The 72089-nt window shown below is 43.7% G+C and overlaps 1 protein-coding gene across 1 annotated transcript; it reads right to left on the reverse strand.

Moving 5' to 3' along the window:
* Positions 1–42847: 42847 nt before the first annotated feature.
* Positions 42848–55369, reverse strand: LOC118023087 (guanine nucleotide-binding protein G(s) subunit alpha-like). Its single transcript, XM_035024203.1, is given in 3 exon segments — positions 42848–43896; positions 43899–44461; positions 55365–55369. Coding segments are annotated over 2 exon segments (1140 nt in total). The 5' UTR covers positions 44197–44461; positions 55365–55369; the 3' UTR covers positions 42848–43054.
* Between the last annotated feature and the right edge of the window lie 16720 nt (positions 55370–72089).

Genomic DNA, 72089 nt, shown 5'->3' on the forward strand with positions numbered 1-72089 from the left:
ATGCTGGGCAAATAGCAGAGGTATAAACAGAAGACTGTATCACCACCCAGCAATGATGGTTAATGGGCTAAAGGCCCTTGTGAGCCACCACCTGGGGTGACAATATCTAGCAGTGGTTACTTTCTTTTTAATATTATTTTACTGATGCAGGCAATAGACACTGGATGTGTTTGGACAGAAAAAAAAACCATTTTAAAAGATATATTAACCATGTCTTTAGTTTTTCCTTATGCTGATGCATGGACATCTTTGGGCCTTGGTGGCCTGGAGGGCCTGCCCCTCCTAGGGTTAGGGACTTCCTAGAGATAGCATATAACTTGCCTTTGAACGTGTGGTCGAATGCAAACCAACAGAATGCAGTGCAGATGCAAAATTCCTAGCCCACATCCCCTTCCCACTCCCTTCAACAGCTCTCATCCTCTGGACCACTACCCACTTGCCCTGATCACTCCAGGGCCAGGTACTAGACAACTGGGGACAGTCCTTATGCCCACAGCCTGCTGAAATTATTCAACCTGGCCAATCCTTCTGACAGAAACCACAAGAAATGCTCCTACCCCCTTTTCCCCTCCCCTTCTTCTTCCTCATCAACCCTGGCGCCACAATGTGTGGTCCTATGTGGATGTCCTCTCCTCTGGGAACTGTGAGTAACAAACTGTCCTGTCAATGGCAGTCATCCTTGATCTGTTGGCCTTACTCTACCTAAATAATATTAAAACAGATATTTTAAAAACAAAGAGTTGTGAGCAATGATTTTCCTGGGAGTCAAAAATGGCAAGCGTAGTATTTACAATATCCTGAGGGATTTCTCCTCAAAATGCTCTTTGTGAGAAGACAGGACATATCTCTGTCCTAGAAGTACAACAAATTGGTTCTAGGTCATTTTTTAAATTAAAGTAATACACATCCATGATTAACAAATCAAGTATTAAGAAGGGCTTATAATACAAAGTGGCCAGAAGTACAGCAAATTGGTTCTAGGTCATTTTTTAAATTAAAGTAATACACATCCATAATTAACAAATCAAGTATTAAGAAGGGCTTATAGGGGGCGCCTGGGTGGCTCAGTTGGTTAAGCGACTGCCTTCGGCTCAGGTCATGATCCTGGAGTCCTGGGATCGAGTCCTGCATCGGGCTCCCAGCTCAGCGGCAAGCCTGCTTCTCCCTCTGACCTTCTCCCTTCTCATGCTGTTTCTCTCTCTCTCGTTCTCTAATACATAAATAAATAAAATCTTTAAAAAAAAAAAAAAAAAAGAAGGGCTTATAATACAAAGTGGCCAATTCTCACCAGACCCCTCCATAGCCCAGAACCAACCAGCAGAGATGTTTCACTTGCCCTTGGTAATTGTTCTGAGGGCACCCCTGTAGCCCTATGTAACAGGCTTCACCTCTGCTGGTCTCGATCCATCTTTGTGCCTTGTCCATCTGCCCCTGCACACTCTGCTGGGGACCTACGGGGTTTTCTTCCCTCACTAGCTACCCCTTCCATCCTCTGCTCCTTGAACGTGTAGCGTTACATCATTACTTCTTGTGCTTCTGCTGGTAATATCGTACCTTTAACACACGCACCCTTTAGCTTCTGGCTCTGCTTACTTTTCACAGACTCTGTTTCCACTGCACTTTGTACACTGAGGGTATTAGTTTCCACATTTCTTCTCCCTCTCCCTGCTCTTCATGTCAGCTCAGCCATCCTGCCTTCTGTGGGCTGTGCCTGAACTGGTACCAACTCATTCCCAGCCGGTATCCGTGTGCGGCAACGGCCAGACCAGGAGGTCTCAAGGAGGGAAAGGGGGTGATTTGTGCTAGTGACTCTCCGCTCTCCTGAGCCAGCCAGCCGATCTCCTGAAGCCTCCGAGGCCTCACGCGATTTCTTTTAGAAGTTTAAAATGAGCTGAAGTGGGATCAAGTGAGACCCCGAGGGTGAAACAAGGTATAAGCCCCTCCACCCCCGCCCCGTGCTGTCCACATGGAGATGGGGGATTATTGTCGTCCGTCCTCCAGGGTGTGCAGTGACTGGGTGGACGACCCTCTTGTCCCTGGGCATCTCCTAGCACTTCGGGGCATGGATTGATGTCCTCTGGGCCTCTGGTTGAGAAGGGAACCCTTTCCAGGAGTCCCTTCCATGTCAAATCCCACCACCCCAGTCTCGTAAGTGCTCTTGCTCTCGCGGTTTCTGATGTGTCTATTTGAACTCCAGTCCTGTTTCGTGACTTTTAAAGGGGCAGAGGGAGTTATTTCATCATTATCCACCCCTCTGGGGTAAAATGTTCTAATTTACTGATAATAAAATTCAATCCCCTCTTTCCCTCAATATCCTTAGTAGTCCCATTTGAATCCCTTTACTGGTCTTGCAGTAAAACCTTGACTATCCCAGAAATGTTATTTCTACGTGGCCTTGACTCACACTGATAAACCCCAGAAAGGATTGTTCTGTACCTCGATCGGTTCATACGTAGCACCCCCTTTCTGTCTAACTTTATTTTTCTCTGTTTGAGGATTGCTCTCTATTTTTGGACTCTAATTCAAAAATGTTCTAGTTGTTTTTTACTGTCTTCCGAATATTTGTCAATAAACAAAGCTGCCTTAGGCACATGACGCTTTATGTCACCTCCCTGTTCAAAGAATGACAGTTTCAGGGCAGTAATAATAGTGGTTCTGCCAGCAGCCAGCTTGTACGTGGCAAGACGCTATACGAAAGGATCTGTACCTGCCCAGTCCTAAAAACCATCTTGTTATTCTCGTTTTACAGATGCAGAACCGAGAGAGTCAACAGCTTGAATTAAAATTTGGCTCAAGGCCACCCGATAATTCTGGTGGGAGGCACCTTCACATCTCCTCTGCTGGGCCCCCAAGTGGGGTGGTCTGGAGGCCCACGTGGGCAGAGCCCCGGACTGGCATCACTTATGGAGTCATACTTGGCTTCCTGTACCTTATTAACACTGCGTCACTATGTAGAGGAAACGCTCGTGCTACGTGGGGGTAGCAATGGAAGCACTTCACGGACCAATTAACTGCTCTTCACACATGATCACTCTGACGGATAACCCGGTGAGTTCCCCTCTACTGCCTCCTCTGACCACCTCCAGCCTCCCAGCACCAGAGGCCCCTGGGTCGTGGCTTTGATGGGAGCGGGAGATGAGCCGGAGTGGGGAGAGAACACCTAGTTATTTAAGTATCTTTATTTCTTGATTTTCCAATGTATTTGATGACAGTAACAAATACAGAGAGCTGGAATAATGCCAAGCACTCATGCATCATACAACATAGGTATTTTTGTCCTGGGACACTTTCTGATGCCATGTTCCCCTTGACACGTTATGTTAAGAGAATTTGTAACTGAGTACAGTGTAAATACATTGAGTGCTTTGATCTGGAAGGATCCCCAGCGCCCTCAGATGGAAGCCCTGAGCGCCTCTACAGCAATGGATATCCCTTCCCTTTTCCTGCCACCCACCCCTTCAACAGAGATTTCCCTGGTATCCTGTCTTACACATTGACAATTATCTTGGGCTACTTTGGCATAGGCCTCATTTTTTCCTTCTTGGGGCCATTAAAAAAAATCTTGGGATGGGCTCTTCTCTCAAGCATCACCACCCATTTGACACTTGCTACTCTGTCCAAGAATCTAGGAATATTCCAGGCTCTCAACTTTTCTCTCTCTTTTCATTATCCAAGCCTTGACTCCCTATGCTGGCGGCTGGCTACCAACTCTGCCTGCTTCACTGAGCTGGCCCCAGCCTCCCCTGCAGATGGCTCAGGGCCAACAGATTTCTGACACCAGGAGATTAATTAGGTCCAGGGAAGCCGGAAGCAGATGGCTGTGAGTGACTTGGCCATTCTTCAGCTGCTCTTTCTCTATGATAGAATGCAAGCCACCCCCCCCCAGCCCGACACACACACATTCCTAGTGTCATCATGACCATCACAATCCCTAAGACCATGGCCACAGAGATCTTAACTCCAGTAATGGTGGGTGGTTAATTTAGCTACATCTCAAGTAAAGAAGTACCAGTCATGAAACCAGCCCTGGAAAATCAAAACCATTGACCACATATCATTCCAGGGAGAAGATCACAGGCTCCAGCCTGGGGGCATGTCTGTCATTAAGACTGGCCAGATCCTGAGTCATTTAGAAACCAGCAGTTAGGCATCTTCTCCTCAAGGAAAAAGTAGCCAGACAAATACCTGATGAAGTAGGCCAGGAATCACAATAGGAACAGTAATAATTGATTTGCAGGGTGATCTCTAGATCTAAAAACCTCTCCATTTGTTTCTGTATTTATGTATTCATTCATGCATTCATCCAATGGACAGTTTTAGGCTCAAAGATGAACGAAGCTCTGTGCTGGGTCCTGTGCTATGGAGGTGACCGTGGCCATCAGGGAACTCAGTGTCCGGGGCATGATTTAAACACAAGGATTCACAGCCTGTGGTTAAAGGGCAATAACAGAAGTTAGACCGTGTGACATGGGAACGTGGGTGGGGGGGGAGGGGGCTCAAGAACTCTACTTCTAGATGAGTTCCTTCGTGTCCATTCTTACCTCTACATCACTCATTCCCTTGACTTCTGGCAAGGCTGAATTTCCTTACTCGACTGAACACTGGCAATCTTCCAGAGACTCTAGAAAGATGCAAGACCCTGGCCTTCTTTCTCTCAGGCAGGTCAGGTCATGCGTGTGTTCAGGAAAGGAAGTGGACATGCAGCTGATGGAGAGACAGACCTGCAAATAGCCTCCCATTCGGGAGGAACTCTGCCTACAGCACCCCTCCCAGAGATAGAGGATGGACCTCCAAGGGTGGATGGCAGAGAGAAATTACTTTAGCAAAACCCCACAATATTAGCAGAGCCTGTGTCCAGAACATTTCTCTCTATATACAATATATATGCATGTACAATATATAGGTACTATATACACGCAATATATAGTAAGTAATGTGAGTACACAGTTGTGTAATGTGGCACATAAAACAATCTTTTGGGATGAATTTGAAATATCCCAATTAGGGGCACCTGGGTGGCTCAGTCAGTTGAGTGGCCGACTCTTGGTTTAGTGTCAGGTCATGATCTCGGGGTTCTGGGATCCAGCCTGGCACGGAGCCCCACCTAGGAGCCCCATGTCAGGCTCCATGCTCAGCGAGAGGAGTCTGCTTATGGATTCTCTCCCTCTGCCCCTCCCCCTGCTCACTCATTCTCTCTCTCTCTCTCAAAATAAATAAATAAATCTCTAAAATATCCCCGTTGCCCCACCATTAGATGGAAGATTTTACCCTGAATGCTCACATCTCTAAAGAGCTGGACCTCGCAGAACTAGGTTGTTACGAAGACTGCTTCAGGGATTCTCTCCATGGTGCCAGGCTTCTCTGGGAAAAGACTCCCAGTGTGGGTCAGCTCTCTGGGCATATGCATTGCCAGCACAGGCCGCCAGATCTGTGACAGCATGGTGTGGGCTCAGGCAGTGCGCCTGCCCTCTCCGCTCCCGGACTCCTGCTCCAGACTCCTGGGCCATGGTTCTACGGCGGGCGGGCGGGCGGGGGGGGGGGGGGGTACATGCAGGGGCAGGTAAGGACCGCCCACCCCCTGTTCTCTCCCTCCCCCCTTTATTTTAATGCTTCCCTCAAATTACAGAATTGGCACATGCCCACCTTGGAAAATTGAGGAAATAGATACAAACTTCAAGGGAGAAAATAACACTTTTGCTAAGTCCCTCCACCCAGAGAAAATTTCAGTTAATATTTTAGTGATTTCTCTTGCAATTTAAAAATCCATATTGTAGGGGCGCCTAGGTGGCTCAGTGGTTAAGTGTCTGCCTTTGGCTCAGGTCATGGGGGGTCCCTGCTCCATGGGAAGCCTGCTTCTCCCTCTCCCTCTGCCCCTGCTTGTGTTCCCTCTCTCGCTGTGTCTCTCTCTGTCAAATAAATAAATGAAATCTTTTAAAAAAATAAATAAAAATCCATATTGTATATAGAGGGAGATTTCTGGAGGAGAGGTGGCTAGAGATCATATTCTACATCCAACTTGTCTTTTTATTTTATATTACATGAGTAAGTATTTCCTTATATCAACAGGAGTGCACCATAATTGAAATATTAACATCTGGAGTCATATGTTTCTAGATAGATCCACACACATCTTATTTTTTCATCGTATTATGCATGCTATTCTTTAATCAGATTTTTTACTTAGTAGTCATTATGGATAGATTTTCACGTTAGTAAATATAGATCTGTATCATATGTAATTTTTTGTATGGTATTTTATAGAACAGAGGTTACCTTAATCCTGTATTGAGAGGCACTTAAATATGTCCTTTTCGTTTTCAGTTAAGAAAAAAAGAGTACCATGATGGTTTCCTGAATTATTTCTTTAGAACCGTTTCCTGAAGCTGGAATTCCTAGTCAGGGAAATGTGCTTTGAATTCCTGCCCATGACCCTACAGGTAGGTTGTAATGCTGTTGCCAGCAACAGTTTATGAGCAAGAATGGCCAGAGTCCTTGTTAACATCTAAGATTCTTTTTAAACTGGGGCGCCTGGGTGGCTCAGTCGTTAAGCGTCTGCCTTCGGCCCAGGTCATGATCCCAGGGTCCTGAGATCGAGCCCCACATTGGGGCTCCCTGCTCCGCAGGAAGCCTGCTTCTCCCTCTCCCCCTCCCCTGGCTTGTGTTCCCTCTCTTGCTGTGTCTCTCTCTGTCAAATAAATAAAATCTTTAAAAAAAGAAAAAAAAAGATTCTTTTTAAACTATGCTGATTCGGGGCTATGAATTAAATCTCACTAAGTAGTTTTCATATTTATTGGTCATTTGCATTTCATTTTATTCTATTCGAATTGCCTGTTTGTATTCTCTCTCCACTTTTAAAGATAGCTGTTTACCTTTTTCTTAATGTTTTATAAGACTTTTTCATGTAATAGCTATATTTATCTTTTTATATGTATTTGGCAATTCCCTTCCTGCCTGCCCCTTCCCCCTAGTTTTCCTTATCTCTTAACTTTGTATCCGGCAGGTTTTGGTTTTATTTCAAAGGACATTTTAATTTTTTATGTATAAACATGTATTGATCTTTTCCTACATTTATTTCAGATTTTCGTTCGCGTCCTTAGAAAGAACTTTCACACCAGATTTTCATACTACATTTTACTCTATTTTCTTCTATTGCCTTCATGATTTCTTCTTTTTTAAAACATTAAAATATTTAGCCCATCTGGAATTCATTTTGGTATGAAGTATGAATTTAACACTATTTTCCCCTGAAATGGTTAGTAGGTTGTCACAACACATTCCCTAGCCAATCCTTCCTTTTCCCAGAGATTTAAGGAGACCTCTCTACACGTACATATCCTTACATGTGCTTCTGCACCGTTTCTCAAGAACACCTCCACACAGTGGTGGGCATGATGACAGAGACCGAAATCTGTTAAGATAACCTCTCTGTGCCTGGACCCTTAGCTCAGCATCTGTATTGCTAATTTGGACAGTAATTCTTCCAGATGAAAACTCGGAATGACATATTAATGGGATGTTAAATGGCATTTGGTGTATATATTAGTGGATTACTTTCCAGAGAACCATGATAGTCTTACCTAAATATAATAACCATTTTGTTTTTTTCCTTTCCAATATTTGTATGATTTCCTTATTTCTCCTTCCTTTTGTGAGTAGCTAAAAATGTGAGGCCATGGCAATGCTAAGACTTGATACTGAGTGTGGATATCCTCATTTTAGTCCCAACTTAGCCACAGATCCCTCTGTGTTTCACAGCTAAGTACGGTGTAAACAGGGTATTTCTACCAGACACTCCATAATGTCAGGAAAACACAGGAGCAGTCGTTGATTTTTATTATCTGCCACTTAAGCAATAAATGAGATAATTTGGGGATTTTCTCCTTTAATGAACTGTTGTTACAAACTATGTTAACATATTTCATGCTAATAAATTATTTCCACATCCCTTGGAATAAATCTGGCTAGTTCATGGTATTTTGTTCTTTGAATATATTCCTGAGTTTAATGTAAAAATATTTCCTTAATAAATGTTACATCTATATTTATAAGTGCAATTGTTCTAAGAATACTTTTTATTGTTATTACTGTTAAGTTCAGGCTTCAGTGTGATGTTGGCCTTCTATAATCAAGACAATTTCTAAAAACTTTCTAGGCTTTAGAAACTTTTTGTTTTTAAGATTTTATTTATTTATTTATTTATTTGAGATAGAGAGCAAGAGCAGGGGCAGATGGAGAAGCAGGCTCCTCGGTGAGCAAGGAGCCTGATCCAGGGCTCAATGCAGGGCTCGATGCGGGACTCCATCCCAGGACTCTGGGATCATGACCTGAGCCGAAGGCAGACGCTTAAGTGACTGAGCCACCTAGGCACCCCTTTGCTTTGGAAACTTTTTAATAGCATCGCATTTAACTATCCTGTCAAAGTCCAATAAAATCAACTATGACTTATATTATTGATAAGGGATCTGGAGGAGGGGGACAGTAATTTACATTTAAAGAAAACTATCCTTCTCTGGGGTTGCAGTTCTTTGATAGAGTAGTTTTACAATTTCCATGTTATTAAATATTGTTGTCATCCTTTGTCTTTACTTGCTAATTTTATTACATTGTGGTCAGACAATAAGGCTGGTGGAATTTCTACTTTATTTAAATAGAGCTTGTGAAAGTTTTTGGGCCTAGTTCATGACAAATGTTTATAAATATTGCATGAACATATTAATATTTTTTAAAAATGTGTTTTATCTCTTTGTGGCTTACAAGACTTTCTTTGTAGCTAGTATGTCAAGTTTGTCAATTATATTACTAGTAATATAAATATCCTTATTTTTATCTCTTTGATCTGCAAAATTTTGTGCAATGTGTTACAACTGTTTGACACCAAACCATTTCATTATCTACTGTTGTATATTTTTGCATAATTTCTTCAATATTTGAAACCAGTACTAAAACCAGCATTTAAAATGCAAATATTCATGACTATAATGTCTTAATTTGGAATTATTTATTTTATGAATACAAATATATTTTCTCATATACCATTTTTAGACTTTTCCCCCTATATTTGACATAAAATGTATTTGTTAGATACTTGCACATTTCCTAAGTGTCAAAATATCAACCTTTCTGAGTCATTTTGCTTTAGGCACATATAAATTTTGCCTTTTGAAGCATTCTTGGGTACTTGGTGTTTGAGTAGGTAAGTTTAGCCTACTTATTTTTTTAATGTAGTCTGATAACTGATAAGTTTGGTCATATACTTATTTCATGTTTTGTATTTATCATATTTCTAGTATTCCTGCTTTACCTTCTTTTAGTTCAGTGGGTTGATCCAGTAATATTTTTTCCCCTTTGTTTGTTCAGAATTTGGCGAGTTATATATCCAATTTCTCTTTTCCAGTGGTTACTTTTCAGACTGTAAAAATAAAATGCAACACAAAAACAACCTTGATCTTATATTTCACTATAATTGTAAAAAATGAAATGGTTTCCATCAAACGGGGTTTGGAAGAAAAAGAGAGATTTTGTATTTCTCTCCCTCCTCCTGACTTCCCACATCAGGTCTGGATGTCCCATCGCTGGAAAGACAGCCAGGGAGGAGTTTGAATTTGCCCTTGCTTGGGGGAAAATTAGTTTAATGTGGCTTTGCCTATGCCACAGAGATCATATTCAGGAAGAAAAATGATGAACTGACCACATCATATCATAAAAGGCAATTATGGGGAGGAGTGAACATGTTCAAATACTGTATTTTGTTCCCTTACTGGTCCTGGCCTTTCTTGGGTGCCTGGTGATTCTTGGTATCTGCTCATCTTTGAATTTGGTATTCTTGTATGCTAGAACATATTTGTTAGGACCAAGCAGCAGAGGTTTGGGATCAGGCATCAGGCCAAGTGTCCACTCATTATTACCCATTATTCTTCTGCACATTTCCACACACTCAGGTCACTACTCTCACTCGTGGGCTCAGGTAGACAATTGGGCACCCTCACCTGATGGAGAGAGCAAGGGGTGGGGAAGGGGGGGAATGTCTGCAGCCCTGGCTGCTCCTATTTTGCCCAACTGGTCACCCTGTTCATCTCCCAGACTCCCTTCCTGCTCCCACACTCACCACCTTTGGGCTTCAAACACCTGGCAAGCTGCACCCACCTTTTGTAGAAGTCCTCTCCTGTGTGAATTTGACCCTTAGTTTCCTTCTTCAAACGAATCCCATTTACCCTCAGCCTAGTTTTTTGTTGTTTTGTTTTGTTTGTTTGTTTGTTTGTTGTTGTTTTAGAGAGAGAGCATAGGTTGCGGGGAGTAGCTGAGAGGGAGGGAGAAAGATTCTCAAGCAGACTCTGTGCTGAGCATGGAACCCAATGCAGGGTTCAGTCTCATAACCCTGAGATCATAACCTGAGCCAAAACCTAGAGTCAGATTCTCCACCGACTGAGCCACCCAGGCGCCCCTACTTTTAGTCTTTTAAGGATTCCTCATAGTTTCTGGTCCACTATCCAGATATGTATTTGTTTTCTCATTCTATTCTTGATTTTGTAAGATATCTTTTCTTTTTTCTTTTTTTTTTCTTTTTAAAGATTTTATTTATTTATTTGAGAGAGAGAGAATGAGAGACAGAGAGCATGAGAGGGAGGAGGGTCAGAGGAAGAAGCAGACTCCCTGCCGAGCAGGGAGCCCGATGCGGGACTCGATCCTGTGACTCCAGGATCATGACCTGAGCTGAAGGCAGTCGCTTAACCAACTGAGCCACCCAGGTGCCCCTGTAAGATATCTTTTCTGCAACTTTTCAAGATTTTGGAGTGGGGGGTGGAAATAAAATGAGAGTATATTAGTTCACCATCTTTACCAAATTTCCCTTGATTTATCTCTCAAGATTAATTTTTGGTTAATAAAATTTGGTTAATAAAATCTGCTGAATTTATTTTTGCAGTCTCCATTCTGCTCTTAGTTACTTTATCAGTTTATCAGGTTGCCGTCACTGAAGATTTTCAGTTTAACAATAAAGATGTGTCTGTAATCGCTCTCTTTTCTTTCCCTCAGATTGCTTGGTCTGTATGACAGCCACATCAGGTGATAGACTGGTCCTTACATATTTATAAATTAAAGTAGACTGAAGATGAATATGGATCTTATCTACACTGGCAAAGGCAAGTCGAATTCAAATACCCATTCATGGAATTGGACCAAATGAAAACAGTATTGAGGAAGGTCCACATGTGGTTGGCAGGGCATGGGGGAAACAATGATCGATTGAGCTGTTCGGGTGGGTACAGAAAGCCCATACCCAGCATGATGAACTTGGTCTTTAACTTCAATCTGCTCAGGGACACAAGGCTTAATGGTTCCTTAAGCACCATGACTAAGCATTATCTGATTTCCCACAGAATACACATTTAGAAAAGTGGGTTGCACAGTGGTTAAAGGCTTGATCTCCAGACAGCAATTCTCAAACTTTAGCATGTGCCAGAATCACCTAGAGGGCTTGTTCTTAAAAGAGATTTCTGCCCCCCTTCCCCAGACTTTCTGATTCCATAGGTCCGGGTGAGGCTCGAATAGTTGCATTTCTAACACATTCCCAGGTGATGCTGATGCTGCTAGTCAGGGACACACTTTGAGAACCACTGATCCAGAGTCTGACAAACTCAGGATTGAGACTTTCTTTATCACAAGTGATTGATCCTCTCAGCCTCAGTGTATTTCACCAAGGATCCTAATAGACCAGAATAGTAGCATTTCCCCCACTGGGTTGGCATAAAGATCAAGTGAGATTAAGTGTACACTAAGCTCTGAATATGCACCAGGTTACAACAAACACTCAAAATCTAGACCTAATCATGATTTGCTTTGATAAAGTTAAGGATTATAATTTTGAATTTTAAAAATGCAATTTCTTCTTGTACATACTCTTAACTTGTATTTCAGAAACGTGTCACAGGGCATTCAAGCCTGGGTAGCCACTGCCAATCTTCCCAGTGTTAGCACTTACCTCCAACCCAATTCATGGAAAAGTCCATTAATTGTGCATCTAGTTGGTATGATATTCCGTTTGTAGCTACTTATGAAGGTGAAGCAGAGACATAGATTACCAGACTATATTAGGCCAATCTTTGTATTTTACATTATAACATGCAAAAATCTATTGGAAACTGGCAAAAATGAAATGAGGATGCCATGCCCAAACTTAGAATCCATATAAAAAAGTCTAGTTTTTCTTAAATATATAATGTTTCCTTGGAGCTGGTTCTCAAAGTTATGTCCCTGACAAACATCATCAGCATCACCTGGGAACTTGTTAAAAATGCAAGTTCTCCAGACCTACCCCATGTTAACCGAACCAGCAGCTCTGGGGATAGGGGTGGGCCCAGGTGACCCACCGGTGTGTGACTTTGAGAACCACCGCTCTGGAATGCCAGCATTCAGAACACGAATGGATGCAGCCCACCTCCCTGATTCTACAGGTGGGGGAACTAACATCTGGAAGGAAAATGGCTCACACCAGGTCACAGGGCAGACCGGTGGCAGAGCTGGGATTAGGAGGGGGGTGTCCCCCATCCTGGGCCTGCCTGCTGTCCCAGCTTCGGTGCCTTCGCAGACCAGAGTCACTCAAGCCCCCCGAGGAAACAGACTCCCCCGGATGCGTGGAGCCGCCCTTTGGAATGTGGCTGCTTGGAGAAATGAAGCCGCTTCCTTTGTTTCTGGTGACACCGCCTTTATCACAGTCAGAGCAGCTGAGCCAGAGCCCTCCCAGAATCAAAGGCGCCAGGAAGACAGACCTCCTCTGGAGGCCGTGAGGAGCGGCCGCCGGGCGAGGAGGCCCCAGGCTGAAGGCGGAAGGCTCGGCTCCCGGGAGCGCGGCGGGGGACGTGCGGCTGGGAGCGGAAGCCGGCGGTGGGACGGCCTTCCCCGGCTTCCTGGCTGCCCGTGGGCCCCCCTGCAGAAACCCGGCCGATTTGGGGGTTTGTTTTAGTTTGCCGAGAAGACTCAGCTCCTCCAAGACACGAGCCAGCCCTGGCAGAGTGACAGGAAGCTGGGCTTGCTCAGAAATAACTTGATTGTCTCAACATGTCTCCGTGTCCCTCCTTCTACTCTTCCCTGTCTGGGAGGTGGGGGGAAGCCCAGCTCCGCATGTGAGTGGCCCTGGGGCTGCAGATGCTTCTCCTGGTTGCTGCTGTGCAGGGCAGACAGGCTCCCAACATCACAGGACAGGACAACCACTGAATGCGGAAGCAGGGCTCTGCCTTCTGGTCTACCATCCAGCCTCCCCTCCAACCTCAACACCCGTGGGACTGTATCTACTTTTTGGAATACACACACACACACATACACACATATAAAATATAACATATATATATATATAACACATATATGTCATACATGTTATATATATATATCATATACATGTATTTATACATATAGTAAGTTGTGGGGTCCAGGTGGAAACTCATTTCTGTTTGACTCCAAAGACTGTCCCATCTCATATTCCTTAATAGAGTCAAGTCCTTAAGAATAGAGACCCAGCCACTCTCAGCTAATTTTAGGCAAGTCACCTTCACTTTGGTGTCACAGTTTCTTCATCTGTAAAGTGGGGATATGAGATGGTTATCTATCATCCATTGTGAGGTTTAACTTTGTCATGTGTGCAAAGAGCTCAGAACCAGGTGTGCATCAAGTACTGTAACAATTTAGTGATGGTTAGTGTTTTCCTCTCTTAAGACCCCCAGATGATGAATGTCCGTGTCCTCTGCTTCCCGCTCACCTCCAGAGGCCCTCAGAGCCTCCGTATGTGGTCTGTGTGCTGGCGGGCAGGCCCTAGCTCACCTTTGAGTGGCTGGGTTGTGTCCACAGAGTGGCCTCCTGTATTGTGGTCACCTGCTCTCTAACTAGGCCCCTGGATGGAGCTTAAAAATTGATAGGGATGATTCAGCTGGATAGGGGTCAAACCATTCCGAACACCTACGAACTCAACAGGAGATGGAAGAAAAGAAGAGCAACAACTCTCTGAACAGAAAAGCGACCACTTTCTGCAAGGTAGGACGTGCGGAGAAGTGAATAGGAGGCGATATTCGGAGGCTAGACGGCGGGGGAGGGGCCTCCGTCGGCCCCTTCTCGCAAGTGATAGAGCCGTGGAGCACAAAATCAGAACTTTTAGAAGTCAGCTCCGCTGAGGGACGTCACTCCGGTGGCTAAGCGGGGGGTGGAACCCTTGTGGGACAGTGTGGTCTCAGGACCCTCAGGGTCACAGAAAGACCGGGGGTGCCTGAGTGCAGCAGAGCTCCCAGGTATGGGAGCGGGGAAGCCGGCTGCAGAGACAGAGCCCAGGCTCTCAGCTAGGGGTTGTCATAAACCGTGATCCGCGGCACAGTTGGGCCCCTGCTCCTCCAGCAGGGACCCAACAAGCGGCAGATCCGGGGAGACTCACCTTTTTCCCCCCGGGAGGAGCCACACGGGAGTGCACCACAGGGATCTGCTGGGTTTGGAGACTCCACCCGGGGTCGGGTGCCAGAGAGAGAAACACGCGGTCACAGGCCGTCACAGGCCGGGTGAGCACGGAGTGTGGCCAGAGACCGGGGAGACAAGAGTGACTGGCAGCTTTTCTCTGGGGGCGCACTGAGGAGCGGGGCCCGAGTTCTCGGCTCCTCCGAGGCGGAGATTGGGAGGCTGCCATTTTCACTCTCCACCTCCAGAGCTGTACAGAAAGCTTGAAGGGAACAAAAGCTCCGGAGAGCAAACCCGAGCAGATTACTTAGCCTCGACTGGGCAAGGGCAGGGCAATTCCACCTCTGGCAAAGACTTTTGGGAACCACGGCAACAGGCCGCTCCCCGAGAATATCAGCAAGAACAGCCAGCCAAGACCAAGTTTACGGAGCAATGAGAATGGCAGAACTCCAGCGCTAGGGAAATACTGCACATAGAATCCATGGCTTTTTTACCATGATTCTTTAGTCTTTCAAAGTTAATTTTTTTTAACTGTCTTTTTTTTTTTTTTTGAATTTTTCTTTTTCCCTTTTTCAACCAACATTTCATCAATCCCTTTAAAAAATTTTTTTTTATTTTTCATTTTTATTTTTCATTTTTAGAGTCATATTCTATCCCTTCATAGTAGTTACCCATATTTTTGGCATATATATATAAGTTGTTCTCTCTTTAAAATTTTGAGATAGTTTCTTCTAACAGATCAAAATATACCCTAAATCTCTAGTGTATGGTTTTTTTCTACTCCCCTGCCTGATCACATTCTCTCCCTTTTTTTTTTTAAATCCTCTTCTTTCTTTTTTCAAACAACTTCTTACCAATTACTTTTATAAAATTTTTTATAATTTCCATCTTTACAGTCATATTCCATCCCTTCATCATATCAACCCTTATTTTTGTACATATATAAGTTTTTCTTTCTTTAAAATTTTGGGAGGCACTTTCTTCTAACAGACCAAAATACACCCAAAATCTAGTGGGTGGCACTGATCTATATAGCAGCCTGATCATATTTGATCACATTCTGTTTTTTTTGTTTTGTTCTGTTTTTATCTTTATCTTTTTCTTTTTCTTTTTTTTTTTTTTCTTTTTTCTCTCTTTCCCTTTCTTTTCCCACTGCTTCAGGTCTTTTCTGATTTGTTTAGAGTATATTTTCTGGGAACGTTGTTACCCTGTTAGCAGTTTGTTCTCTCATTAATCTATTCTCCTCTGGACAAAATGACAAGATGGAAAAAATAACCTCAACAAAAAGAACAAGAGGTAGTACCGACTGCCAGGGACCTACTCAATACGGACATTAGTACAATGTCAGATTTGGAGTTCAGAATCATCACTTTAAAGATACTAGCTGGGCTTGAGGGAAGCATAGAAGTTATTAGAGAAATGCTTTCTGGAGTAGTAAAAGAACTAAAATCTAACCAAGTAGAAGTCAAAAAGGTTATTAATGAGGTGCAATCAAATATGGGGGCGCTAACTGCTAGGATAAATGAGGCAGAAGAGAGAATCAGTGATATAGAAGACCAAATGATGGAAAATAAAGAAGCTGAGAAAAAGAGAGATAAACAACTACTGGATCACGATGGCAGAATTTGAGAGATAAGCGATACCATAAGAGGAAACAACATTAGAATAATTGGGATCCCAGAAGAAGAAGAAAGAGAGAGAGGGGCAGAAGGTATAATGGAGCAAATTATAGCAGAGAACTTCCCTAATTTGGGGAAGGAAACAGGCATCAAAATCCAGGAAGCACAGAGAACCCCTCTCAAAATCAATAAAAATAGGTCAACACCCCGACATCTAATAGTAAAACTTAAGAGTCTCAGAGACAAAGAGAAAATCCTGAAAGCAGCTCGGGAGAAGAGATATGTAACCTACAAGGGTAGAAACATTAGATTGGCAACAGACCTATCCACAGAGACCTGGCAGACCAGAAAGGACTGGCAGGATATATTCAGAGCACTAAATGAGAAAAATATGCAGCCAAGAACACTATATCCAGCTCGGCTGTCATTGAAAATTGAAGGAGAGATAAAAAGCTTCCAGGACAAACAAAAACTAAAGGAATTTGCAAACACAAAACCAGCCCTACAAGAAATCTTGAAAGGGGTCCTCTAAACAAAGAGAGAGCCTAAAAGCAACATAGACCAGAAAGGAATACAGACAATATACAGTAACAGTCACCTTACAGGCAATAGAATGGCACTAAATTCCTATCTTTCAATAGTTACCCTGAATGTAAATGGGCTAAATGCCCTAATCAAAAGACACAGGCTATCAGACTGGATTAAAAAACAAGACCCATCGATATGCTGTCTGCAAGAGACTCATTTTAGACCCAAAGACACCCCCAGATTGAAAGTGAGGGGGTGGAAAACGATTTACCATGCTAATGGACACCAAAAGAAAGCTGGGGTGGCAATCCTTATATCAGACAAATTAGCTTTTAAACCAAAGACTGTAATAAGAGATGAGGAAGGACACTATATCCTACTTAAAGGGTCTATCCAACAAGAAGATCTAACAATTGTAAATATCTATGGCCCTAACATGGGAGCAGCCAATTATATAAGGCAATTAATAACAAAAGCAAAGAAACACATCGACAACAATACAATAATAGTGGGGGACTTTAACACCCCCTTCACTGAAATGGACAGATCGTCTAAGCAAAAGATCAACAAGGAAATAAAGACTTTAAATGACACACCAGACCAAATGGACTTCACAGACATATTCAGAACATTCCACCCCAAAGCAATGGAATACACATTCTTCTTTAGTGCCCATGGAACATTCTCCAGAATCGATCACATCCTAGGTCATAAAGCAGGTCTCAACCGGTACCAAAAGATTGGGATCATTCCCTGCCTATTTTCAGACCACAATGTTTTGAAACTAGAACTCAATCACAAGAGGAAAGTCGGAAAGAACTCAAATACATGGAGGCTAAAGAGCATCCTACTGAAGAATGAATGGGTCAACCAGGAAATTAAAGAAGAATTAAAAAAATACATGGAAACCAATGAAAATGAAAACACAACTATTCAAAATCTTTGGGATGCAGCAAAGGCAGTCCTAAGAGGCAATATATAGCAATACAGGCCTTTCTCAAGAAACAAGAAAGGTCTCAAGTACACAACCTAACCCTACACCTAAAGGAACTGGAGAAACAACAGCAAATAAAGCCTAAACCCAGCAGAAGAAGAGAAATAATAAAGATCAGAGCAGAAATCAATGAAATAGAAACTAAAAGAACAGTAGAACAGATCAACGAAACTAGGAGCTGGTTCTTTGAAAGAATTAACAAGATTGATAAACCTCTGGCCAGACTTATCAAAAAGAAAAGAGAAATGAACAAATCAACAAAATCATGAATGAAAGAGGAGAGATCACAACCAACACCAAAGAAATACAAACAATTATAAGAACATATTATGAGCAACTCTATGCCAGCAAATTAGATAACCTGGAAGAAATGGAGGCATTCCTAGAGAAGTATCAACTACCAAAACTGAACCAGGAAGAAATAGAAAACCTGAACAGACCTATAACCACTAAGGAAATTGAAGCAGTCATCAAAAATCTCCCAAAACACAAAAGCCCAGGGCCAGATGGCTTCCCAGGGGAATTCTACCAAACATTTCAAGAAGAATTAATACCTATTCTTCTGAAACTGTTCCAAAAAATAGAAATGGAAGGAAAACTTCCAAACTCATTTTATGAGGCCACCATTACCTTGATCCCAAAACCAGACAAACACCCCATTAAAAAGGAGAACTACAGACCAATATCCCTGATGAACATGGATGCAAAAATTCTCACCAAAATACTAGCCAATAGGATCCAACAGTCCATTAAAAGGATTATTCACCACGACCAAGTGGGGTTTATCCCTGGGCTGCAAGGTTGGTTCAACATCCGCAAATCAATCAACGTGATACAATACATTAACAAAAGAGAGAACAAGAATCATATGATCCTCTCAATAGATGCAGAAAAAGCATTTGACAAAGTACAGCATCCTTTCTTGATCAAAACTCTTCAGAGTATAGGCATAGAGGGTACATACCTCAATATCAAAAAAGCCATCTATGAAAAACTTACAGCAAATATCATTCTAAATGGGGAAATACTGAGAGCTTTCCCCCTAAGGTCAAGAACGCGGCAGGGATGTCCACTATCACCACTGCTATTCAACATAGTATTAGAAGTCCTAGCCACAGCAATCAGACAACAAAAAGAAATCAAAGGCATCCAAATCGGCAAATGATTTGGAGATCTTTGCAGATGATATGATACTTTATGTGGAAAACCCCAAAGACTCCACCCCAAAACTGCTAGAACTCATACAGGAATTCAGTCAAGTGGCAGGATATAAAATCAATGCACAGAAATCAGTGGCATTCCTATACACCAACAACAAGACAGAAGAAAGAGAAATTAAGGAGTCGATCCCATTTACAATTGCACCCAAAACCATAAGATACCTAGGAATAAATCTAACCAAAGAGGCAAAGGATCTGTACTCAGAAAACTATAAAATACTCATGAAAGAAATTGAGGAAGACACAAAGAAATGGAAAAACGTTCCATGCTCATGGATTGGAAGAACAAATATTGTGAAGATGTCAATGCTACCTAGAACAATCTACACATTCAATGCAATCCCCATCAAAATACCGTCCATTTTTTTCAAAGAAATGGAACAAATAATCCTAAAATTTGTATGGAACCAGAAAAGACCCCGCATAGTCAGAGGAATGTTGAAAAAGAAAAGCAAAGCTGGCGGCATCACAATTCCGGACTTCCAGCTCTATTACAAAGCTGTCATCATCAAGACAGCATGGTACTGGCACAAAAACAGACATATAGATCAATGGAACAGAATAGACAGCCCAGAAATGGACCCTCAACTCTATGGTCAACTCATCTTTGACAAAGCAGGAAAGAATGTCCAATGGAAAAAAGACAGTCTCTTCAACAAATGGTGTTGGGAAAATTGGACAGCCACTTGCAGAAGAATGAAACTGGACCATTTCCTTACACCACACACAAAAATAGACTCCAAATGGTTGAAAGAGCTCAGTGTGAGACAGGAGTCCATCAAAATCCTAAAGGAGAACACAGGCAGCAACCTCTTCGACCTCAGCCGCAGCACCTTCTTCCTAGAAACATCGCCAAAGGCAAGGGAAGCAAGGGCAAAAATGAACTATTGGGACTTCATCAAGATAAAAAGCTTCTGCAAAGCAAAGGAAATAGTCAACAAAACCAAAAGACAACCGACAGAATGGGAGAAGATATTTGCAAATGACATATCAGATAAAGGGCTAGTATCCAAATCTATAAAGAACTTATCAAACTCAACACCCAAAGAACAAAGAATCCAATCAAGAAACGGGCAGAAGACATGAACAGACATTTTTCCAAAGAAGACATCCAAATGGCCAACAGACACATGAAAAAGTGCTCAATATCGCTCAGCATCAGGGAAATCCAAATCAAAACGTCAATGAGATACCACCTCACACCAGTCAGAATGGCTAAAATTAACAAGTCAGAAAACGACAGATGTTGGCGGGGATGCGGAGAAAGGGGAACCCTCCTACACTGTTGGTGGGAATGCAAGCTGGTGCAGCCACTCTGGAAAACAGTATGGAGGTTCCTCAAAAAGTTGGAAATAGAGCTACCATATGATCCAGCAATTGCACTACTGGGTATTTACCCCAAAGATACAAAAGTAGGGATCCGAAGGGTATGTGCACCCCAATGTTTATAGCAGCAATGTCCACAATAGCCAAACTGTGGAAAGAGCCAAGATTTCCATCGACAGATGAATGGATAAAGAAGATGTGGTATATATATATACAATGGAATATTATGCAGCCATCAAAAGGAATGAGATCTTGCCATTTGCAACGAGGTGGATGGAACTGGAGGGTATTATGCTGAGCGAAATAAGTCAAAAAGAGAAAGACATGTATCATATGACCTCACTGATATGAGGAATTCTTAATCTCAGGAAACAAACTGAGGGTTGCTGGAGTGGGGAGTGGGGGTGAGGGATGGGGTGACTGGGTGATACACACTGGGGAGGGTATGTGCTCTGGTAAGCGCTGTGAATTGTGCAAGACTGTTGAATCTCAGATCTGTACCTCTGAAACAAATAATGCAATATATGTTAAGGGAAAAAAAAAAAAGAAGATAGCAGGAGAGGAAGAATGAAGGGGGAGAAATCGGAGGGGGAGACGAACCATGAGAGACAATGGACTCTGAAAAACAAACTGAGGGTTCTAGAGGGGAGGGGGGTGGGAGGATGGGTTAGCCTGGTGATGGGTATTGAGGAGGGCACGTTCTGCATGGAGCACTGGGTATTAGCACAAACAATGAATCATGGAACACTACATCTAAAACTAATGATGTAATGTATGGGGATTAACATAACAATAAAAATTTTAAAAAAAATTGATAGGGATGGGTGGGCTCCTTGAATGCTCCTCTGTGGCAGGAAGAGCAGAAGGTGGTAGAGAAAAGAAGTGAGAGAAAAGGGAACAGAGCATTGATGGTCCCCGCATCCTGGAGAGGAGGTTGCTGAGCGGGGTGTCATGACCGGAGAGCATATAGCTTGTCCTTACCTGAAATTCCAACCTCACTTCTTGACTGAGACACATCCCAACAGAATCCTATTAGGGACAGAGATCCCAGGAGCAAGGCACCAGAGGACCCTTTTATCGCCTCAACCCCCCCATCACCTGCAAAGTGTAGGCCTGGGCTCCTCATGGCCCCTGCCCATGAGTGAGGCTCTTCTGGAGTCAAGAGTTGTTTCCTTCAGGCCTCTGTGAAGGAGAGGAGGAGTTAGGACTATGAGAACCACTGAGGAACGAGCTGTAGCAGACATCTGGCTCCTACTTCAACCATTGACTGAGGTGTTGAAAAACAAAATTTAATTTAGTGAATTTGTAGATCTAATTGGTTTATTGAGCAATTCATGAATTGGGCAGCATTCCATCCAGCAAGCAGAGATGCTCCCAAGTTGTACAAAATGGAAGGTTTTTATAGGAAGGAAGATGGGGCAAGAGGTTATTAGCAAAGAATTGTTTAGGCAAGATTGTTTTGGGTGGAGGGAAAGGCAGGCTTGACCTCACTAGTGCTGATCAGGAAATTTCGGATGGACTTTTAAAAGGGATTCCTGGGATGGATTGAAACTGTAATCAAGTCTTGGTTTGCTGTCATGGAGGGCAAGTGACTCCAATTTGGACTTGTTTTTCTCTTTTAACAGAGACCACTTAGCAAAATCTGAGTAACCTTATCACTAAACCCAGTGAAGTGTTTTCCTCTCTTCCCATTTGTCCAGTTGGCAACATAGGGCACTGTTAACCACTTCCTTCCTTCACCTCACTGTTCATTCTCCTACCCCTTCCACCACTCCATCCTGCTTTGCCTCGACAAGAGGTGCCATGTTTTAGATTACTTGACATAAGGCCCAGAGAACTTTCTAAGGGACCTCATAGTCCAGCCAGGCAGGGGCCTCAGCCACACATCTGGGCTTCCCCGGAGGCACTGTGTGGGCCGGCCTCATAGGAGAATCCTGGACTTTCATAGACCACCTGGCCTGGGCTCCTATGTTGCAATGAGTGGCTTCTATTGATCACTGACAGATGCTCATGGAAGAAAACAGGGACATTAATATTTGCCAAGTCTAGGTTGTGTACATAATCAGCAAGTCTTTGTAATTTCAGTCAGTAGGTTCTTGATGAGGCAGTAGGTACATGAAGGAGAATTTTCAAGGAGTCAGCTCTCAGTGGGGCTTGAGAAAATACACGTTTTGCTATGGCTTCCCCATCACTGCATCATGCAAAAAGAGCCATTTCAGTGTTGCTCAAAAGGACCCTCTCCAGTGATGCACTTTGCCAGCCCTTGGAAGCCCTGCCATTTTGCTCATCAACATGCTCTTGGTTATCCTTTTATGAAGTAGGAGGTACTCTACCCCTATTGTTTCCATAAGCCATAGCTCAGCCTGTTTTCCATAACTCGCTTTAATAAAAGACACATGAAAACGTAAAAATCCTCTTTAGCATGTGTGAAATGAAATAAAAAAACAGTTACAAAAATACCAAAGAATCTGGTGGGTGAATCCACAATCAAGGGGAAAAAGAGGAAATCTATGCCCAATTCCTAGGTGAGATATCGGTTTTCTACCAGGGACAGAGTGAGAAGGCTGCTTTCCAGAAAGATTCGTTATAGTGGGGAAGCAAAGAATGCCAAGAAAAATAATACAGCTTGGTTTAATTAACTTAGTTGAATGCATGTTTTCCTTCTGCCATGGCAGCCAGCTAAAGGTTTCTGGCCTGAGTCACTCAACCCTTCCACCTTTTACTTTTCTTTGTCTTCATTCAGCCCTGAACTCCTCCAGTCCGCTTAGGAAGATCCTCCATCCAATGACTTGTCCTAGTATCTTGATGGCCTTTTCTGCTTTGGGCAACTTTCTCAGTCTTGATTTTGGTTCCCAAACTTCTGAACAGGCTAGTCTGAGTCTTCCTTACATATTATCAATGGGGCAGTAAACAGGTATAAACTTTATGGAAGGAAATGTCATCAAATCTGTTAGATTCTTGGACCAAGGAATTCCACTTTTATGAATTTATAATACAGAAACATGCGCACAGGTATTTAAAGATATATGTACATAGGATACATTTGCAGACTTGTTTGCAAAAAACCCAACTTTTCATTGAGAGGGACTTATTCAATAAATTATGTTGTAACAGAGAACTGAATTAATATGTGCCACTGGAAAAACTAAGACAATGCTATATGGATTGACATGGAAAAACCCAATAGGATCTTAAATGAAAAACTAAATTGTAATACAATATGTATAGTAAAATTATCTGTTTAAAACATAGAGTATACATAGTAACATAATCTGAAAGAACGTACCCCAAAAGCTGATGGTGGTTTTGAGAGTGAGGGAAGGGCAAGGTGGGATCATGGCTTCCCACCCATCCCATGCATGTTAATGAAGTGTGTTTAATTCTTGCTGCTACCTGGATGATTCGTCAAGATATTTCCTTTCAAGTGTGCTCAGCTGCTTCCATTGGACCTTGCAACCAAGTGCAGAAAAACTCTGCTGTCTTTTTTTACCTGCCTTATCACATCTTTTTCCTGATGAAATACATATGCTTGAAAGGGGAGAAAGGAAAACTACAGGGGATGGTAAGTAATTTCGGTAAGAATTTACATTGTTAACTATAATGTTTTGGTTATTTTTATAAGACATTACCATAAAGATTAAGCAGTACCAAAAAATGGAAAAAGGACAAAAATCGGCTATCTGATTTACTAATCATATGAGCACAGCCATTTTGAGTCTTTGTTCTTGGAAGCCTTTTGAGGAGGAAGAACAACCCAAGATTCTGTAAATCTGCTCTGTTGTCATTTGGACCCAGCTGCGTTGAGAAGGCACTTTCAAGATGTCACAGACATTGAGATGAGTCATATCCAGCCTCATGGAGCAATGATGCAAGGACAGGAAACCTGAACAGGAGGGCCAGGAGGGGCCTCCTACAGCTGGGGCTCTCAGAAGCCAAGTCAGAGCAGCAGACCTGAGCTCCTCAGAGTTTGTGCTCTGCTACCACAGAACCCTCTGGTAATAGGTACAGGCGCAGGGCCATTGTTGGAGTGCTGGGAGAGCATGACTAGTGGAGATAGGGCACTCCAGGGACTCCTCCAGGGGCACTCCAGGGACTCCTCCCCCAAGCCCCGACCCCAGGACCTTCACACATCCCTGTGTCCCCTTCCCACCATGACATACAGGCTCCAGCCCCCTCAGCTCTGCCTCTGCTGTGTGAGACGACCCCACTGGGTCTCAGGAACACCTAAGTTCACAGACAACACTGGTGCTAAGATCTCAGGGCTATCTTTCCCTTTCTGGGCTCCTTGTGTGGCAGAGACACATCTGAGGTGAGGATTGTTTTAAATTCTCTCTGTAATCACTTCTTTTCCCTGTGAGTTTTTGAAAGTTCTTTCCCTGACAGTCATATTTAGGCCCATCACCTGATATCCTCCTGGGTAACTGCTTGTCACGTGTGGTCTGAAGCTTTGGTTCCTCCAGTGCCTTTGCCTTCGGTTCAATGCCAGATCGATTACATCAGTGTTTCTCTGGGCAAGAGTTCTCTCCACTGTTCCAGTTTCTCTCGTTTTCTTGGACAGAAGGCCATCATTCTGATACTTTAGACCAATTATGGTATTTCAACACTAGCTTGGAGTCCTAATCCTAACCTTAACATTAATTTCAAACCAAAGCTTGCCCCCACACCCCTTTCTCAAGGCATCCTATAAGGAAATGCCATTAGCTGTGCAAAGAATTCCAGGCTAGAATAGAAAGAAGTCCCAGATACACCGTTAATTTACAACAGAGCTGGAGGACAGCATGTTTAGAAGGATCTCCTTTCCTCAGTCTCATGCAGGTCCCACTCCTGGGTGTCTTGGTTTCTAGGCCCTGGGTGTGGGGTCCTGGAAAGCAGCTCCATGACTCCTTCCTGCTGGCTGGCTGGGTAGCTCACTATATCCTGGAGCTGGGATGGCCCTCAGAGCTAACCTGGGTGCCTGCCTCTTGATTTTCTCACTCACTCCTTTGCCCAGGTGCAACCAAGCCATGGCCAAGTGGGACATTCCCCTCCTTGGGTCAGGTAAAGTGCAAGAGGGCTGGGCCTCGGGGAACGGGGCTTTACCCATTGTATTAGTTTCCTGGAGGCCGCTGTCACAAATTACCACAAACTGTAGTTTCAAATAACCAAATTGTATTCTCTCACAGTTCTGGAGGCCAGGAGTCTGAAGTCAAGATGTCAGCAGGGCCATATTGCCTCCAAAGCCTTCCACAGGAGGATCCTTCCTTGCCTCTTTCAACTTCTGGAAGAGTGGCTCTCCTGGCATTCCTGGGCTTCTGGCTGTATCTCTCCAATCTCTGCTACTGTCTTCACAGCACCTTCTCTTCTGTGTACGTCTGTGTCAAAACTCCCTCTGCTGCTCTCTTAAAGGCATATGTGTGTCTGAAAACAGTAATTTGAAAAGATACCTATCATTGCTGCTTTCTTTACAACAGTCAAGACATAGAAACAACCTAAGTGTCCATCAATGGATGAATGGACAAAGATGTGGTATATATATATGTATGTGTGTGTATGTGTGTATATATATATGTGTGTGTGTGTGTGTGTGTATGTACATATATAATGGAATATTATTGGGCCATAAAAAGGAAGGAAATCCTGCCATTTGCAACAACATGATGGACCTTGAGGGCATTATGTTAAGTGAATAAGTCAAGCAGAGAAAGACAAATACCATTTGTTTGATCTCACTTTTATGTGGAATCTAAAACAACAAAACAAAACAAAAAAACCAAGCTCATAGATACAGAGAACATATTAGTGGTTGCCAGGCAGGGGTGGGGGGGTGAAATATGTGAAGGGTGACAGATATCCAGTGACAAAATAAATGTCATGAGGATGCAATGTATAGCATGGTGACTATAGTTAATAATACTGTACTGCATATTTGAAAGTTGCTCAGAGAGTAAATCTTAAAAGATCTCATCATATGAATCACAGACCTGTATCTCTGGAACAAATAATACATTATATGTTAAAAAAAAAAAAGAAGAAGAAGAAGAAGATAGTAGGAAGGGAAAAATGAAGGGGAAGAAATCAGAGGGGGAGACGAACCATGAAAGGCTATGGACTCTGAGAAACAAACTGAGGGTTTTAGAGGGGAGGGGGGTGGGGGGATGGGTTAGCCTGGTGATGGGTATTAAGGAGGGCACGTATTGAATGGAGCACTGGGTGTTATACACAAACAATGAATCATGGAACACTACATCAAAAACTAAACATTTCTGAGACCATATTTTTATGTTTCTCTCATCTCAAAAATGTTGAAGTCACACATCCTAATGCGAGACTTGTTCTGTTTAAAAAAAAAAAAAACAAAAACAAAAAACAGAATAAAGGGTGCCTGGGTGGCTCAGATGGTTAAGTATCTGCCTTCGGCTCAGGTCATGATCCCAGGGTCCTGGGATCAAGTCCTGCATCGGGCTCCCTGCTCCTTGGGAGCCTGCTTCTCCCTCTGCCTCTCTCTCTCTCTCTGTCTCTCATGAATAAATTTAAAAAAAAAGAAGAAAAAAAAAAAACAGAATAAAAACAAACAAACAAAAAGATCTCATCACAAGAACAAAAATGTTTATAGCCATGTATGGTGATTGATGTTAACTAGATTGACTACGGTGATCATTCAGCATATATCATATGCCACATCCCTGTCTTATACACCCGAAACTAATATAATGTTATATATCAATTATACCTTGATTTAAAAAGAAATACATGTGACTGCATTCAGGTCCCACTCAGATAACTCAGGATAAACTCCTCTCAAGATCATTGACTTCATCAAATCTTTTGCCCTATAAGGTGATATTCATAGGTTCCAGGGATTAGAACATGGACATATCTTTTGGGGCCACCATTCACCCCACCACACCCACCCATGGTATTCATGGAGCTGAGATAGATGTCAGAGGTCAAGTACTGAAGGGGGTCAGAACTGTTCACACAAACAACCCCCCCAAGTAAATGAGTCCAGCAGTGAGTCAGTACATAGACAAGGTTTGTTTGCCTTTGCCAAGTGCTGAGTTAAGTGGACTCAACTCTCCTATGCCACTCAGACAGCTCTGTGTGCCTGCTGGGTCAATTCAAGATCCTTCTTCTGGGTTTGGCCCCAGAGATGCCTCAGGGCAAAGGTCAGAATCCCTATTTTGAGGAGTGTGTAGATACAGGGTACCAGAGTGTGATAGGGAAGCACTGGGCTCAAGTCCTGGATCTGCCACTTACTAGCCGTCTGTCCTTCAGCAAGACACTTGCTTTCTGGTTTTCCAATCAGCAAAGAGGGACAAAAATAATCTCTACATTTTTGGATTGTATAAGGATTAAATGATAAACATGTATGTATATTAAAACCAAACTCAGCACCACAAGAGCCCAGGAATTATGTGGCCCTGCATTAGGCTACAGAGAGGGCAGTGGGCAGGCTGGTTGTCCTAACGTCTACTATCAATGGAGCAAACTGACTCAAGTCTTAGCTCTCCACTCTGTTTCTCAGTTGGTTCAGGAAGTTCCAGAGACTCAGAAGGCAGTCCTACCTTCCTCCACTGGCCTGAGAAAGTGGCGGTAACCCAAGGTCTCTGCAGGTAGGGAATGACACTGGATACTGGACTCACAGAAGATAGTCACCCCTTATGCAAGATGATTTCTCCCTCCTGATTCTTATCTTTAATGCACAAAGATATTAAGAGTCCCAAAAGAATAGACAAAACGGGGCATCAGGGGCACTAGAACTCCTGTTCTGCACTGAGATGTGAGAGGCATTCTTCCCAGCGGGAACAGCTTCCTCCAAGCTCTAATTGAGAGATTAAATAAACACCCTCTTGGCAAACCCTCTTCTCTTGGGAGGCCTGACCAGCCTATTTGCTACCATCACCATCATCACCAACGATAACAGTTATGTTAACAGACACCATGGAGAGGCAGGGCAGGAAGTGTTCCTGACTAGCCCCTTGGGCTCTGAGGCCCTCCGGGGCCTCCCTTCTGATTCACTCCACCCCCCTTGCCCCCAGACGGTCTGCACAGGTTCCCATGCCCATCCACCCAACCCCACCCCGGCCGCCAGCCACAGCTAAAATGAAGTGAAATGGAACTGTGAGCAGCTGTCAATAGACAAAGTCTCCAGGGATTTGTACTAAATCCAGTCAGGATCTGTGGCTTATTTATGAACTCTTGTGGCTTTTTGACTTCTCTGACTTTTGCCAGATTGCTGACATGTTTTTAAATGATCCAGTTTTTGTTTTTCCTTCGTCTCTGCTTCTCGGGAAGATAAAGCCTCAGGCATGTGGTCCTCGTCTATTCCTAACAGTGATGGTTTTCTGGGCCATTGCTTCCCGCCCAGACGGTGCACCATTCACTGCAGTTACCCTTTCAACCCAGACCTCAGAGGCACTCAGCTCCTCAGAGCACAGAAAGCAGGCAGTGGAGAGGGAGGAGCTACGGTGCAAAGGTGTTTTTGTTTTGTTTTGTTTTGTTTTCATTTCATCTATGTAGCCATATAATGGGAAATTTCGTGGGAATTCAAGAAATTCCCAGGCACCATATGAGCTTTTACCCGGTGATCTCTAATGGTCCAAGCAAATCCAGAAAACTCCCTGTTGCTTCAAGGACTGACATGATGGCAAATATCGAAGGCTGTTTCATCCAAAGCCATGAGTTGTTTTATAGCAGAGAAACAGGGTGTAGCTTTGGAGACAGTTGGCTTTGTCCTGCTGAAAGAGTCCCAGGAGATTTGGCCTGTGGGCTGTCATCTGAACTCCACCCCAGTCCTCACCCCGCCCCATCTGGGAAAGCTGCAGTGCTAAGGCTCCCCGAATTCAGCACTCCCGCAAGGTTCAGACTGGGGCCGATTAACACATTGTAACTTTCAAATTAAAGACAGGAATTCTCCATCCTCATCCAGGTCCTACACAAAAACTCTACAGAATGCTCACAAGAGGACATCAAAAGAGAAAAAAATAAGCACCAACCTCCCACATCGCAGCTGGGATTGTCACTTCCTAAAAGAAAACTCTCGCTTGCCTTACCTAAGCCTGTGACGTCATCCTGCAGGAGTTGATTCAAGATGCCGAAAGCATTGGCCGCCATTCATCTCTGTGTTGGGTGTATCAGCATGCCCCATTTGCACTCATGGTTGGTCGGCGGTGCTTTGAAATATGTTCGCAAATTCTCGGACACGCCCTTCAAACAGCAAACCCCTCCCCTTGGGCCTGGTGGTCTTGGTGACTCGCCACCGATGAACAGAAAGATGGCAGAAGTGACAGCAGAAGTACAACTTCAGAGAATAGGTGTATTCGTTTTTTATTGCCTTGTGACCAATGACCACGTATTAATCTTAATTAACACAACTTTAGAATCACACAGTTCTGTAGGTCAGAAATCCAGGCACCGTGTGATGGGGTCTTCTGCACAGGGCCTCACAGGGCTGAAATCTGGTGTGGCCAGGACTGAGATTTCATCTGAAGCTCTGGGTCTTCATCCAAGCTCATGTAGGTTATTGTCAGAATTCAGTTCTTTGCTGTTGCAGGATTGAGGTCCCCATAATCTTTCTGACTATTGGCTGGGGACCACTGTCAGCTCCTAGAAGCTGCTCTTGGAGCCTTGACACATGGATCCCTCTACAGTATGGCACTTTGCTCCTTCAAGGCCATCAGGAAAATCCCCAGCTTCAAATCTCTCTGATCCATTTTAAGGGACCACCTCATTAGATCAGACCAACCCAGGATAATTTGCTTTGTCATTAACTCAAAGTCAGCTTGTTAGGGGTCTTAATTGGAATATCCCTTCTGCCACATAATGTGACAGAGTGAAAGGGGTGAGATCCCATCATTGTTATAAGTCCTGCTTACACCCCAAAGCAGGGTATTACACAGAGCCTGTGCACCAGGGGGGCAGAATCTGGGGGGCCATATCACAGAATTCTGCCTGTCGCTCTGAGTCAGAAAAGCCCCTGTGTTTCCCTGCTTGTCTCACTCCCTCTCTCTGGGATCTCTCACTTTGGAGAAAGTCAACTGCCATATAGTGAGGATACTCAAGCAGCCATGTAGAGAGGTCTACCAGGTGGAAATGAGATCTCCTGTTAGCAGTCAGATGGGGACCAAGGCCTACAAACAACAGCCATGTGAGGAGCCTTCTTGGAAGCAGATCCTCCAGGTTCAGCCAAGCCTTCAGGGGACAACAGCCCTGGCCAACATCATAATTTCAATCTCCCTGCAGACGCTGAGCCAAAACTGCCCAACTGAGCAGCTCCCAGATTCCTGACCCTCAAAGTTTGTATGATATAATAAATATGTGCTGTTTAAGATGGTATATTTTCAGGCAACTTGTTACACAGCAGTAAATAACTAATACACAGACTTTTACTAAGAAGGCAATTAAAAACAGTGGGGAAAATGTTGTATTTAAAAAAGGAGAATAAAAATCCCAACAAAACTGCTTTCTATTTTCAAAGACAGAGCTTTCCTCTGGGCCTTTGCCACACCAGCCAAAGACTCTGGGTTACACTGTGCTCACCACTGGATCCCCTCCCTCCTGGGGTGGGGGGGGTGGGATGCAGAGCCATGGTGCCAAACCACCAGTCCCATTTCCCAGGGTTCTGGTGCCTCCTGGTTCATTCCAAGTTTCTCCCCCAAATTTTGCTTCTTTCCCATTAATACCTTGCTCCATGCTGAGTACCAAACTCATCACCCTAAGTGTCCTTGACCCTGCCATGCATCCCAAATTTGGGAGGGGGCTGGGGCAGCAGAAGGCAGAGCTCAGGTGGCCCCGGAGAGGGCGCATGTGGGGCTTCCCACATCCTGGCTTAAAGCCATGACTTGATTTAAGCTATTTCCCATGGTGGGAAGCGACACTCTCAAATCTGGGTTGTTTTCCTCCCAAGCTCTGAACTCAGCACTAGATGACAAATCACAGCATCTCTTCCTCCCGACCGCTGCATCCACTCCCGACAGTGATGGAGAATTCAAGTGTCAGCAGGAGGCAAACACCCAGCCTTTGCCTTGAGCTGGGATGAGTGAAAAGGGCAGGGTAGGCTTCAGTCCCCCTGGCCTTGCCACTTGTGGGAATCTGCTGCCAGTCCAGCCCGGACAGAGGAGGGGCAGAGGGACCTGAGTGCCCCATCCTTTGCTGGAGGCAGGGACGAGAGAAGCTGCTCCTCCAGCAGCAGCAGATTTGAGCAAAGTGCCAATTCCAGGCCCAACAAAGCCGAGGCTGCAACTCTTCCTATTTCAGGTCAGTTCACCTTGAGCTTGAAGGAGCCGTCAGTCACCAGAAGGGTCGGTGTGACACAATGCAGACCCCTCCCCCGCCCCTGCAGGCAGTGAGTAATTGGCACGAAACACGGGATGTGTCTGGATTTAATCTAACCTGAGCTCAATTACTTGACTCGCCTGATGGAAAGCTGCCCAGGCTCCAGTGTTTAAGTGAAGAGGGCTCTGAGATCTTCTGAACCCTGCAGCACGGGTCCTGCCTCCCCCTCCCCAGGCTGGCAGTGAGATGCACCAAATCTGGGCCAGCAGCCCACTCTCCATGTGCTTCCCTGGCCATTACCTCATCTGATCCCCAAGGCACAAGTGGCCTGCTGGGAGGGATGGGGTTTAGATGCTGCAACCCTGTCACTCGGTGAGAAGGTGGAGGCTCTGAGTCAGTCACCTGCCCCAGGGACGGAGCAGAAGTAGCTGAGAAGAGAGAGAAAACCATGGTTGTCCCTTCCTACATCACTGTGACCGAATGCGGCTCAGCCTCCCAGCACCCCCAGAGAGGGAGACTAGCCAACAGAAGCCCACCGGGAGACACCTGGGCCCAGACTCTGAGTCAGCCCACTGCACCCTCGTTCTGCATCTGCATTTGATTTTCTGAAGCCAGCTTGTATCTCTCAGCTGGAATCCTACCAACCTCCAAGACCTCTCCTCCCACAGAACAAAGACAACTTGCACAGGCTGGAGATGCCCAAACCCCAACCCCATTGAGCTCTTTCCCTTCCTCCCACATCTTCATGCCTTCAGGCTCACTTCCAGCCCAGCCCTTCAAAGCGTCTCTGCTCCATCCAACCCATGCCTTTGAGAAGGTATCTCTGCTCCCTCCAGCCTGCCTCTGAATTTGGTAGCTCTTGCTGTGGAAACCTCCCCCAGAGCACATCTGGGTGCTGCTGGAGGGGCTGGTTCCTGAGGCAGCCATCTCTCCCTCTTGAGCATCATTCTGTGTCCGCAGGCTTGTGGGCCAGCGGGGAGAGAGAATTCTCTTCACTCCGTCTCATATAAGCTCACGTCTCCACTGTGCTACAGCTACAGGCCTCACCCTGCCTCCCAGTCTGGCCCCCGCTAGGCTTAGGGCAAGCAGGAGAGTCCTAGAGGGAGCTCTCAAGCAGGAGGTGGGACATGTCCAGCTAGAACATGCTTCTGTTTGCTTAGGGGCCAAGTAGGCACACTCAGGAAGTAATCAGGCTGCCAACATGGAATCCTGCCCTGACTTCCATCTGGATTTCATACCTCCCCCCAAAAGGCTGCCCCCCAGGCCCCTGCCCCGAGTCGGAGAGAATTAAAAGGACATGCAAGTGGAGGGTAATCAAATCCTCTCTCATTATTTTTCTCTTAAAACTCTGATTCCCAGGCTAAGATGTTGTCAGTGGGAGAAACAGAAAAAGTGTGTATCTTAGACATAATTTTGAATGAAAAGTTGAAGCAATTGGTAACCACTAAAAGACCATAATGCAGTTGGTTAACATGATTTGAGCCAAAGTTAGAGTCCCTGGGTTTGAATCCTGGCTCCGCCATCAATTAGCTGTGCCTCAGTTTCCTCATCTGTAAGATGCAGACAATGTCAGCACTTGCATGGTTGGGATGCTGTGAAGATTGAGTGAACGTAGGGAAATAGCTTAGAACAGAGCCTGGCCTCCACTGCACTCTCAGTACACATAATAACACAGGATGCGTGTTCTGTGGGGGCTGAGAGAGCGGGGATTCAGAAGCAGAGGGCAAAGTGAAGGACCAGAAGATGGTGCCGACTGTCAGGACTCTTCTTTGGGAAGAGGAAAGAGAAAAGACTGGCCTGGGACCTGGGCTCAGGAGGGGACGAGAAGGAAGCCTTGGGCTTGCAGAGCATGGAGACAAAGACATTGCCTGGGTCTCAGGCTGAAGGCCAGCAGCTGCTCAGGCCATGCTGTCATCATGATGCGGTCAGAGAGAGAAACAGAACGCAGGCCTGGGCCACGGAAAGGAGCTGAAAGCTCAGGATGAGGAAGAGCATTGAAGACTAGCCAGGAAGGAAGCCAACGTGTGTTTTGGGCCCAGCTGCACACATTTCAGGGGTAGGACACATAGCATGTTCCTGCAAAATCAGCAAAATTTAGGGATACTTTTCCTTGGGGAATTGATAACTTTGTATTTGGATTTGAGCTTCCCGGCCTACATAACTAAATGACAACCACCCTTCTCTGTTCTGAATTTTCTCTTCTGAGGGTTGCATTGCCTAATGTTGAGTCAGGAGCCAGGCTCACTGTTGGCCCATTTCTCCCCCAAGGCTTTTTCAAAATAGGGAGATTTGTGGGTCCCACTCCAGAAATCCCAAGCCAGCAGCTCTGGAGGAGTAAACACGGGCATCTACGATTGTAACAAGCACCCCAGGGATTGATGTGGAGGATGTAGGACACTATGAGCGACACAGGCTGGGGCCTCACATATTGATGAGACCTGGTTACAATGTCACTAACAGCAAGAGCAGGACCCAAAGACCAAGAAGCACAAAACTCTTCTTTCCCAGACCTCAAGTGAAAACATTCCAAGGCAAGGAGCCCAAACCTTCTCTTTATTTAGAACTTTCTACAGCAACATTCTTCAAAAGAACTTTCTGTAGTGATGAACTGTTCTAAATCTACAGTGCCTGATATGGTAGACACTAGCCACGTGTGGCTATGGAACACTTAAAATTTGTCAAGTGCAAGTGAATTTTTAATTTCATATTTTTTTTAGCTAATTCAAATTTAAATGTTTGCCGTCATATGTGGCTAGTGGCTGCCATATTGGGCGGTGGAATTCTGGAGGGATGTGGATTACAGAGAAATTAGACATGGGGTCAGCACTGGCTGTAACTCAGTGCAACATCCATATGCACACACATGCACACACACACACACCTAACAAAGATAATCATACCAAAAGAGCTAACAAGTGAAAGAGCTTCACTTGAAAATTTGTCTGGTGGAAAGGAGAGAGCAATGCAAGACATCTATGTGGAGTACTGGGCCTTGCATCATGTCAGCTTTTCTCTCTTTTTTTTTTAAAGATTTATTCATTTATTTTAAGAGAGAGAGCACACGAGCAGGAGGGGGCAGATTAAGAGGGAGAGAGAATCTCAAGTACAGCGCTCAGCACAGGGCTCAATCCCACGACCATGAGATCATGACCGGAGCTGAAACTAAAAGTCAGACACTTACCTGACTGAGCCACCCAGGTGCTCCATATCAGCTCCTCTCTTAAGAAATAATAAGGGGGGGGGGCGGCGCCTGGGTGGCTCAGTCGTTAAGCATCTGCCTTCGGCTCAGGTCATGATCCCAGGGTCCTGGAATTGAGCCCCACATCGGGCTCCCTGCTCAGCAGGAAGCCTGCTTCTTCCTCTCCCACTCTCCCTGCTTGTGTTCCCTCTCTCTCTGTCAAAATAAATAAATAAAATCTTAAAAAAAAGAAAGAAAGAAAGAATAAGGGGAAGAAGGGTGGCCCTCCCCATGGCCCACCGGCATACCTATATTTCACTTGACTGCAACCAGACAACTCTGCTTTGCCATCATCCTGCAGAGTCAGATCTGTAATAAACCAAGCTGCAGGTCGGGTGCTGGAAGGCAGCTGATATACCCAGTCACCCAAATATAATACTAGGAGCTTCTGAAAGGTCATGAGCTGACAGGGGGTGAGACTAAACCAAAACCCAAGCCAGGGAAGTTGGCAGAAGCGAGAGATGGTTATCACTGCTTAAGGATGCCAGCAGGTGTAATCTTCGTCACCCCCAGCCACTCTGGGCCCCGGCTGAGTATGACTCTTGCTCCAAAGACCTGATTTTTTTTTTTCCTAAGAGTTTTAAAAGCACCATCAGGCACCTAACATTGGAAGACAATTTGAGGCAGGAATGAGCATCTCTAAATCGGGTGACATGGACTGGATTAGATACTCCCCGGGCGAGTGTTTGGGGACCTGAGAAGGGCCTCACTCAGGTGAAAAAGGATTCTTTTTAACTCTACCATGCATTGGTAGGTGTAAAAACAGCTCTCATCTGAATATTGGCCTGTGGACAGCAATGCCACTTTTTGGCTCATTCCCTGAGATTTAGAGACCAAACCTTATACGGCATTTGTGAAAACCAAATGTCTGACACTTTTGCAGGATGTGTGAAGCCAGGGACAGACATTTCTGGCATGTTTCCAGCTTGCTGTAAGTAGCGCCAGGCCTGTGCTATGCTAATGAGGTCATTATGGAAATCACAGTAAGCCTATGAGGCGCGAGGAGCTAACTGAGCATCAGACAGCCTAGCATCACGGGCCTGAGGTCTCTGGCCACAGCCACGTGGTGAAGCCTTGAGTTGGTGCGAAAATGTGCATGTGTGAAGCCATCTGCCACCAGGAACCAATGACCACTGACTGGTCCTCGTCTCCCAGAGGTAGTTGCTACAAAGCAATCTGTGATTCTACCAGCAAGTGCGCCAATCCTCACAATCTCCCGTGAGGGGGATGGGTCCGAGGCTGAGAGGTTATCTGCCAACAGGGCCCGGGCCCTGAGATGGACTGGCCAGCAGAGTGAATGCTCACATCCCCCTCGGTGGCCATCCACAGCCCATGTGCAGACTGGGCTCTGAGGCAGTGGTGCAGCCCTTCACCCTGCTCCAGAGGTGTGGACACAGAGGTTCCATGACTTTCCCAAGAGCAGAACCCAGAATATGGCACAGCAAAGACTCTTACCGGGAGATCTGCTGACAACCTGGTCTGCCTCTCACCTGTACCTTCTTTGTTAATTGATGTGGAGGGGTAGGGTGACTCTCTGGTCCCCCATGCACCCTGACACTCCCTCTCAAGAGTAGGAGAAGAAATCTCCTATGCTGACCTGTCATACTCGGCACCTCTCCCCTCTCGCCAGGCACGTACCTTGCTGAGACAGGAATGGTTCTGAAAGGTGATGCGAGGGGCCCTGGTGATGGAACTGCTCTGTATCTTGACTGTGGTGGCAGTCACATGAACTGACAGGTGAGAATTTGCGTAGAACTAAACACACACAGAGAAACATATGCAAGCTGGTGGAATCTAATAAGGCTGCTAGTTGTAACAATGTCAGTTTTCTGCTTGTGACACTGTATCACAGTTTTGCAAGACATCCCCATGGAGGAAAGCTGGGGGATGTCTCCATACTATTTCTCACAACTGCCCGTGAACCTACAATTATCTTAAAATAAAAATGAAAAACATACATTGAAAAAAATTAATGCTCACTGTGTGAAGTGTGTTTGATTTAAGGTACTTTAAGAAAGAGGCAGCTGAAGCCCAGGAGGACCCTGCTTCATTGCCTCTGTCCCCGCTCGGATCTCGGAATTCACACTCACCCTCCAGGACCAGGAACTGAGGACTGCGAGCAGCCTCCAGGCAAGGGCTGGGAGGAGCATTTCAACAGGGGGAGCCAGGCGGCTGAGGGGTGAGAATGAATCCAGGGGGAGCCCTCCAGAGAGCTGGGGTGTGCACGGGGTTCCCAGCTCACAGCTGGGCAGGCAGGCCTGGCTTCTTGCAGGGGAACAGCCCCATCTGCTCTCAGATCTTCACCATGTGGACTGCCTCTCAGGATGAGACAGAGGGAGATTTAGAGCTGGCATGCAGACATATTCACCTTATTTATAACAACCACAAAATGCCTATCAACAACAAAAAAGTATACCATGAAAAAATATTTTTAATTGATGTTTTTTGTTCTATTATAGACTCCAAACATATTAACATTTTGATTTTCCTATTTTAAGGCAAGCATGATCTTGTTAACCCTGATTTGTGTTTATCAGGACACTATAATTTTAAGAGCATCTCATGGTCAGAGACATTTGGGAGATGCTGACCAAGCCAGCACCACAGGCCTCCACATTCTCTGAGGCCGCCTCCCGGGCCCCCTGAAGTCCCAGGGCACTTCACACCTGCTCTCCTCTGGCAGGCCATGATTGCTGCAGGAGTACTGGGCTGGGCCCATGGATGTGAGCAAACCAAAGTTCTTCTCGCAGCCCAGTCTTGGGAGGGCAGGAGAGATTATTGACTGCAAAATGAGGTGGTGTCTGGTCTAACCTCAAAGATCCTGCAACCCTGCTAATGAAAGTATGTCTGCCCTTGTGGAAGCTGTTGGTACCCGTGTGTGTGTATGTGTGTGTGCGTGTGTGTGTGTGTGTGTTTTGTTTTGCTTGGGATTATGACTTTTCTTCCATGTACCATTCATAAAAGGCAGGAATCAGTGAGATCCAATGCCATTTCCCTTCATTAAGAGTTAGCCAGGCTTGATTCCTTTCCTGAGCCTCTGTCCTCTCTCCCTTGCTTAGGGGAAAACATCTCAGACCTTGCGTTCTTCTACTGATTTAAGGTACAAACAGAATGCCAACCAGAGTGGGAATCTTGCCTTGAGTGTATTAATAAAGAATTATCTGCATAAGTGCTATCAATTAAAAACTTAAAATATTTCCCAGAGGTTCTACGTCGTCATATTAGAAGACAGCAATTTAAGACTGCCCTAAGGGGATGCCTGGGTGGCTCAGTAGGTTAAGTGTCTCCTTCGGCTCAGGTCATGATCCCGGGCTCCTGGGATCAAGTCCCACATCAGGCTCCCTGCTCAGTGAGGAGCCTGCTTCTCCCACTCTCTCTGCCTACCACTCCCCCTGCTTGTGCTCACTCTCCTCTCTCTCTGACAAATAAATAAATAAAATCTTAATAAATAAGTAAATAACTAACTAACTAACTAACTAAATAAATAAATAAATAAATAAAAACTGCCCTAAGGTCAACATCCTAAGCAAAAGCAACCAATCTGAGAAATAGGGAGTAACATGTACTAAAAGCTCACGGCACGTGGTGGACATGGACAGGCCTGCAGCACCCACAGCCAGTGGGTAATTAGAAGGAAAATTGCTTATCGGAACATGATAGGTGGTAGGTTGCCATTTATGTTCATCAAATTTAAACAGTCGGGTTAATAGAGAAATGGGGTTTCCTGTGCCTTGATATTTGCTACAAGCAACTATTTCTGCATAACTTGGATCGTGTTTTCCTTATAGCTACCTGAGCAGTCAATTCACTACCTACTGTGCCTCACTTATTGTAATGGGGAGCGAAAAGTGGGCCCTGAAACTCCACTGTGAAGACTCTGGAACAATAGGACAGGAGACAAATAGTCTTTGTGGCAAAGAAGTTTCTCAGCCTTTGGTAGACATAACACAGGGAAATCTGAAACTCCTTTGGTCCTCTAGGACTTTGAGTTTATGGCTCAAGAGGAACTACTCTGGGAAGTTAAGGATCCCCAATTTGGGAAGATGTCAGAAGACATGAAGTCGCTTTGAGGACATTTTTCTCAGATTAGCAGGACTGGTTAGATTAGAGCACCAAAGAACTCTCTAACCCACCTGCAACTATCCTCCCTTCAAATAACACCAGTGAGGTCATTGCAACAGGGGTCAAATTTTGAAGGTCAAGGCCAGACAGTATACCCTGCCTGAGGCATATTAGTATCAGAAGAGCAAAAAGGGTGGATTCAATCCAGATCCCTGGGGATATCAGAACCCAAAACCAGGTCAAAGGGGCAAAACTGGGGTCCTTAAACATGTAGTCAAGATTTCAAAGCCGCAAGGAGACTGACTAGATTGGAACAGTTCTGGATCAGAGTGAGAAGGTCCTGAATGAAGTCCCTAAAAGCAGCATTGCTTGTATTCATTGTAGGGTACATGGTTGCCAAGGACTGAACTTTTGTGTCCCCCCCGCCAAATTCGTATGTTGAAAAGCTAACCCCCAAGGTGATGATATGAGAAGGTGGGACCTTTGAGAGGGTGGAGCACTCAGGAATGGGATTCATGTGCTCATGGAAGAGACCCCAGAGAGCTCTCTGGTCCCTTCTACCAGGTGATGACACAAGAGGAGTCAGCCATCTGCAACTCAGAAACAGCCCCTCACCGGAACTCGACCATGGTGGCACCCTGATCTTGGACTTCCAGCCTCCAGAGCTGTAAGTGGTAACTTGTGCTGTTTATAAGCCACCCAGTCTGTGGCACTTTGCTAGAGCAGCCGAGACTGACCAAGACGATGGGCAGGTCAGGATGACTTAAAGGCATCAGTGCAAGCAAGACAAGCCGTGAGAGCTTAGTCTAGGTCCTATGCTTTTTCTCAGAGCTGAGTAGGATCAGATGATCTGAAGTTTGTCTATTTTTTCAATAAGCATTTATATTTGCTATGTGACAGACACTGTGCTGAGCTCTGGATAAACAATAGTAAATAGGCATAAACCTTGACCTGAAGGAACTTATAATTTAGTGGCAGAGATTAAAAATGGAAAGACAATGGCAATATGGTGTTTTAAATTCCACAATAATGGAAAGTTCTGGGTAGAACTGAAGTATCTGAGAAAGGCAGTCTTGGGAGGGAGATAGAAATTTTACAGAGGAGATACTGTGTAAGCTAATAAATGCACAGAGTACCTAAAGGAGATGGTGAGGTAAACCGGTGGGGAGTGCATTTGAAGAAAAGGGTCAGCGTGCACAGTAGAAGCTTCCTTAACCAGCTGCTCCTCAGCTGATGCTCTGGATTCCTGGATGCTCCATCTCCTCCCTTTGCAAACTTGCTGAAGGCATGTGCAGAGCGGGCTGCTCCACCAGCTGCCCTTGCTCCTCCTTCCCCAGCTTGTCTCGTGCTCCTCAGGGGTCGGTTTCATTTTTCCCAAATCTGTTTATGATTGTTATGCTTGTTATCAAAGCAGGTTACTTTAAGTAAATGTTATTAAAATCAATGAAATATGGGTACAGAGAGTGTAGTTTCTGTGAAAATTAAATGGTAACGTTTGAAAAAACTGGCTAAAGTTTGAGCCACCAAAATATAATGCTATTGAATTAGGTGTAGTGGAGCAGCTGTAAATTACTGGAGAAATAAAACAGTGACATTCCATTAGGATCCTCTAAGCAGAATGTTGCAACAGTTTTAAACTTCTTAATCCTTTTAAAGAAATGAACACTGGAACTTGTAGATGATGCAGTATAGACGGGACTTGCGTGAGAAAGACACTATACGGAACTCCTACCAGGGCCCTAACCTAAGAAGAGGCTTTGGCTTTATATCAAAAAATTAGGGAATAAACGTTCATATGTAAGTTTAAAGTGACATAAAATATTTATGACGCCCAAATATTATTTGTGTGATTCTTTGCTTAGTTGGCTTTTTGATTAACAAACCAACCAGAGACCCCAAACCCAATGGATTGGAGAACTCCTAGGCTCCAAGGTCTAGCTCAAAGAGAGAGCATGAAAGAGAAAATCAAGTAGCTCAGAGTAAGTGCAGGATTGAGTTCCTGCACTAGAGAGCTGGGAGGATGCTAGTGGGTGTGTTGGAATTGAGGGAGACCAGAGCTCTGTCGGGGACCACGGGGTGTGGAGCGAGGCTGAGAGCATGCTAGCAGCACGATTTCAGGGTGGGTTTTGAGATGAGGTAGGCACCACAAAATGAAACCCCCGGGCAACCTAGCCCCTATGCACAGATCCCCTTGCCCACACTGTCCTGGGGACTGGTGAATCCAGGACCCTCTATTCTGAGAACAACCATTTCACTTTGTATTTTTTATAGGTCAGCAGCATTGTAGAGTTGTATGTAAATCGCATGGCCACAAACCAGTGTGAGGCTCATGTTCCTAGTTCTGGGGAGGGTCTTGTGCTGATAAGGAGATGGTGAGCAATGCTTTATGTCCTACAGATGCAGAGTGCTTCACAATATCCCAAATGTTTTCTACTCATCATAACACCTTAAAACACTTGTCTTTCCTCCATTGTTCTCATATTCAGTGTGTTGTTCTCATATTAAGTTTGAGAGACATGAGCTATAATAAAGCACATGGGTTTAGTGTCAGCTCTGAGTTCAAGACCTGCTTCTACCACTTGGCAATTTTCTACTCTTGAAACTTACTTAAGCTCACTCACTTCTGTCTCCTCACATCTGAAGCAGGGAGACTGATGCCCACTAGGCAGTGTTAAGGAGCAGTCTTAATTATTACCAAGACGACATTCTATCATTCATCAACCACTCTGTGCCAGCACTCTTCTAAAAACTATATGTTTACTATCCAGGAACTGTTACCACAATATAATAAAGTACTATCCCCATTTTACAGATCTGGAAACCAAGACTTATGCTGTTAAATGACTCAGTCGAGGGCACAAGCCAATAAGTTATAAGAGACAAAAGTCAAAGCAACTGTCTTTAAGAATGTAACCTCTTCACTACATGAGAAAACTGGCTCACATGCATCCAAAATGCCCCTGGTTGTGATTTCCTGTGAAGTCCCCTCCTCTGCGGACATCCCTCCTGTGTGGATGTTCACCCCTGCAGACATTCCCTTTGCTTTCTTTCATCTTGCTCTGTGTACAGGAGGTGACCAGAACCCCAATCCCTTGCCCTCCGAGAAGACAGAAATATCTATGATGGCCCCAAAATGCAGGCAGTACACAGAAATACTAAGGCAACATAGGATCCAAAGAGAACGCGTGGTTAAAGAACACACTGATGAAGCTTAAAGTCAAGCTCATTGCCTTAGTGATTCTGTGATGTCCATGGCCACAGGCTGAATTTCTCCAGTACCAGGCTTCTGGTAGATTCTATATGGCCATTTGGCTTATGTTTCTCAGAAAGTGTCGAACTCCAAAAAATACGAGCAGAACAACATGAAGGAAATGAGTTTGCTCATGTTCATCCAGCATGCTTCCTCAGTATAAATTGTTAATCTGATTCCCGGGCTAGGCCAGCCTCCTGAAAAGTAATTCTCAGAATAAGGCAAATAGTCCTTGACTGCTCAGTCTCAGGCCCCATTGGTGCACTAGCTCATTTAAACTTCATAATCGCCATGTGAGGTAGACATCACCATCATCCCTACTTTGTAAATGAAAAGGCAGACACTGAGGGCAAATAGTGACTTCCCAGCCAGTACTAGGATGCAAACTTCTATCCCAGGTCCTCTCACTACCCTTATCTATTCCTTCCCCTTCCCCAACCCTACACGACCCTTAGGAGATCACATCATTAAGCTCAGTGGAATAATTGAGTCTTTAAAATACATAATTATTGGGGCACCTGGGTGGCTCAGTTGGTTAAGCAACTGCCTTCAGCTCAGGTCATGATCCTGGAGTCCCGGGATGGAGTCCCACGTTGGGCTTCCTGCTCCTCAGGGAGTCTGCTTCTCCCTCTGACCCTCTGTTCTCTCATGCTCTCTCTCTCTCATTATCTCTCTCTCTCTCTCAAATAAATAAAAATCTTAAAAAAATTTAAATACATAATTATTAATCAATACAGTATAAAATGATATGGGGTTTTTTTTCTTTGCTCACATTTAATTTTTATTTTGATTTTTTTAATGCTGCACAAGACAATATTTATTTCATTTATTCCTTTTCTTTTCTTTCACTTCTTTCTTTTATTTCATTATTTCTGTTTGCTGCTGTTATTTTATTTACTGAAAGAGAGAGGGAACTTTTGTGGCCTTTTTTTTTTCTCTGTAGGCCGCCTTAAGCTTTCTAAATTTGGAATATTTAAGCAAGCTGAAGGGGAAAGGGGGACTTCGCAAGATCACTTGGGGGGAAAAGGAGAGGTTGCCTTGTTAATCATGCCCTATGGTGGGTGATCAACTGCGTGTACAATTACGCTTCACTCTGAATTGTGCTCAAGGCTTTACTTAAATCTGGGCGTCCCCTTCTCAGAGCAGCTCGTACTGACGAAGGTGCATGCGCTGGATGATGTCCCGGCAGTCGCTGAACACGCGGCGGATGTTCTCGGTGTCCACGGCGCAAGTGAAGTGTGGGTAGCAGTAATGCCGCCCGTCCCCACTGGCGGTGCTGATTCTCAGAAATTCGTCGCGGATGAAGTACTTGGCCCGGATCACGCGGGGGTCCTCTCCGGGCTCGGGAGTAGCATCCTCAGGAGTAGTGTAGCGAGCACATTCTGGAAAGTAGTCCTCAATCTTCGATTTTCCAGCAAGGACTTTCTCAGCGAGCAGGTCTTGCTTGTTGAGGAACAGAATCACAGAGATGGTGCGCAGCCATCTGTTGTTCCAGATGCTCTTGAAGAGGTTCAGAGCCTCCTGCAGGCGGTTGGTCTGGTTGTCCTCCCGAATGACCATGTTGTAGCTGCTACTGGCCACCACGAAGATAATGGCAGTCACATCATTGAAGCATTGGATCCATTTGCGGCGTTCATCGCGCTGGCCACCCACGTCAAACACGTGGAAGTTGACTTTGTCCACCCGGAACTTGGTCTCAAAGATTCCAGAAGTCAGGACGCGGCAGCGAAGCAGATCCTGATCGCTGGGCACATAGTCAGCCTGCTTGATGACATCAATCTTGTCCAGGAAGTACTGGGCGCAGTCGATCAGCGGGTACTCGTTGGAACGCTCATAGCAGGCACGCACCCCTTCATCCTCCCACAGAGCCTTGGCATGCTCATAGAACTCAGGAGGGAAATCAAAGCCAGGCACGTTCATCACGCTCAGAATGTGGTCCGCTCTGAACTGGTTCTCGGGGTTGGCCAGCTCCACAGGGGCACCAGGTTGCTCATGGCGGCCACGATGGTTTCGATCGCCTCTTTCAGGTTGTTTTTGATGTCCTGCACTTTGGCCGCCTTCTCACTATCTCCCTTAAACCCATTAACACGCAGGATCCTCATCTGCTTCACAATGGTGCTTTTACCAGATTCTCCGGCACCCAGCCGCAGCAGGCGGTGCGTGGCCCGGTAGACTTGCTTGTCCTTCTGCAGCTGCTTCTCCATCTTTTTGTTGGCCTCGCGCTGCGCCTTCTCCTCGTTGCGCTGGTCCTCCGTCTTACTGTTTCCGAGGCAGCCCATGGCGGCGGCGGCGGCGGCGGGGCCGGGCGCGGGCGGCCTCACGCGGGCCGGGCGGGCCGGGGCAGCGCCGGGCGGGCGAGCCGGGCGCGGGCTCGGCTCCTCCGGGAGGAGCGCGCGGGGCGGACTGCGGGCCGCGAGGCGCGCGGGGAAGGGAGGTTGGCGGTCGGACCGAGGGGAGCGCGTAGCTCCCCGCCGCTCGAGCCGAGGCCGAGGGGGCTGATGGCCGCCGCCGGGCCGAGGGGGACCAGAGCAGGAGCTGCGGGAGCTGCTCGATATGGGGGTTTTTAAAAACTCTACTCCCTGGAGTTAGATACTGTTACAGTTTGAATTGCAGCTTTACAGACTTATAAATCTATCTAATTATCTGTTTGCCTCTGTAATAATACTTTACGATTCGCTCATTGAAACAACACACTCCCAAATGAAACAAAGTTATACAAGCCATAAGAAGTTAAGCATTGCAAAGACTCATGAAATAGCCATGAGCCCTCAACATAAGTCTCTGAACAAAAAATCCCCCACAAACTAAACACCATAGAAACAAAAACATGTCAATGGGCCCAACCTGGCAGCCCCAGTGAGCCTTGGCCTGGCCATTGTCTGAGCAGCTCCCAGACTATAACACACAGTGTTGTACAATTGGTGTTTTTCCACAGTAGAGCCTCACTTCAAGAGTCTAAGAATTCTGAAGTGTAGCTAACTCAGTGCAAATAAAAGAAAAAAAAGAAACAAAGAAAGCTCAAACTAAATTTTATCAGCTGCCAATGGCATGATGTCATGACTTATGTAGTGTTTGGTTCTCAGTGATGTCACTGCAAGTGTGAATTTAATGTAGTGACAATGTCTATCAAGAATGAGTAGAAGAGCCTTGAGGACATTATGCAGTGTGAAATAAGCCAGTCACACAAAAGAATAATACTGTATGATATGAGGTACCTAGAGTAGACAAATGCATAGATACAGAAGGTAGAATGGTGGTCACCAGGGGCTGAAGGGAAGGAGGAATGGGGAGTTGTTGCTTAATAGGTATGCAGTTGAGATCTTGCCATTTGCAACGACGTGAATGGAACTGGAGGGTGTTATGTTGAGGGAAATAAGTCAGTCAGAGAAAGACCTGTATCATATGACCTCACTGATATGAGGAATTCTTAATCTCAGGAAACAAACTGAGGGTTGCTGGAGTGGGGGGTGGGGTGGGAGGGATGGGGTGACTGGGTGATAGACACTGGGGAGGGTATGTGCTCTGGTAAGTGCTGTGAATTGTGCGAGACTGTTGAATCTCAGATCTGTACCTATGAAACAAATAATACAACATATGTAAAAAAAAAAAAAAAAGAAGAAGAAGAAGAAGAAGATAGCAGGAGGGGAAGAATGAAGCGGGGGAAATCGGAGGGGTAGACGAGCCATGAGAGACGATGGACTCTGAAAAACAAACAGGGTTCTAGAGGGGAGGGGGGTGGGAGGATGGGTTAGCCTGGTGATGGGTATTAAAGAGGGCATGTTCTGCATGGAGCACTGGGTGTTATGCACAAACGATGAATCATGGAACACTTCATCTAAAATTAATGATGTAATGTATGGGGATTAACATAAGAATAAAAAATTTTTAAAAAATAGGTATGCGGTGTTAGTTTCTGCAAGATGCAAAGTTTGGGAGATTTTATGCACAACCATGTGAGTGTGCTTTACACTGCTGTTCTCACACATAACAATGGTTACGATGGTAAGTTTTACGTTATGTAGGTTTTACCACAAAGGTTTTGTTTTTAAAACAAAAAAGAATGAGCGGAAGATGAATATCCTTCATATGCTATGCGTCCCTGTATTTTCACTGTCTCATAATTAAGATCACTAGATAGCCCTGTATGCTTAGGACAGTCTCAGTTCACTCTTATTGTCCTTGTACAATTACTCACGGTGTCCTTTTCACTCTTCAAAGTGTCATGGGTGATAATCATTATGCTCATCTTATCCAGAATGCCTTTGGTAGCAAAGAACAACCAGAGAACTTAAAGCTAGTGAGCACCTCGTGCAAATCATTAGCATCCGCATTCATTCATTTACTCCTTCATTCATTCACACCAGAAGGACCTCTGTGTACCTTGTACCTGTTACCACTCTGGGCCCTACATTTGTGTTCAGGTGACTATCTTCCGAGATAACCTATGGGTTCCTCAAGGGCAGGACTGATATCTAATTCATCTAGTGTCCCCAGATCCCCAGCCCAGGGCCTGACACATATCAGGTTCCCAGCAGATGTCTGCTGAATTGCAAAATGTCCTGGTTCCAGTGAAAGAGGACTGGCCCTCATTAGTGTTGAACCCTCAGAACGGCCTTTCCCCTCTGCCCTCGGGGATGGCCCCTTGGATGGGCAGACAGGGAGAGCAAGGGCCTCAGCTAAATTTCTCTCTCACGGGTTACCCACTTCCAAGTGCCTTGTATGGTCTTTATCTTTCCTGATGATGCTGTCTATGTTTTATTTTTTAAACAAACTTAGAAACATTTCCATCAGTCCTGAAACAGATGCTCACAGTAAGCCAAAAAATGCTTGATAAAGCTTGTCCATGAGCCCCTAATATAAGTTACTCATTTAAATATCAGAGCTTTGAAACTCTGGTGCAATGGCTCAGCCAGCTGGGCTAATTAGCTCAGTTCAGTGGCAGGTTTTGCAAATCTGGTCTTGGTTTCCTCTTTCCAAGGCACGAATGGAGCATGCCCTCAAGATGAGATTCAGGGAGTCACCTCCTCAGATGCTGCACATCTGTCTCCAAGTGGGGGTTGAATTACATCCTTGCTTGAGTATTGTTTGGCTCTCCTCTGATCTCTAATGACCTGTGGTCACTTAGGAACTCAGGGATGGCATCTCTATCTTCCAAGTTGCTTAAGATCTCTGATTCCAGGAAAGCATGGAGCTTAGCATGCTCCAATCCTCTGCTCACTTCCTCCTCCCCCTCCTCCTCTTCAGCACACTAGATTTGGGGGCTCAAGACCCCAGGGCAATGAGAGGAGAGGCCTAGAGAGGAGCGCTAAGTTAATGTTAATGAACCAGCAGGTTCAGATAGGAATGTCTTTTAGGGATTTCAGAATTGTTTTGATAAATTAAGCCCAACATCTGGATGGCATTTGGATTAAGAACCATCAAGAGCTACCTATTTATCCCTTGGCCAATCTTGCCCAGAGTGCATCCTTTTTTTTAGTCTTTTCAAAACAACTTTGATTTTATTTATCCTCTCTAGTGTATTTTTTTCTTATTTTATTACTTTCTGTTCTCATCTTATGTTCTTCCTTCTATAAATGTAGTTAATGTCTTAATACACATCTTAGTTGTTAATTGATAACTTTCTGGGGAACTTTTCTTTTTCCTGCTGATTGTCAGATTCATTAGGGTTCTTCTTTTGACACAGTGCCATGATGTGTCCTGTGTGTAATTGGCTAATGACTAAATGAGACAATTATCTGTCAAGGGGGTTCTATTTAAGGAAGGAGACAAGAAAGTACATGGCAAGTGTTCAGTTAATAACACAGTAAAAGTGACTCTAAGATTTCAGAGGAATGCTTATCAGTGACAGTTCCAAGGAGGAGGGGGTACCAAAAAGTCAGTCCCTGTAGGACAGGCTGAATCTGAATGGACTCAGAGGAGTTGGAGGGAAGGCCGGCAGAGGCACCTTCAAAGCCCACCATGATCCAGAGGAACACCTCTCCCAAGGTGAGGAGACCGTGAGGCAAATGGCCTGGGGAAGGAGCCAAGACCACAGTGCCGAGGACCCAGTTTTGGGCATAGGGCATGCTGACCCCCGAGAGCGGTGTGTGCATGCAGTGAGGCATCCTGGAACCCTCAGATCAGCAGCACCATGAGCAGAATGAGGTTAGAGAGAGACAGCTTGACGTGGAGACACTGGAAACAGGGGGAACAGCAGGGAAGGAACTGTGGGCAAGATCACAAGTAAGATGACAATGGGAGGATGTGGACTGGGTGACTTTCCACCTGAGCTTCTAGATGCGGGAGGGGTAGGGAGTGCAAGCATGTTTCATGTATGCAGCTCATCTGGTTCAGACACAGATGGGTGCATTTAACAAAGAATCTTCATGACAAAGTTATGAGTCCAACCTTAGACAGGAGACAACGGTGAGGCCACACAGCGAGTGGCACCCAGGGGGGCTACATCCTAGGCTTCTACCACATCCCACCTCCTTTCCAGACCTTCACCCAGGTCGCTTTTGATCCTATCCCCTTACTTCCTCCAGAACACTTATCATGAGCTGCAATTCTTTTCTTTACCCACTAGCTTGTTGTCTCTCTGTCTCCACTACAATATGGCTAACCAAGAGCTCTCCTCTGAACCCCCAGCCCCGATGACATAATAATACCCCTGGCATAGAAGGGGCTGCATGCATGTTGGTTGAAATGAAACAACATGCCTTCACCCTGGCATATTCATCTGTCACTTAGGAGCCAGGGTGTCACTCTCAAGGGAAGCTGCAGTGGGGTAGAGGCCTGGACCATTCTACAATCAGCCCCACATGGATTCCAACACAGCAGCTCCAGGGGCCCCAGCTCCTACCTGGAAAAGTGGGAATCCTAACTTACAAGGCTATTGTGACAATAAGACAAAGCATATGAAGTGCCAGGCCCGGCACAGATGGTCAGTGAACAATTGCTACTATGACCATACCTGATGACCTCACAAGGTGCTTTGTCTGTTTTGTTGTTTTGTTCTTTTTATTCAATTTTTCTAAAAGGAAAGTGACCCGGGTCACTCAGGACATCGGGGCTGATGACCTCAGGGATACTAGAGGTGGAAGGGAGTGGAAGGGGCCTGGGTTCCCTGAAGCCCCTGGCTGAGAGGAATTACTCCTCCTGCCTTGGGAGAACTTTGTCCAAGGCTGCAGGAAACACTCCTGTGGCACCCCAGCTCTCCCAGGCAGGGGGTGAGGAGTTTTAAGGTTATAAAGGAGTAGGTTTAGACCTTGGAGAGGTTCTTATGTTTTTCAGACCTGCTCCGATAGTATGAGTCAAAATTTCCCATTAAGAGCTTAATAGTCATTACTTAGGAGAGAATATGTAGGAAAAGGAGAATTTGTGTCTCATACCTACTTAACAAGATCCCTAACTTCCTAAAATTTTACCCCCACGCTCAGCCTCTAGGAAACACTCTCTCTTCTTGATTCTGCAGTTTCATTTTTCCCTCGGTGTCCTCCCCCTCCTCTGGGGTCTGTCTCAGGCTCTTTGTGGGTCCACCTTCCGCTACCCCCAATAAGCACTGGGTTCCTGTCCACACTCTTTCTGACTTCTTTCTCCAGGTGCACCCCCATGCCTATAGCATCATCTACTTGCCCGGAATGATCAACATGCACCCTCCCCTTGCCCCACCTCTCTGCTTCAGACCCACATGCCTGACCATCTGTATAGCCTCTCCATTTGGTGGCTCCGAGCATCTCAAGCTCAACATGCTCCATGCCCTAAATCTGCTCATCATTTTTCTCTGAAGGCCCCTCTCCAGGTTCTCCGGCTCAGTGCATGGCTTCTCCACTCCCCAGGGGAAGACAGCATCCAGGAGCTCAGTCTTGGCCTTTCCATTCCCAGACCACACACAGTCAGTCAGCGGGTCGGGAGGATTTCACCTCTGTCTGCCACTCTTCTCCATCTTCTCCACACCCCTCCCCATTCAGGCCCCACTACCTCTGTCCTGGTATCTGAAGAGCCTCTAACTCAGTGTCCCAGCCACAGGTTGGCCCCTCCCATCTGTTCTTCATGCTGCCATCAGCACCATCTTTCCAAAGGCACCAAATGCAAACCAGATGGATTGCATACACCCCCCCCCCCCAATTAGAGTCCTGTAGGACTTTCAATAAAGTTCAGTTAAGGTCAAGAAAGTGGCTACCCCTGGAGGTGGGGCAGGAATGACTGTGAGGGGCAGGAGGGAGTCCTGTGCAGATCTGGAAATGTTCTATATTATGATCCAGGTGATGGTTATCTGGGTGGATAAATAGATCGACAGTCATCAAGCATGAACTGAACATTTGACACTTCACTATATGCTAATGATATGTCAAAAAATAAACACAGAAAATTGATAAGTCTACACAATCTATTGAAAAGGGAAAAAATTTAAAAACCTGTCAGGGCTTTCAAATCTCTTTTAGGATGAAACCAAATATTTCAATGTAGCCTATGTTTATGATGTTCATTTATCTTGGCTGGTCTGGCACAGTCTTGGCTTATGCCTAAGGTCCTGCTATAATTATTAGCATGCCCCAATTTGTATGATCAATTACCACAAATCTTGCTTTGTTTATCTGGAGATCACATAGTCTTTCAAGTTTACATCTAACTGGCAGCTGCAGGCCCTGGCAACCACACAGCTGGGCAGATGTTAGAAATCTGAGCTGAGTTGTAGCAGCTGAAATGTCCAAGTGGGTTCGCCAGAGCCACGGTCTGGGAGAGAAGTAGGCAAATGGCTTTGGGGACTCCATCCTTCTCTGCCCAGTCTCTGGTGAATAGCTCCATTGTTGCCCACTATGACTGGACTGCAGTCACCTTCTACACATGAAGGTCATATCATTGACCACCTGCAGGACAGCAGGCCCCAGAGCTATTTTGCTGGCAAGTGGGTGGAGCTTTTGAGTCAGTGTCATCATTAAGACAACATTTTGCAATCTTTCTGGCCAAAAACCAATAGATCTGAGTTTCTCACCTATATTATTTTTCTTCTCTTTTTAAAGAAATTCCTTTAACATTTTTTTTTTTTTTTGCAGAGCAAGTCTACTCTCAGTTTTTGTCTGAAAGTCTTTATTTCTCCTTCACTTTGGGGGGATAATTTTGTAGGGCACAGAATTCTAGGTTGGTGAGGTTTTTCTCTCAACACTTCAAATAATTCACATCCCTCTCTTCTTACTTGCATGGTTTCTGATGGGAAGTCAGATATAATGTTATCTTTGTCCATCTGTAATAAAGTGATTTTTCCTCTGGCTTCCTTCAGGATTTTTTCTTTGTCTTTTACTGTCCATAGTTTGAAAATGATATGTCTAGGTGTAGGGTTTTTTTTTTTTTTTTTTGTAAGAGCTCTTTATATATAGAAATTCTTTTTTTTTTTATTCTTATGTTAATCCCCATACATTACATCATTAGTTTTAGATGAAGTGTTCCATGATTCATTGTTTGTGCACAACACCCAGTGCTCCATGCAGAACGTGCCCTCCTCAATACCCACCACCAGGCTAACCCATCCTCCCACCCCCCTCCCCTCTAGAACCCTGTTTGTTTTTCAGAGTCCATCGTCTCTCATGGTTCGTCTACCCCTCCGATTTCCCCCGCTTCATTCTTCCCCTCCCACTTAGGTGTAGGGTTTTTTGAGGTGGTTTTTTTTTTTCTGAGGGAGTGGTTTTGTGTTTTTGTTGTTATTGTTGTTGTTTTAGCATTTATTCTGTCCAGTGTTTTATGAAATTCTTGGATCTGTGGTTTGGTATCTAATGTTAATTTGGGGAAATCTTTTTAATTATTATTTCTTTTATTATTATTTCTTCTCTTTCTTCTCCTTCTCACATTCCCATTAAGCATATATTATACCTTTCTGTAGGTGTCCCACAACCTTTGTATATTCCATTCTGAGTTTGTTTGTTTTTTTTTAGCCTTTATTCTCTTTGTTTTTTGGGGGGAAGGGGGCTGGGTTTTGTGTGGGTGTTTTTTTGTTTTGTTTTGTTTTGAGGATTCTACTCTATATCCTCTATCACAGAGATTCTTTCCTCAGTCATGTCCAGTCTCCTAATAAATCTATCACAAACATTCTTCATGTCTGTTACAGCATTTTTGATCTCTAGTCTTTCTTTTGGATTCTTTCTTAGGATTTCCACCTCTCTGCTTACATTGCCCATCTGTTCTTGCATGCTATCTACTCTATCCACTAAAGCCTTTGGAATACTAATCACAATTGTTTTAAATTCCCACTCTGATAATTCGAACATCATGGTCATGTTTGATTCTATTGTCAGGACCTCCTAGCATCCTATAGTCCTATGATTAGGTGTCTGCCTTTTAGTAAGCCTATGCCTCTGGACTATGAACTTCACAAGTGTTTCTCTGTGTTTTTATCCACTTACATGGGACAAGATGGCTAGAGTGGGCTGGAGTTCAGTATTTCTCTTCCCCGGGTCAGTTCGGTTTGGTAATAATCTCAGCAGGTTAGGCCCTGGTTAATTGTTTCCCCTGAGGTCAAACCTTGTTAAGAGCAGAGTGCTCTGGTTCCTTTTCCTCTTCTCTTGCCAGAAGCATGAGGGAATTTTTCTCTGATATTTATAGTGGGCACCTGGTCAAGTTCCTGGAGGCAAATCTCACATTATTGTGGAAGCCCCATTATGACTGGTCCCCCTAGAATTTTTAACTCACAGACTTCTATGCTCTGAGCCTCTAGCAATTCAGCTAAGTTCTGATTTTCATACCCCACCACTGGCTCCCAAGGCAGTTTCCTCTTGTGAGTCTTTGGTAAGCTGTGACTCCCTGTATTTGCCTGTCTTTCCAATCTTAGAAGCTGTGGTTTGTCCTGTGTCCTCCCCTCTCTTATAGATCTAAGAAGAGTTGCTGAATTTTCAGTCTATTCAGCATCTTTTCCCTCTATCTATTATTGATTTCAACAAATACCTTGAGGGAAAAACCACCAAGTGTTGGGCTGATTTTATGTGGTTCACTCCTCTCACGAATTTCTGCCACTTAATTCCTAACTATGTTGGTATCTCTTCAATGTCTTCAAAAGATGTTTATTTTGCATTATATCTGGATTTTTGAATTTTTCTTGGCAGAAGTGTCAGTCTACTTTAAGCTACTCTGTTTTGGTCAGACTTAGAAATCCCTCTAATTTTCATTTTATGAGAGACAGACTAACATACATCAACAACTGTAGATTTAGAAAGATCTGTGATTCATTTCTGGCTCTGCCACTTACTAATTTTGAGAACTTGAACCTGTTTACTTAACCTCTTAGTGATCAAATTTACAAAGTCCTATAATTGTTGGAGCTAACGTTTTAATGGAAGGGGGGAAGTAATAAGAATAAATAACTTAATACATTACAAAATCTGATCAATGCTGTGAAGAGATGACAATTATGCATCATTGGCATACAAATAGTATTTAATGATGTGGGAATAGACAGCACCCATTATGGAAACAGGTCAAAGAAGAGAAGAAATTCCAAAATGCTGTTCTGAAAAATGACACCAGCATGGTAGAATTAGGTAGAGAAAGAGAGCTGCAAATAGGTAGTAGGTGAAAAATTGTAGAGATGTGGCATGACAGAAGCTGGCAACATCTAGAGGTAGACAAAGAAGTAGACAGTCCTGTCAAATACTGCTATGATATAAAGTAAGACAAGGGCAAAATATTACTTATTGGATTTGACACTGTGAAAACTGTTGGAAGCTTCAAATGAGCAGAGATTTTTGTAGACAAAACCAGATAGAGAGGAGTGGAAGAAGGAATTAGTGGTAAAGAAAGGGAGATGTCCCACTGAGACAACTTTTGCAAGAAGTCCAGCCTAGAAGAGGGGCAGGATGGGGAGCTGTGCTTACAAAATCTCAGCTGAGTGTTTCTCAAGACCGCCCCCCCTCCATCTCATAAACTGTAGAGAACCACAAACTCAGTGCTGGTCTTGTCTTTTCCTCAGCTTTTCTGATGAGCTCTTTCTTTTGTTGTCTGTTCATATGGCTTCTCTCTCTCTCCTTTCCTTTTTATTGGTGGTATAACTAATATTATCTGGTTCAGTCTTCTCAGTTTTTAATGCAAGTTGTGTTCTTTCTTATTTTTTTAAAACAATATTTCAGACTATGGTTACTTTAGATAAATTAGTAGGGAGTTAATATCTTCTGTTTATTTACACTTTTCAAAACAGTACAAAAATCTGTCTTAAAACAATGTAGTCAAATTGCAGAGTTTCTATAACAGATTCAAAAGACAGATTGCAAGCAAAGCAACATGGTAGAGTAGAAAAATCTACAGGATTCTGGGCCAGAAAAATTCCAAGTTCAAGTCCAAATCTGTGTCATCTGGGGCAATTTATTAATCTTAATTTTATAGATTTTATAGAGAGGGATTTATATAGTTTATCCATATATAGATTACATATAAACTACAGATTTATATATGTAAATTTTATAAATCTATAATTTTAAATATATCTTTAATTCATTTCATCTTTAATTGTATATTCATCTATATGTATATATCATTTAATCTTTAATTATATATTCATCTTTGCATATATCTAGATATCTATATCTATACAACTGTCCTTAGTAATCTATTGAGAATCCTTGATTAGATATTCAAATACTGGCCATACAATAAATTGTTCCTTTTTTCTTTTTTCCTCACAGCCATCTCTTTAACCAGCGATACAGCTTTTAAAAAGATGTACCCTTCTTTCTTCCTTTTCCAAGGTTCTCTTGTTCCTAACAGTTGCCTGTTCTTATTGGCACCTCATCTTGCCTATCTGCTAGGCATCATTCAATTCAGTGCAATCAATTTAAAAAAAAAAAATTGTTTTGCAACTTCCTGGGTCACACACCAGGTTTTTTCTGACACTCATCTTTCATTTCATAGGCTGTTTCCTGAGCCTGCTACTTATTTATCGCTACTGTTAAAATTATGTTAATAACCATTTTAAAGAACCAGTCTTCCTTCCTCACACACTTAATTCTTACTTCTGTTTCCTGATTCCCAACCAATCTCTGCCAAATCACTGCATTTTCATATTATCGTCTGCATCCCTTGCTGTTCGGTCTGCATTTTTTAGATTTAAAATATTCTGCCTTCTTTCAAGTCCTGTCTTCGAGGCTGGCTACATAATTCGTGAGGCCCAGAGCAAAATGAAAATAAGGTACTCTTCTTCAAAAAACAGGGAAAGGAGTGGAGCTACAAATGTAAAACTATAAAGGTTTTCCTATAATAACATTTTATTATGCATAAAATGTAATGAGACAATAGTGATATTATTTAATCACAGTATAACATAAAAGGAACAGGGATCCCTCCACGCTGTCCCGAGGCGGAGCCATCGCTGTTTCTACTGCTGCCACCACTGTCGCGGCTGCCAGTGTGGACCCAGATCCCAGAAATGACCGTCCTTCCAAGGTCATGAAGTGCCTGAGACTGCTGGATGGCCTGACCCAAGATGCACCTGCTGCCGCCTGGCGCATCTCCCGCATCCCATCCGACTTCACTTACAAAACACAAATCCAAGGATGAAGTTGTGAAGAATTTCAAGATGTCCACAGCAGAACGATAAACCAAGTGTGGGCACTTCTGCCAAGGGGACTCCAGGCGACTGCCCCTGTTGTAGGTGCATAGGACCGAGCAGCCCCCGTCCCTCCCCCTTCTCCCGTCTAAGCCACAGCTGCGGGCTCCCTGGGTGCTGGGATAATCTAGCTGCGGCATGCCTGGGATGGACACACACTGGATGAGCATACCTTTCTTTCTTCCTCACTTTCAAATTAAGTAAGAGAGGCTCAGGACCCGTGTTTTCAAGGTTTGCATGTCAACATTGGCTCTATTTAGCAATGCAAACTTTGAGTTTGTAAGATTTGTTTCCTATACCTCAGTTTACATATATAAAACAAAGATTTATTTGGTTGTCAAAAAAGTGAGAGGTCATGAATGAACCTCCTGATTTCTCATTTAAATCCATATCTTTACAGGTGCTTATTTCTTTCCAGCTATCAAGTGGGAAGCTTCACAGAGAAATCATCTTGATTTGAATCCAGATGGATGAAAACCAGTTTCCCAAGTGCACCAGGAGGGGAAAGAACATTTTCAGGCAGCCTGTATGTATGAACACGAAGTGAAAGTTTAGGACATTCGGCAGGAACTGTAATAGGAAATTTGGAGCAGGTGGCAGAGGGACAAGAAGGAAGCAATACAAGTCACAGGACTTTTCAGCCTCATGAGGAATTTTGGACTGGATCTTGGGAGGAGGTCTTAGAAAGACTTTTAAACAGATGAATGGCATGGGCAGTTAGTGTTGTTGAGCTTTTTTTTTTTAATATATATACCTATTGGCTATTCATATGCCTTCTTTAGAGAAATGTCCTTATCCCATTTCTTAATCAGGTTATTTGGGTTTTTTTGTTTTGTTTTATTTTTGTTTTGTTTTGTTTTTCACTTTATCAGGTATATAGTTTGTAAGAATTTTCTTCATGATTTAGTCTTAGTAGATTGTATGTTTTTAGGAATTTATCCATTTCTTCTACGTTGTCCATTTTATTGCCTATATTCATTCAGAGTAGGCTTTTATGATCCTTTTTATTTTTGGCATCAGTTATAATGCCTCCTATTTCTTTTTTTTAATATTTCCTTTATTTATTTGAGAGAGAGTGAGTGAGCAGGGAGGAGGCTAAGAAGGAGGGAGAGGGAAAGGGAGAGAATCCTAAGCAGACTCCATGCTGAGTGTGAAGCCCGACTCAGGACTTGATCCCAAAACCCTGAGATCATGACCTGAGCCAAAACCAAGGGTCGGACACTGAACTGACTGAGCCCCCATGTAATGCCTCCTATTTCATTTCTGAATTTATTTGAGTATTTTCTGGTTTTTTTCTTAGTCTAGTTAAGCATTTGTCAATTTTGTTTATCTTTGTAAAACACCAGCTTTTTGTTTTGTTGAGACTTTTTGGTTGCTTTGTTTTAACTTCAGACTACCTTCTGCACATATACCAATTTTTCCAAATTCAGCATTGGATTCCTTCTGACCCTGGATACTCTGTGCCTCCAAATGTTTCCCTTTCCTCCTCCTTAAAGTAACCAGTACTTTGGAGTTCAAACTTAGGGACAGAGCTGTAGACTGAACAGGAGGCCCATCAAATTTGTCAAGGCCCATTAGAGTGTTTCTCTCTGAAACATCAACTCTAGCAACATAAAGTCTACCTATGATAATTGGGCTCCTTCTGGCCAATTATCCAACTCCACCAAACTGGGAGTTTGTGAGGAAAGTGGTAGAATCTCCCAAGGTTCTATGTTCGGGCTTTGGTGGCCACTTTCTCACTGTAAATTCCCAGGGTTTGGTGTGTTCTTTCTGGTCCCTGCCTGACCATATGCCAGATCCTCTCTGCTCTGAGTAATCAGCTGGAAGATCTGCTTCTGCTTGAGGCACAGATTCCTTGGACTAATAATCATGTGCAGCAGCTTCTAGATTCCAGTAAGAAAGGCAGTTACCTCTCACTCTGCCAGATGGGAAGCAGGAGGATTCATTCTGCAAGCATTTACTGAAGGGCGTGAAGAAAAAGATGTGCTTTGGAATTACACTAACTCAGGACCCACCACTTTTTAATTATGACTCTGGGCAAAATTTTCAGTTTCTTTAAACCATGGATTTTTGTTTTGTTTTGTTTTTTCATTTGCAAGATGTGAATAATAATATTTTTCTTCTGGCATCATACAAAGGTTAAGTATAATGCATATAGGAATTCCTAGCAGAGAGCCTGGCACATGGATGAGATAAATGGCAGCTGCTCTTTTTTATGCAAAGAAATAAACAAATGATTAACAAGGAATGTTAAGGATCACATTGTCTAGTCTTCACACTATTTTTTCCTCACACAAGAACACTGAGTCCTCTAATCTCTATACATTCTAATTACTAAAAATATTTTTTTCTGGTTTTCTTCTTATTGTGCATATTGAATTTTTTTTTTTTTTTGCAATAAAAAGCTCCGACTTGGTAACCTGAATCATGTTGGTTTCTCAATTCAAGCATAACTGGGAAGACCTGCAGAGATCATTTTGTATTTTTCCCATTCATGGAGAATGGGAATGTGATAACATGGAGCAAGGATGATGGTCCAGTGTTGCAGGGAGAGGTGATTTTGACTACAATTTGGTGGACTCTCAATAGATTGGCCTATAGTACATAAACTAGAAAGACAAGGACTCAAAAAAACAAGGAGAGCTTTTTCACTAAAAAACCAGGTGAGGGGCGTCTGGGTGGTTCAGTTGGTTAAGCATCTGACTCTTGATTTTGGCTCAGGTCATGATCTTGGGGTCCTGGGATAGAGCTTCACGACGGGGCTCCACATTTAGCAGGGAGTCTGCTGGAGATTCTCTCTCTCTGTCTCCCTCTGCCCTTCCACCTCCACTGTGCTCACACTCGCACACACAAGCTCTCTCTCCCTCTTTCAAATAAATAAATATTAAAAAAAAAAAGTGAGAATTGGACGTTGAGGGCAAACCCTCCCTGGGGTCCAACATAATACAGTGTTGCATGAGTAGTGGTCAGAAGTACTCTTGCCAAATGAGATATTGTTGAGGCATACTGGAACATCAGAAAAAGTATGAAAGAATTTGAAACGGAAAATAGACAGGATTACTCACTGCCCTGTACAGTGAACACTTCTAAGTTATCCCTGCTTTTCACTGCCTTTGAGCTGTTTTACAACTCTGTAAATTGTGGAAAATGGATAATGATGAAAATGACTCTTGTTTATAGAAATAGAAACTAATTGTGTTCAATGGAATGTAATTATTGCCCTGGGGATATGCCATTTTTACAACTAAGTTAATTTCAACATCTTTTCTCTACCTATGCATGTGTGATACTTTGAATCCACCTGTGAACCACTTGAAAGAAACATCTGACTAATCACATTATTATTATTAGGGCAACATTATTATAATAAATTATTATATTACATTATCAATGAGTAAAGTACAACACTTGACAAGTGCTATTTTTATACCTATATGGGAGATATAGTTATATCCTCTTGAAAAAATAATATTTTAACAGTTTGGGATATCATCTGAAATGCGCAGTGGACTCACCTGACAGAGGCAGGTCAAATGTGTTGCCAGAGAAGTACACAGCAGATAAGTTATTACTAATTGGTGGCATCAATGATTAAGAATTTTGCCTGACCATCTGGTCATCTCCCTAAATGGATTAGTGGCTAGAGATCTACTCTGGGTTGACAGAGAATCTGGTTTGTTATTCTTTTGTTTGTCATTATGCCTATTTTAACTCAAGTGAACTAAGAATGGCATGGTCACCAGGTAGAAGTACAGCTCTCTGAGATATAGTAGAAATCAATTGTAACTCTACCAAGGAGAGTCATGGGGTCAGAGTGTCCCATCCAAGACTGAGAAAGGGTCTGTGAGGTTCCCACTAGAGCCTGAGATTCAAAAGTGGACTAGGAGTGGGTAGATGAAAGACAGTGTCCCTGGTAGAGGAAGCAGCATGCGAGACGAGGAATCAGGGGCTCTATGTGGTTCCAACTTAGTCGTTCTTTTACCATAACCACGACTGAGCCTTCTATGCTATGTCCACACAGGTGCTTGAAGAAATGAAAATCAATAAGGACCATCTACATGACAATGGCCATGTAAATACTGTTTCTAACAGAATGCATAGGTTTTAGGGCAAAGGTCTCAATCCCTGGGCCACTGCAAAGAGACTATCTCTGTGGATGGACCTGAAATTGGAAGGAGAGGTCTATCTATCTCCAAATTCACCAAGTTATTCTGCCTTCAAATCCTCCAGGATATGTTGGCCAGTGGTTCAAAAGTAAATACATCTGATTTTTTTTTTTAGCAATGTTACATATTTTCTGTCTCAAAGTGCACACCACCACAGTCCTGAGCTCCATGCCCAACATTCCCTAGAGCAGACATCTGGCTAGGAGGACCCAGGGAATCCCAAAAGAAGATGTCCACAGCCAGGAGCCTGTGACCCTGGGCACCCCTTGGAGTATCCCCAAACAGTAAGAGGGAAAATCTCTCTTGGTGACATGGGCATGTGCTAATGGCATGTGGAAGACTAGAGGGTGTAAAGGAGAAGACTCCAGCCTCTCCTGAGTGGCTGCTTTCTTCTCTGGCCACTGTGGACCTCCAATGGCTTTTCTTATCCTTTTAGGACACAGACACACACACTAGTGCTGTTCTTTCCCTTCTACTCACTCTCTGTCTCTCCAAGCCATCCCATGCTTGTCCTCACGCCTTGTGGAACACTTAAAAGTCTGGGCATTTTCACTTCCCTTCTCTGGCTCCCTCCTCCATCTTTCCCACAAGAGAGGGGAAAGTAGGCAGCACACTCATTTTCTTCTTTACACGGATTCTCTCTAGTGATGCATGCCTGCAAGAAAAGCAGGGGGAAGATTCAGACACTTACACAGATCATTCAGGTCTGAAACCCCTGGTTTGTTTTCTGTTGGGAAAACACAAGCATCTAATTCCTCCTATTTCATGTTGCCTGATTTTGAAACAGAAAAATCTAGAGCTGTAAAGGATATACAAGATTACCTTTTAAACTACCACAATCCCCATGTTATAGATGAAGAGATTAAATTGAGACCAGGGAGGATAAAGGACTCCCCTTTCCACCCCATTATGGGCTGAATTGTGTCCCTCTCCCAAAACTTGTATGTTGAAGCCCTAACCCCCAGTACTTCAGAATGCAACCTTATTTGGAGATAGTTTTTGCAGTGGTGATTAAGTTAAAATGAGGTCATTAGAGTGGGCCCTAATCCAGGATGACTTGTGTCTTCGTAAAAAGGGGAAATTTGGACACAGCACAGAAGGAAGTCCTTGTGAAGACGCAGGGAGAAGGCAGCCATCGACAAACCAAGGCAGAGGCCTCAGAAGAAAGCAAACCTGCTGACACCTAAATCTCAGACTTCCAAGCCTCCAGGACCATGAGAAAGTTCATTTCCGCTGTGTGAGCCACCCAATCTGTGCCACTTTGTTACAGCAGTCCTAGCAAACTAATACACCCCTAACTTACACTGCAAGAGGTAGCAGGTAGAGAGGCCCCTGGGCCTGCCTCATTCTCTCTTCTGTCCCTTGCCCAAGGCTTCTGCCCACTGTCTCATTCTCACCTTGATGGGTTTCTCTCCTCCCCTAGGGGAACACCCAGCACATTTGGACCCTGAAGGATGAGTATGCAGTTATGTAGGTAGAGAAAGGGAATGAGAAGATATGTAATAGGAAGGAAACAGCACCAGAAACATTGTGGGGGGACGGTCGGCCTGGACAGTGGGGTCACTAGAAGCAGGTGGGAGAGATGTAAGGAAAAGTCAGGGATAGTCCAGAGACCAGGGTGGAAGAGCAAGCAGGGCTGGGCCCTGGTGCTTCTGCTCTCCCAGCTAAAGATCTCCCACTTTATCCTACACGCAATGGGGGCCCTGAAAGATTCTAGACAGTGAGTAGTATGGTCAGATTTAGTCTCTGACAATTTGTTCTGGCAACCGAGGAGACCTGGATGGTTGGAAAGAGACCAGAAGCAGAAAGCCTACTCCACTGGAGACTGCTCCAGTGGTCCCTGTGAATAATGATGGCATTCTACATGCCTGGGCACACCCCGTGAACAACGAGCTGGGATGACCACATGTCACCTTTCCTACTTCTCTGCTACCCCCAGAGCAGCACGGGAGGGCTTCAGGGGAGGACAGGTGTGTTCTGCAGCCACTCAGATAGGAGGGGGAGCCCAGCCTCAGAGACTATCTTCTAATTGTCAGAGCTAAAAGAGCAAAGCATTTTGCAAAGTTGGAAGAACATATGATCTAGCAATTCCAATTCTGGGTATATATCCAAAGGAAATGAAAACAAGATCTTGAAAAGATATCTGAACTCCCACGTTTATTGCAGCATTATTCACAATAGCCAAAATATAGAAACAACCTAGTGTCCATCAAAATGGATAAAGAAGATGTGGTATATATACACAATGGGGTATTACTCAGCCTTGAGAAGGAAGGAAATCCTGCCATTTACGACAACATGGATGGACCTTGAGGGCATTATGCTAAGTGAGGTAAGGCAGACAGAGAAAGATAAATGCTGTATGATCTCACTTATATGTGGAATCTAAAAAAGCTGAACTCAAAAACAGATACTAGAATGGTGGCTACTAGAAGCTGGGGGTGGTGGGGGAATTGGACAGATGTTTGGGGTTGCAAACTTGCAACTAGTAAATAATGAAGTCCTGTAGATCTAATGAACAGCATAGTGATTATAGACAACAATACTGTCTTATAAACATTAAAGTTGCTAAGAGACAAGATCTTTTTTAAATTTTTTATTGTTATGTTAATCACCATACATTACATCATTAGTTTTTGATGTAGTGTTCCATGATTCATTGTTTGTGCATAACACCCAGTGCTCCATGCAGAACATGCCCTCTTTATTACCCATCACCAGGCTAACCCATCCTCCCACCCCCTTCCCCTCTAGAACCCTCAGTTTGTTTTTCAGAGTCCATTGGCTAAGAGACAAGATCTTAATTGTTCTCACCACAAAAATGGTATTTATGGGATGTGATAGTGGTGTTAGCTAATACCATAGTGGTGATCATACTACGATGTATAAATATATCAAATCAACACATTGTACACCTTAAACTTACACAATGTTGTATGTCAATTATATCTCAATTAAAATAATACATTTGAAGAGCAGTTCATATCTCATGCATATGAAAGCAGTCCTGTATGAAAGGCATTAGAGACCTTATAGAAACTATAAGGAAGCAGCAGTTTTCCTGTTGATAAGAGTTCAACATATAAAATCCACATGTTATTTACGTTTGTTTGGTCCAGTGAACCATTAGCTCCCTGTAGCTGAAATATAGGAATAATCTGGTAGTGACATCATTTTATGTGGAGCATGTTCCATGTTCTTAAGTTAAGAGGTGACTATGGGAAAGATCTAGAAGGAGGTATTAAAGTGTTTGGGTAGCTTGGAAGACAATAGGAGAGGAACCATATAGAAGCTCATTCACAGCAAGATTACAAAAACAGGAGGTATTTATTACTTTTCAATTATGTGATAACGTTCCTATAAAAGTAATTTATAGACAGACCCCACGCAAAGCTGGGAAGCTGAGCTTGTGGGTTTTAGAGAAGAACCCATAAGCTCCAGGTGGGAATTGTGTTGAGTTTGTGTTTCATGGTTGAGGTCACTGCTCTCAGATTTCAAAATTGCCACACAGTGGGCAGCAACAAAGCCAGTTACAAACCCAGTGAATCAGGAAGGAACCTAGAGAATTTCTACATCCCCAAGTTCCAAACTGTGCAAAAGCAGGTGATTTTCTATGCATTTTATGTTCATTTCTATGAGTTTTGTGACAGTGTTGGGGAGGGTGACTGGACCCTGATGCACAAGGGCCGCCAGGGACCAGGAGCAGGCAGTCTCGGCAGGTTGGTGTTTTCTTTTACTCACAAACTTAAATGGAGCTTGGAAGTAGTTTTGCAAATGAGATGAAGTGGAAAGAGCAAACCTCATCTTTTATCTTATTAAGGCAGCACTGTGATTCTAAATTAGTATAGGATGGGAAATGGGAATTTGTGGCCAATGTAAAGGAAACAAATCTAGTCTGGGGTGGGAAAGGAAGGCTTCTTGAGTCAGTAACATTTACTTTAGCCCTAAAGGTCTAGGAGTGTGGGCATAACTGCATGTTTAAAGGCCCTGAGGCAGAAAGGAGTTTGGTGGGTTCCAGGAGAAGAGAGAAGGCTGGTTGTGGGTAGAGCCATGAGTGAGAGCATTGAGATAGAAGATAGAGCTGAAAAAGTAAGCCAGAGACTCATGATTCAGGGCCTTGTAGGCCATGCTAAGAACTAAAAGAAAATTCTCTGCCATGATGTGGGCATGTCACCAAGAGCAATGCAGATGAAATGTCTCTTCAGAGGCCACAAAATATTGGAAAAGTTCTGCTCAGGCTTAAGGACAAGGCGTTTGGAAAAGGAAGATCCTTCCACTTTGGGATCCAAGGTGCTTCCCATCAGTGAGGTATGGTCATACTGAAATGGAAACAGTGGACTTCTGTGTGCCAACTGGGTGGAAGGGCTTTTGGAACTTTCCCAGTCATCTACTCACCACCATCTAGTTTACATTCACTCTGAGCCCAAAGAGAATGCTTTCTTCAAATTTTCCCTTCCTCCTTTTATTCTCCTTCCATTTCTCTCTTCCTTTTGCCTTCTGCCCCAATCTCTCCTTTTCTTCCTTCCTTCTTCTATTTCTGAATACCTTTATTGAGGTACATTCCCACACAATAAACCGCACACATTGATCCATACATACACTCATGAAGCCATCACCATAGTCAAGATGGTGAATATAACCATCACCCCCAAATGTGTCCTTGTGCATATTTGTAATACATCCCCCTAATCAGCCCCACACCAGGGCAATTCAACTGATGTTATTTTTGTCACTAATAATTACTTTGTGTTTTCTGGAGTTTTTATGAATGGAATATTATGTCCCCTTTTTGGTCTGACTTCTTCCCCTCAGTATAATTATTTTGAGATTCATCCATGTTGCATATAAGAATACTCACTCTATCCCTTTTTATTACTGAGTAGTCTAAATGTATGGCTGGACCATGATTGCTTATCCATAAAGGTGTTGATGTCATGTGTTATTTGCTCTTTGGTGAAGTATCTGGTCAAATCTTTTAACTATTCTTTTACTGGGTTTTTTGTTTTCTTATTATGAGCTTTTGAGGATGTGTTATATACTGGATATAAGTCCTTTATCAAATATTTCCTCCACAAGTATTTTCACCCAGTAATTATTCATCTTTTCATTCTCCTCACAGTGTCTTTCAAAGAAGTGTTTTTAGTATGTATGAAGTCAAATTCATCATTTTTAAAAAACAGACTGTGCTTTTGGTGTTGTTGCTAAGAAATCTTTGCCTAACACAAATTTACAAGTATTTTCTCCTATGTTTTCATATAGAAGTTTTATCATTTTAGACTTTACATTTAGATCTACTATCTGTTTTGAATTAGTTTTTGCATCTGGATCAAAGTTCATCATTTTAGCATGTAGAGATCCAATTGCCCCAGTACTAGTTGTTGAAAAGACTCTTTTCTCCACTGAATTGCCTCTGCACTTTTATAAAAAAATACTTGTCCTACATGGGTGCCAGTCCATTTCTGGACTCTGTTCTGTTCCATTGATGAACTTTTCTTTGTGCCAATATCACAGTTTTGATTACCATAGCTTTATAACAAGTCTTAAAATAAGTTTGTGTTAGCCTTCTAACTTTGCTCTTCTTTTTCAAGGTGTTTTGGCAAATCTAGATCCTCTGTATTTCCATAGAAATTTTTAGTACCAGCTTATAAATTTTTACAAGAAAGCCTGCCAGGATTTTGATTAGGATTGTATTAAATCTATAGATCAATTTGGGGAGAATTAACACTGTAACAATATTGAACCTTCTGATCCATGAACAACGTATACCTCTCCACTTATTTGGATCTTTTAAAATTTTACTCAACAGTATTTCATAATTTTCAGTGACCAGATTTTTCACATCTTGTCAGATTTATTAACAAATAGTTAATATTTTTGATGTTATTGTAAACTGTTTTTTTTAATTTTTACTATTTTATTGTTCATTGCTAGTATATAGAAATAATGTGATTACATCCTACAAATTGCTTAACTCACCTATTAGTACTAGTACTAGTACCTTTTTTTTTTTTAGATTCCATTTGTACATAGACAGTCAAGTCATCTGTAAAACAAACCATTTTGCTTCTTCTTCCTTTCCAATCTGGATGCACTGGCTGGAAGCTTCACTACAAGGTTAAAAGAAGATGTGAGACTGGACATCCTTGTCTTTTTTCCTGATCTCAAGCAGGAAAACATTCAATTTTTCACTAATCAGTATGATATAAGCTGTAGGTTTTTGTAGATGTTCTTTAACAGGTTGAGGAAGTTCCTTGTTTGCTGAAAGTTTGTCAGCAACCGATGTCAAATTTAAATGATCATATGGCTTTTCCTCTTTAGTTTATTAGTAGGGTAAATTATACTGATAGATTTTCAAATGTTAAATCAACACCACATTCTTGAGGTAAACCTCACTTGGCCATGATGTATCATCCTTTTTATATATTATTGGATTTGATTTGCTAAATTTTGTTTAATTTTGTTCAAATCCTTGCATCTTGCTTCAGGAGAGATATTGGTCTGTAGTTAGGAAGTGTTCGCTCCTCTTCAGTTTTTTGGAAGTATTTGTATAGAATGGGCATTATTTCTCCTTTGGTAAATTTCACCAGGGAAGCTATCTGGAAGTAGAGGGTTTTTCATAGGAAGGTTTTTCGTTACAAATTAAGTTTCTTTAAGAGATACAGGGATCTGCATATTATCTATTTCTTCCTGAGGGAAGTTTGGCAGTTAGTTCACAATCATGCTTTATGAGAGTTTGAATGTAGGGAAGAACGGATGAATAAAAAAAAAAAAGGGAATTTAGGCCAAAGTGGCAGACTATCCTAAAATGGCAAAAGAAATCTAGATACAGACGTTTTCTGAACTAGAGAAGCTAGTGCCTACTCGTGGGATTTCAGGAGCTCTGCTGGGGTCAGAGTTGGAAGGATTTCAGGGGCCCCTGATCACAGGACCCTATTCCATTCCTTAGGAACCCTGCACCCATCAGCAGACAGGCCTTCAGAATGCACCTAAATTATTGGGAATACTCATCTGGCACCCAGGCCACAAAGATCTTGTGGAAACAGAGACACTATCAGGTTGTGGAGTCTTTTTGAGAGTGTCAGGTCTCTCTCCACTTTTCACAAACCCTCTCTTTCTGGGGAGTCAATCAATGTCCCTGACCTTGCCATTTCCCTAAGTTTTCCTTCCAAGACACGGCCTCTGGTGGTGATGAGTAATATAGGTAGAGAGATGCCCCAAATAAGACAACTAATGCTGTATTTGCCCCTGGCCCTAAGGTACCCTGCTTTCCTGACACCAAGATATAGTGAAGGAGGGATATGTGTATGTATGTGTGTGTGCATGCACAAGCATGTGAGGTGTGGGGAGGGGGTGTCTGTGTGTTCACATGTGCATGGGTATGTTGGGTTTGTCGGGGAGGTGGTTCTCTTATAATCCAAGGAGCTGACAAATAGCCAATGGCTTCAGCCTGTCTCTGGAGTGGGGTTCCTTGGTCTGAGGGTCTGATGAGGGAGGGAGGCTTCTCCTGGACACTGGCTCGAGTCTGTAACCTTGAGCTGCACAATGGCCAAAATTGTCATTGTTTGAAGGAACAATTTTATAATGGGTTTCTGAAATAGTTAGAACCAGCTTTTTATTATTAAAGAAACCAAAGCCAACAGTTTCCCTTTATAATGTGTGTGGAGAAGGAAAAATTTTAAAAACAGCTTCCCACCATGATATCGCTTCAAAATGAGGTCCATTCTGTGCCGGGCCCCACCCTGAGGAGAGTTGGAAGACTCTCAACAGGGTGGTGTCTTTCCCCATCCAGCTCTGCTCTGCACAGTCACAGGTCACCCTCATCACCCTGGGCTCTGCCAAGGCCACTGCAAGGAGCGAATGTCCCACTGGGCTCTCTTTACAAGACAAAAGCAACAGACCTGAAGCCAGGGTTTGTTTGAAATGGGAAGCGAAAGTAATCCTTGGAAGAGATTGTGGGATTGCCAGCTGGGCTTGCAGACACTTTTCCTGTCTTACAACATAGTCCTAGTTTGCCCAGAATCACTGTCCCCTAAATTCTCTAAAAGTGCCTCTTCCCATGGGCAGAAAGAGAAGACAGCATGCACACTGAGGTTTCTCTCCATTTGTCAAGAGTCATCAACAGTGAACATTGATCCTGAGCATCCTGTCAGACAGCTTGACGTGCAATTAGTTTAATACAAGAATCAGACCAACATTAACAAAAATACATATGTGAAGATTTCAAAGCCACAGAGTCTCTTATGTAACTATTTCAAAATGTTCTCTTGCCTTGTCCCCTCTCCCCACCCACAAATAAATAACACCACAAATGAAGGATAAATTCAGTGGGGATTGAAAATGGAGGGATCGCTTTCACCCACCACTCAAATGCCCCCTTTCCTCGCTTCTCCATGAATTAAGGGCCTTTATCTCACTCATCACTGCAATCCTACACACACAGTAGGGGCTGGGCACAGGTCAAATATAGTAATTATTTTTTTCTGTTTTACATTTCAAGACAACTCCAACACAAGGAATAATAGATGAGTTGAAGTCACTACATTCATGATGGGACAGAAACATGCTAGAAAAAAATCCTCTTATTTTCTCGCCCAAGCATTTGCTTGGGTACCAGAATTTATCCATGTAGCACCAAGTTCAACACTTTTATGTTGGCCTTCTTCCTGTGCAATAGTCTCCTCTTTTGTAAGATGGGAATTTCCTCTTTCCCTTCGAAAGGTGGAGAGGAGCATGAAAAATGAACATGTGACAATACTGGATTTACTCAGGATAAGCTCAGCAGAGAGAAGGATCCTAAGGAGAATCTTTGGGCTCTCCCACTCCCATTCCACTGCTCCTCTCTTCCCGAAGCTGAACTGGGGCTTCTCGCTGGGCTCCTGCATCCTTTATCTTTCTTCCCTCCCTCCCTCTCTCCCCTCCCTCCTTTCTTTCCCAATCCATCTGATGCATACAACAGGTTTACTGTGCTAATACCTAGCTCCAGCATGCCTGCACGAAGCCCCTGATACAGTCCCCCTCCCCTCACCCTGTTATCTGACATTGAAACTTTTCAACTTGGCATTTGAGTCCTTCTGCTGTATGGTTTCAATTCACCACCTTTTAGAAGGGAGGCCTAGGAGGTTGAGGATTTCTCCATGACTGAGCTGGTGAGGAAGCCACTTATAAAGGGAGTGGGAGGGGTGTAGCCTGGAGAAGAAAGGATCCAAAGGAGTTAGGCTGCAAACCATAGCATGTCAAAGCCTCCCTGCTCTACTTTTTCCCTGTGCTGCCTGAGCCCCAGCGATCCTAGCTTTCCCCATTTTTGACTGTGCCTGGTCCTTCAAGGTTCATGAGATTTTTCCCCACACTTCCTAGAATAAACCTTTCTTCACTCATGCCTTCCTACTTGATGGAAATCCTACCAGCATTCAAGTGCAAGTTGCTTCCTTGCCCTCCCCAGTAGCTTTGGATCTCTTCCCCTGAACCACAGTGTTTTCTGTTCCAGTTCAAGCCACACAGTGACGACCATATGTGGGATGTGGGACGGGGCTCTCCTGCAGGAAGGGGATAAGACTGGGAAGAGCAGACGGTGAAGCAGCAGAGATAGGCAGTGCAGGATTGACTGAAGGGTGATGTTCCCAGCTCTGACCACTACATCATTTTCCCTCTTACCTACTGTCATACGGACTGACTGATGAATCCACAGGACATGGAATAAATGCAGTATATCTCATAGTGGCCAAAACTATCTTATTTTATTTTTAAGAATTGTACGGGTTGCTTTGTGGCGCTTCCCACTAATGCCAAGGGCATCAGATCTGACCTCACAGACCACAGAGAGGTGGTAGCTTAGGGCACCTCTGAGCCAGGCTGCCCAGGCTCGACCCCGAGCTCTCCCCACAACCAGCTGGTGATCTGGGAAGGGTGCCTACCCTTCCCATGCCTCAGTCTGTTCATCTGTAAAATTAGAATAATGTGTACCCCATAAGTTTGTTGTGAGGATTAAGTAATCTATAGTGGATCAGACCCAGAGCCATTGGTGTCCAGCAGAGCCACACTGACCCCTTTGAATACTACTCTGAGCACTTTCCTCATGTTCTAAGAAAATCGATCAAACAAGCGTAGCCACATTGAGCAACAGGGCCCCCAGTAAATAATTTTGCTTTGACTTTCTGCAAAACACATTCTGCAGTGCCAACCAAGTTCGCAAAAACAATTGCTTGGGGAGTCTGTTTTCTTAACTTCTAAATAATAGCTCTGCAGTGCCTGGAGGAATGTTATTTACATTTGCAAATTTAAGGTTTGTGAAAGAATTTGCCATACTAGAATTTGAAAACTCAGCAAGTTTCTAGTTTTGTGACCGGTTTTTCAAGTTTTAAATTTCCTTCACTTTCATACAAAGCTAACTCTCATATCCCAAATATTGCAACCAACTCGGTGCAGAAAATAACTGTAATAGTTAGATCTTTGTTTAAAATCTAGCTCTGCCCTTGGGGAAATCACATGCATTCTCTCCATCTTGGTGCCTTCAACTCAAGTGGGAAAAATGGATCTCTTTTCATGATTTTTATGACTCCTATACAGAAAATGTATATGCTATACTTGTTTTTAGATAAAAGGCTCAACAAATAATGGTAAATACTGGTTTGGGGGCTGATGTTTGCTATGTGCTACACAATTCATTTTTATCCATAGGCTTTTCCCCCAAGAGACTTTGAACTTCTCAAGTACAAGAACCTTGAAGAAACAGTAGAAATTTAGGCAGATAGCCAGGTGGAGATCCATGGAGTGTTTAAAATGGGCAGAAGGAGAAGACACAATACAAAGATAAGAACGAAAGGTATCAAATTCAATGGAACAGAATATTGAGACAAAAACTAAGGAAGTCTCTTAGAATTGTTACACACGATTTTACCTAAAGGTAAATTGGCTTAAAGCAAGTTGGCTCAAGTTCATGTGGGAAAACACGACGATGTGGTCTAAGGACATCTGAGTCAAAAGCAAACATTAAACTCATGGGTCACTTTGTACACATCCTGGTGGGTAATTTTGTTAACTTTGATTTACCTTGGAGCAGAAACTCTTTCTAATGTCCACAAATGTGATTGGATTTTAGCTTGTTGTTTCTACTCTGTGGAACTTTAAGTAGTAAAAAGATAAAACAAATAATGTCCAACAGTAGATTATCTGGGACAATTTCTCAGATAAATATTAGCAATTTATATGATTTCATTTATATAGCAAAGATATTTAAGGACATATTCCAACATGGGGGCTGTGTGGTTGTTCAAAAGTCGGGGGGAGACTATGGAGGGTTTTGTTGTTATTCTTTCACTTTTCTGTATTTTTAAATTTTTTAATGAGCTTGATTTCCTTTCATAATAGAAAGAAAGACTAAATGTAAGAGAAAAAGATCTGGAACATTCAGAGATGTTGAAAGAATATTTTCTGGAAAGAATATTTTAAATTCATTTTAAGCCGATGTTACATGGGCTTGTAGGGGACAATTCCAGAGTTCAGGGCCAGGGAATTGAGGGGAATGACCCAGTGAACAAGGAGAGGTGGACACTGTGTGTGTCTGAAGAAAACACACCAGGACCTCTGATATGCTCCTCTCTTCCTCCATCCCTTCATCTCAGGGCATGTGGCGAAAATCATCATCACTGCTGAATATCCAAAGATTTGGCTTTGCATTATAATGCAATTTACTCCTCTTTATGGGCCTGCACAGTGCAAAGATGAGGGAAAGACACTTTCTAGTTTTTGTTGTTGTCGTCATCAATTTGTCAGGAATAGCACATATCTAGTAGTCTCCCCAGTAAGAACCCTTCACAAGGAAGTACACAAACAAGGATCTGAAGCTATGCAAATGTCACCAAATGAAGAGAGAGATGGGAGAATTGGTAGCTGTGTGTACATTTGGTACATGATGCATGGCTCAGAGCCCTCATGGCAAAGCTACCATGTCTGATGTATAAACAAAGACATCACACTCTCAATTTGTTGCTTGCTATATCATATTTTTTCCACTCAGCTGAAATGTGGTAATTAGTCACTGGTTTGGGTTTGGATTACTGCAGTTTTTCTTCTCTTTTTTTTTAAGTGTGACACTCAAGCTCTTAAAGACAAATGAAGACATTCTTTCTGTTGAATGTGTGCAAGAGTGCAAGAGTTACAGCTTCTTGATTAAATTCATTTATTTTTTTATTCTACATGGCTTGAACTTTTCAATGGGGCAATGATATAATTTTCAAATTACCAAATTGCAAAATGTAGATGAATGAAGCATGTTTTTGAACTTGTAGCTCAGATGGATTTGGCAATATTGGTATTTTCCTTTCTCAAGTTTCCCAGCCCTTTGGCTAAGGCATCTGTGCCCTCCATGTGCTCCTCATTAGAACACTGTCTCTCATTGAGGGAGGAGTTCCAGTGCCTTAGATGGAACTAAGCAATATTTTCTCTC

This window comes from Mirounga leonina, unplaced genomic scaffold (assembly GCF_011800145.1).
Source record: "Mirounga leonina isolate KUSES-001 unplaced genomic scaffold, KU_Mleo_1.0 Mir_114, whole genome shotgun sequence".
NCBI classification, from domain to species: Eukaryota; Metazoa; Chordata; class Mammalia; order Carnivora; family Phocidae; genus Mirounga; species Mirounga leonina.